The following is a 72,089-nucleotide window of genomic DNA, read 5'->3' on the forward strand; positions in this document are numbered from 1 at the left end:
GGAGAGGGAGAGGGAGAGGGAGAGGGAGAGGGAGAGGGAGAGGGAGAGGGAGAGGGAGAGGGAGAGGGAGAGGGAGAGGGGAAGGGGGGAGAGAAGGGGGAAAGAAAGAGAGTGGAGAAAGAAGGAGAGGGGAGAGGGGGCAAGGGGGAGAGAGGGCAAGGGGGAGAGAGGACAAGAAGGGCAAGGGGGAGAGAGGGCAAGGGGAGAAAGGGCAAGGGGAGAGAGGGCAAGGGGAGAGAGGGCAAGGGGAGAGAGGGCAAGGGGAGAGAGGGCAAGGGGAGAGGGCAAGGGGAGAGAGGGCAAGGGGAGAGAGGGCAAGGGGAGAGAGGGCAAGGGGAGAGAGGGCAAGGGGAGAGAGGGCAATGGGAGAGAGGGCAAGGGGAGAGAGGGCAAGGGGAGAGAGGGCAAGGGGAGAGGGCAAGGGGAGAGAGGGCAAGGGGAGAGAGGGTAAGGGGAGAGAGGGTAAGGGGAGAGAGGGCAAGGGGAGAGAGGGCAAGGGGAGAGAGGGCAAGGGGAGAGAGGGCAAGGGGAGAGAGGGCAAGGGGAGAGAGGGCAAGGGGAGAGAGGGCAAGGGGAGAGAGGGCAAGGGGAGAGGGCAAGGGGAGAGAGGGCAAGGGGAGAGAGGGCAAGGGGAGAGAGGGCAAGGGGAGAGAGGGCAAGGGGAGAGAGGGCAAGGGGAGAGGGCAAGGGGAGAGAGGGCAAGGGAAGAGAGGGCAAGGGGAGAGAGGGCAAGGGGGAGAGGGCAAGGGGGAGAGGGCAAGGGGAGAGAGGGCAAGGGGAGAGAGGGCAAGGGGGAGAGGGCAAGGGGAGAGAGGGCAAGGGGAGAGAGGGCGAGAAGGGCAAGGGGAGAGAGGGCAAGGGGAGAGAGGGCAAGGGGAGAGAGGGCAAGGGGAGAGGGCAAGGGGAGAGAGGGCAAGGGGAGAGAGGGCAAGGGGAGAGGGCAAGGGGAGAGAGGGCAAGGGGAGAGAGGGCAAGGGGAGAGAGGGCAAGGGGAGAGAGGGCAAGGGGAGAGGGCAAGGGGAGAGAGGGCAAGGGGAGAGAGGGTAAGGGGAGAGAGGGCAAGGGGAGAGAGGGCAAGGGGAGAGAGGGCAAGGGGAGAGAGGGCAAGGGGAGAGAGGGCAAGGGGAGAGAGGGCAAGGGGAGAGAGGGCAAGGGGAGAGAGGGCAAGGGGAGAGTGGGCAAGGGGCAGAGAGGGAGAAGGAAGGAAAGACAGAGACAAGTAGGCAGGGAGTGTGTGTGAGAGGAATGCCGTGCAGGGGTCAGTGGGAACACGCATGCAAAGGAATGATGGTCGGGTTGGGTGGAATTTGGAAAAACAAATTATAACTTGGTCTTGGCGTGGGTCCAATTTAAAATCAGACCAGACCTCAAAATTACTATCTTGCTTGACTGCTCCCAGTTAGTTGGTCATAAGTACACAAATTCTGTCAGAACCCAACATCATGGTACCATCTTCCACGCCCTTAAGATACCAAGGTCCATCACAAAGGCAATTAAATGTTTTTCAAAAATAGTTTCTCTTACAGTGGAACACATGAGCTTATACACAAAAGATCCCCAAATTGGCCTGGTTTAATGATGTTGGTTGTGGGACAAAGATTAGTCTTTTATTTCTCTCTTCTTAAAGTGCTTCAAGAACTTAACATCTGGAAGGAGGAGAAGGTGAAATGTCCACTCACGCCATTCCTTGAACTCATCTGGACCACGGATAATGTCCTTCTCGTTATCTGGACAGTTGTTTCCTCAAGTTGTCTCATTCAATGATGTAGCATCTCTCATGGAGCGTTATTCATAAGGTCATGTGATAGGTGTAGAAATGGGCCATTGACCCATCAAATCTACTCTGCCATTCAATCATGGCTGATCTATCTCTCCCTCCATACCCCATTCTCCTACCTTCTCCCTATAACTTCTGACACCTATACTAATCAAGAATCTATCTATCTCTGCCTTAAACATATCCACTGACGGCCTCCACAGCTTTCTGTGGCAAAGAATTCCACAGATTCACCACCCTTTGACAAAAAAAATTTCTCCTCCTCTCCTTCCTAAATGAACATCCTTTAATTCTGAGGCTGCGACCTCTATTTCTAGACTCTCCCACTAGTGGAAACATCCTCTCCACATCCACTCCACCCAAGCTTTTCACTATTCTGTAAGTCTCAATCAGGTTCCCCCTCATTCTTCAAACCTCCAACGAGTACAGGCCCAGAGCCTACAAACACGTCCTTCAGTTCTGTACGACAGAAAGGCCAGCACTGTGGCGCAGTGGGTAGAGTTGCTGCCTTACTGCACCAGAGAACTGGGCTTGATGCTGACTACGGGTTTGTACATTCTTCCCATGACCGGATGAGTTTTCTCCCACATTCCAAAGACATACTAGGTTCATTGACTTTAGTTTAAAAAATTGTAAATTGTCGCTAGTGTGTAGGATAGTGTTAGTTTACAGGGTGATTGCTGGTTGGCGCGGACCCGGTGGGCTGACAGACCTGTTTCTGCGCTGTATCTCTAAAGCCTAAAGTAAAGACAGTGTCAGCCTGGATTTTGTACAAGGATTGCGAAGCAGGACTGTCAACCGTATTGGACAACGTCTTGCTAGTTATCTGAGGGGGACTGCAACAGAGACCATTGTCTAAATGGTCATATAACTCAATGAAATCACATTTCTTTTATGAGAAAGGTCTACTGTGGTAAAGCAAATTACTTTTAGTTTAGAGATGCAGCATGAAACAGGCCCTTCGACCCACTGAGTCCATGCCATTGATTAAACTATATACCGATATATAGTAAGGTGTTTGAAGAAGGGTCTCGACCCAAAACGTCACCTATTCCTTTTCTTCACAGACGCTGACTGATCCACTGTTACTCCAGCATTTTATGTCTATACCAGACCAAGTGGACCCGTTGGGCCCAAACCTCACCTTGCATTGGTGCAGCACCCTCTCCACTCTCTCCTCCCCACTCCCCCCTCCCTCCCCTCCCTCCACCACTCCCCCATCCCCCCTCCTTCCCTCCCTCCCCTCCCCTTTCCCTACCCCCTCCCTCCCCTCCCCCTCCCCCATCCTCCCCTCCCCCTCCCCCATCCTCCCCTCCCCCTCCCCTCCCCCTCCCCCCTTCCCCCTCCCTCCCTCCTCCACACTCCTCCTCCCTTCCCCCCAGCCCCATCCCCCTTCCCCTCCCCCCCCCCTCCACTCCATCCCCCCCAACCCCCCTTATCCTCCCTCCTCAGAAGATAGATTTAAACTTTAAAATGTGAATGTTTAAAAATATAACACCAATTTCAATGAAACTTCTTCCAAAGGGACAACGGTGAATAAGGTGGGCCTAAAATTGTCGTGCTATCGTGTGCTGTTTTGGCTGTAGTTCAGGAACAAACAAACCAATAAGAGTTTCAGTATATAGATACCATTGATACTGTTTGATTCATAATAAATATCATGATGAATTTGAGATACTAGTGGAGCCAGTATTTAACATTTGTCGAAACAAAGAACTACAGATGCTGGTTTACAAAAACACAAAGTACTGGAGTAACTCAGTGGGTCAGGCAGTATCTCTGGAGAACTTGGATAGGTGACGTTTTGGGCTGGGACCCTTCTTCAGACATTAACATTTGTATTATTTTTACAGAGCATGAGGGATGCAAATGTGTACTTTCAAATTTAACGAGACAAACATTTGCAACAATTGAAACTATTAACTTTGCACCGAATCACAAACTTGTAGAGTTACGAAATGTTACATCCTTTGCTTAGATTGTCTTTTAAGACCAAGTTTGAAGATGTCACGTGTGTAACATATTCCAAATGAGCTGACAGCAAAGAGCCACTTGGAGTTGGCTGCTTTCCCTGCAGTCAAACAGACCAGTCATCCTAAATCTGTCTGCGTCCAAAGCACACATTTATGGAATACATTTTATAACAAAGAATTCTATAATGGTGGCGCCATACTGTATATCCCAGAAAACACAGTAATAAGCAAACACTTAATGCCAAGAGATTGTTTAGTCATTCAATGTGACTGTGGTTGAGCTGGTTACGTTAAGCCACAAAGGGACTGCGCACAATAGGAAATTGTGACATATTCTTAGATTCCAACCGTTAGGATCTTTGTTGATTGTTCCAATGTTTTCAAATCACATCACCCAGGTGAGGAAGTAGTTTAGTTCAGATACGGGTGGCACGGTGGCGCAGCGGTCGAGTTGCTGCCTTACAGCGAATGCAGCGCCGGGGACTCAGGTTCGATCCTGACTACGGGTGCTGTCTGTATGGAGTTTGTACGTTCTCCCCGTGACCTGCGTGGGTTTTCTCCGGGATCTTCGGTTTCCTCCCACACTCCAAAGACGTACAGCACTCCAAAGACGTACAGGTATGTAGGTTAATTGGCTGGGCAAATGTTTTTTTTAAATTGTCCCTAGTGGGTGTAGGATAGTGTTAATGTGCGGGGATCGCTGGGCGGCGCGGACCTGGTGGGCCGAAGGGCCTGTTTCTGCGCTTTATCTAAAAAATCTAAAAAATCCAGTGTGGAAACGGGTACTTCAACCCACCCAGTCCACGCCGATCATCAATCACCCCTAGACTAGTTCTATGTTATCCCAGTTTTGAATTCTTGGGGCAACTTACAGAGGCCAATTAACCCACAAACCTGCACAGATTGGGTCCGATCACTTGTGGCTAGGCCATTGAGAGTCACAATGAATATGAAGAGCTAATGGGAATGTCAGCTGCAATGCTGATCTGTGCATCGTGAATACTTGTGGCTGCACACTAACTCGCCACCACCCGCATCGGAGAAGGGTCCCGACCCGAAGCACCGCCTGTCCACGTTCTCCAGAGATGCCGCCTGGCCCGCTGAGTTCCTCCAGCATTTTGCGTCTTTCTCGAGATGAATCTACAATGTGCTGGGGAGGTGATGCAAGTCTACGGGATTAAAAAAATATTTAAAGTAAAATCTAAAAGGGAAGAATTTAGGAGTTCCACAGACTTATGGAAGTCTTAAGGAAGGTTTAAGCTTCTTGAGGATACAAGGAGATGAGTCATTGAACTGCATTGGTGGAAGGAAAAACCTACAACGTATTAACACTGATGGTTGCAAGCTAAAAAGCGAGGCAAAAATTATTGACAAGGAAGAAGCATTTTCAATAATCTGAAAGATTTCAAAGAAGCATCCACAGATATGTATAGAACTTATCTTAGAAATAGCAGGGAAACAGGCCATTTACCCGTCGTCCATGCCATCTATCAATCACCCATTCACACCAGTTCCCTGTTATCCTAATCTCTACTCCCTACACACTAGACAGGGGCAATTTACAGAGGCCAATCGACCTATAACCCCACACGTCTTTGTGCTGTGGGAGAAAACAACGCAGTTAGAGAGAGAGGCGGCACGGTAGCGCAGCGGTAGAGTTGCTGCTTTACAGCGAATGCAGCGCCGGAGACTCAGGTTCGATCCTGACTACGGGTGCTGCACTGTAAGGAGTTTGTACGTTCTCCCCGTGACCTGCGTGGGTTTTCTCCGAGATCTTCGGTTTCCTCCCACACTCCAAAGACGTACAGGTATGTAGGTTAATTGGCTGGGTAAATGTAAAAATTGTCCCTAGTGGGTGTAGGATAGTGTTAATGTACGGGGATCGCTGGGCGGCACGGACTTGGAGGGCCGAAAAGGCCTGTTTCCGGCTGTATATATATGATATGATATGATATAACATGCAAACTCCACACACACACAGAGCACCCGAGGCTGGGATTGAACCCAGGTTTCTGGCTCTGTGAGGCAGCAGCTCCACCACTGTGCCACTGTGCCGGCCTAGATGGAATCATCATTCTAATCATTAATGCACGCATCAGATTATCAAAATCATAAAATCAAAATATCTGCAGATGCTGAAAATCTGCATGGACAAACCACCAAAAAAGGTTGGAAACAGGAGAGGCAGCATCTGCAGGAAGGGGAACAGTTAACGTTTAAGGTCAAGAACTCGAACAGAGAGAGAGCAAGTTGGTTTTGGGAGCAGAGAAGGTAATGGGGTGGGACGGTCAGACGAATGTGTACGTCTGCACGGTGGTGCCGTGCCAGAGACCCGGGTTCAATCCTGACTACGGGTGCTGTCTGCATCGAGTTCATACCTTCTCCCCGTGACCAGCGTGGGCTTTCCCTGGGATGTCCAGTTTTCTCCCACACTCCAATGGCGTACAGGTTTGTAGGCTAATTGGCTTGGTATAATTGTAAATTGTCTCTAATTTGTGTAGGATAGTGTTAGTGTACAGAGATCACTGGTCGGCGCGGACGTGGTGAGACAAAAATGTGTAATCCGACTTTAATTGTTCCTTAATTGTCACATTACAGTCTCATCATAAACCACAGTAAAGTTCCTTTGCCCCAATAATCATCCCACTCCCCTGCTGCCTAAAGGATCCCAATCAGATCATACTCTCCACCCGACCCGAAACGTCACCTATTCAATGTTCTCCACAGATGCTGCCTGACCCACTGAGTTACTCCAGCACTTTGTGTCTTTTCTTCTTTCACTCACCTGCCTTGTCTGCTACTCAAAATTAATGTGTTTACTCTCTTTTGATGAAAGGCCCTGGTCAAAAAAACTGCAAGCGTTTCCCTTTCCGCTGGTGCTGCAGGGTTGGCTGACGGTTTCCAGCATTTTCTGCTCTCGTTTTGCGATAAAATCAGAATTTGCGTTCAACTTCGAGTCCAAACAATTGCAACAAAAAAGCACTTGTTTAGCACAAAAGGCCGTGTCAAGATCATGATAACTATTTCACTCTCAAGTGAGAAAAGGGATTCCAGGAATACTTTGCGGTGTAAGTTCTGCCCATACACACACCCAGCTGCTCCTGTCTTTGTGTGCGGTATCTATTGTGCTAATCACAAATCTCTGGCATTGTATAAAATCCTAACAACCCACAACAGACCAGGAGACACAATAACTTTAACCCCAACTTATCCACAGTAGGGTGGTGCAGCGGTAGAGCTTCTGCTTTGGAGACCCGAGTTCGATCCCCACTACGGGTGCTGTCTGTGCAGAGTTTGTACGTTCTCCCTGTGACCGTGTGGGTTTTCTCTGGGTGCTCCAGTATCCTGCGACACTCCCAGGATGTGTAAGTTGTAGGTTAATTGGCTTCTGTAAACTGTCCCTGGTGTGTAAGTATAGATCTAGTGACCATTGGTCAGCATGGATTTGATGGGCCGAAGAAGGGTCTCGACCCGAAACGTCACCCATTCCTTCTCTCCAAAGACGCTGCCTGTCCCGCTGAGTTACTCCAGCATTTTGTGTCCATCTGCAAAACCATTGTTCTTTCTTTGATCCTCTCCGGTTTTGACAACCAAGACATTAATCTCCGACCATCAGCTGTTCCACGCAAGGACTGCTTCATCCAACGATGGTGCCCTGGGTGAGGCTTGGCACTAATCCCTGCTGATTGAATGAGACAGTCTAAAACTACATAAGTGAAAGTTGCTGATGGGCTGTTTTGGTAAACCTCAGCCTGGTGCTCTATCTGGGTAAAAGAATACATGATCTAAATTGTCCTTCCGTTTTTGAAAATTGAGCTTGCGTTATCAAATAAATCTCTTGAGAGTTGGAATTAGCCTAATGTCATCACTTTCCCGTAAATAATACTGATTATCTTTTTGTGCAGGAAGGAACTGCAGACGCTGGTTTAAACCGAAGATAGACACAAAAAGCTGGAGTAACTCAGCGGGTCAGGCGGCAGCATCTCTGGAGAAAAAGGGTCTCCAGATGAAGAAGGGTCTCGACCCGCTGAGTTACTCCAGCTTTTTGTGTCTATATTGTAATAATCTGTTTCCCCAGCTCCCAATGTAAATGCTGAAAATGAGAAACATGACGGTCTGTAAATACATAAATGCTCTTTGCTCCAGTCAACAACATCTGACTAATTGGTGGGCAATTCGTGGGTCTTGACAAACAGAAGGGAAAATCAACACACTAAGGTCAAATTTTTCCCATTGTACTTTTACCTCAATATTCTTTGCATTGTTTGACAGTTATGAGAAATAACACGACACAAAGACACGAAGAAATCCTCGACAGATGGCCCGTCTGTTTTGAAGTGTGTGTAGACTACACTTTGAAATATGACACACTTCATTGACATTTTTTAAATTAGTCTCCCGACTTCAATGTTCAATTGGAAGTTTAAAAAAAACTTAAACATGGCAGGCTGCTACAGAGAGAAACAGTTACAGGCAGGGAGAACTAGCTAGATACCAGATTGGAGGCACAGGTTATCTGCACCAACAGTCAAATGCCATTTTACTGCTCCCCTGATGGAGCTAGGGGACTAGGAATGTTCTTCATGGCCTTTCATCACAACCTCTCTCCAGCCCCTGCGTGGTTAGTGACCGTTCCAATCCTCAAGCCCTCATCTTTGGCAAGTCTAGTCCAGCGCTGCTCTCAATCTGCTAGATGCAGCCTGCTTCAAGTTCACAACTACTGCAGCCTGTTCTCAAATGTCTTCAACTGCTGTTTCCTGCCACCGGATTTCTCATCCCACGTCAGAGTAGCCCGTGACTCTACCCCACCCCTGGCTGGGCAAGGGGAGAGAAGGATTATCACAAGACCTTGCCAGGCTGCCCACCCAGCTATTTGTTAAGGCCTGTGGTTCCACAGCCTGCAAACCAGTCCGATGGTGTTGGTTTTGGGGTTGAGGGCTAGGCTCCAGTTTGCTCTCCATCACCCCAAGATTTGAATGTAAATAAACCAAGGGATTTGAGTTTACCAAACCTGTGAACCATAGGGGCAGCACAGTGGCGCATGCGTCAGAGTTGCTGCTGCCTTACACACCAGAGAACCGGGTTCGATCCCGACCACGGGTGCTGTCTGTATGGAGTTTGCACGTTCTCCCCGTGACCACATGGGTTTCCGCACCGTATCTCTAAAGCAAACTAAACTAAAAATAGTGAGCATCACCAGGGACTGAATGCTCTACGTTCTACCTACAGAATTATATGGATAGAAGATCAATCAATCTGCATCAGAAAACAAGCATCAATCTTCAACAGGGAAAAACATCCTGTTTTCAATTCAGCTTGCAAGGATACTTTAAGGCTTTTGACACCAATAAAGGGTGTGATGTACTGATAGTCTACCACTGAGGACAACAGATGAATATTCATGACAATTGGCCCTCCATTAAACCTTCATCGTGAGACCAGGAGAGATATTAAGTGGCCATCTCATGTTCAGCATGAATATAGTGGGCCTGAGGGGCCTGTTCCTATGATGTGCTGCTCTATGACTCCAGGCTTGGTTTGGGGCATAGATGTCATTGAGAAAAACTCACCATGTTGATTGTTCTAGTAGTCTTCCGACGCAGTGTGTTTACATGAACAAATTTCTCTGGGCTGCCTTCTCGATGGAACTTTAGGAGTGAGACTCTGGTCCACTTTGTGGAGGCACATCCATGGATGAGAGGGATTGGGTTAGTTCAGCCTGTGTTGTGCAGTCATACTGTGTAGCACTGAACCAGGCCCTTTGGCCCACCTTGACCGTGCCGATCAAGTTGGCATATTGAGCCAGTCCCATTTGCCTGCTGTTAGACCAGAGGCCTCTAAACCCTTTAAAGGACAGCAAAGTCCACCCCCTTTGCCAACCTTTGAAGCTTCGATTGACTGAGGTCCTGCCATTGCAACAATCCAGAAAGCAGAGTGGACAATGCAATGAATGACCTTGCATACATTCGACTTCAATGGCTTCTCCTGTTGCTACTGTCAAAACCTTCACACTGTTTCCCAATGCTTAAAGACGTTTGGAAACACTTGGAAAAATGTCAAAGTATATTTTACAAATGCATTAAACTTCTGTTGCTTAATTAGAAACAGACATGTGCAGTTAAATAAAGAAAAGCAAACAAAAACCTGATCTGAAATTACTATTTCAGTGAAGGTTGAGGACCTATTTCAAGGAATGGAGCTGCACTGTATGCATGGGTGGAACTCTGAGGAGCCAGGTGTGAAGTGAATCCTGCCCCTTGGTACAGAGACTTAATAGATGCAGCCCAGACAAATCACACAAACTAACCTCCCGTCCCATGACTCCATCTACACTTCACGCTGCCTCGGCAGGGCCACCAGCATAATCAGTCTCACCCCGGTCACTCCCTCTTCTCCCTTCTCCCATCAGGCAAGACGTACAAAAGTGTGAAAACACACACCTCCATATTCAGGGACAGTTTCTCCCCAGCTGCTATCAGGCAACTGAACCATTCCATCAACAACTAGAGGCAGACTCGAGCTACCATTAACCTCACAGGAGATCTTCGGACAACCTTGAATCGTACTTTACTGGACTTTATCTTGCACTATACATTATTCCCTTTATCCTGTATCTGTACACTGTGGCCGACTCCATTGCAGATGCTGGTTTACACCGAAGATAGACACAAAGTGTTGGAGCAACTCAGCTGGACAGGCAGCATCCCTGGCGAAAAGGAATGGTTGACGTTTTGGGTCGAGACCCTTCTTCAGACTGAAGAATGGTCTCGACCCAAAACACCACCCGATCCTTCTCTCCAGAGATGCTGCCTGAGTTACTCCAGCATTTTGTGTCTTCAAGGAACCAAAGTGGTCTTGAAAATATGTCAGCCCCCATCTTACTGATCACAGAAAGAGATGACATTGAGAGCGTAGTGAGTCAATAATCAGCAGATGTTCCTGCAGGGAGATTTATAAACAATTCCAAATCTTAGAGATTAATCTAATTAGAGGGCTTTTTACCTTCCATACTCCCCAGAGATTTTATTGTGAAACACTTTTTCTGGTATTTTGAGGTTCCTGGTATCATGGTTTGTTTTGATCACAGATATCTACAAAGGGATCACAGATATTTAAATATAAAATAAAAATGTTTCTTCAAAACTAGGTTTTGGTCCTTTCATTTTTAATGACAACCATTGCTATATAATGCCAACTAAACCTTTACAAATAGATATCTATAACATGCTTAACAAGGGGTCACAGTTTAAGGATAAGGGGAAAAGTGTTTCTTTTAGGACCGAGATGAGAACGTTTTTTTTCACACAGAGAGTAGTGAATCTGTGGAATTCTCTGCCACAGAAGGTAGTTGAGGCCAGTTCATTGGCTATATTTAAGAGGGAGTTAGATGTGGCCCTTGTGGCTAAAGGGATCAGGGGGTATGGAGAGAAGGCAGGTACGGGATACTGAGTTGGATGATCAGCCATGATCATATTGAATGGCGATGCAGGCTCGAAGGGCCGAATGGCCTACTCCTGCACCTATTTTCTATTTTTCTATGTTTTCTATTTTCTATGTTAACAGACTGCGTGTTTGGTAAAACAGGCTCAATGCAACAAATATATCTGTCAAGAGTCCATTCGAACTTTAAACCTGGATGAAGACTATCTAAATCCAAGGTGTACTGATTTCACTACCTAGTCCAATAAATTTTTACCTTAATCAGTTTCAGCCAGACAGCGGATGCTGGAACCTTGAGCAAAACACAAGGTGTTAGAGGAAATCAGCAGGTCAGGCAGCGTCTGTGGAGGGAACATTTCGTGTCGAGACTCTTCTTCGGTCTGATTGCAGTAGGGGGAGAAAGCTGGAAGAGAGGTGGGGGCAGGACAAAGATCAGAAAGTGATAGGTGGATACAGGTAAGAGTTGGCAGATGGGGTTGGGGGAAGAATTAACTCAACCCAATTCTGCACCTGAAAAAGGAGCTGGACCCAAAACAGCATCTGTCCGTTCCTTCCATAAGTCCATTATGTAGATATATATATATATATATATATATATATATATATATATATATAGTAGGAGCAGAACTAGGCCATTCAGCCCATCGAGTACTCTGCCAATCAATCCTGTCTGATCTATTTTGCCCTCTCAACCTCACTCTGCTGCCTTCTCCCCGTAACCTTTGACGCCTTTACTAAGCAAGAACCTAACAACCTCCATTAAAAATATCCAATTACTTGACCTCCACAGCCATCTGTGGCAATGAATTCCACAGATTCACCAACCTCCGGCAAAAGAAATTCCTCCTTATCTCCTTTCGAAAGGTGGGTCCTGTGTTTCTGAGGCTGTGAGGTCTCCACAGATGCTGCCTGGCCCGCTGAGTCCCTCCAGTAATGTGCGTTTTGCTCAGGCAGAGAATTGCTTCACTTTCACAAGCAACAATGCAGAGCATTCTTTTGTTGATTTTGCGCAAGCCGTGACTGGAATTTTGTGATTTATTTACTGTTATCCAGTTTTCCAACCCTTCCAACACTTCCCTACTCTGACTCTGGCTTTGCACAGCTGCTGCCTGCTTCTTCATTTAAAGACTTACATCAATGTAACCCCAGCGTTTTCCATATTAAACTGATCAGTGACCTCTAAACTCAATGAATGTGGCTGATCTTTCTTGTGAAACATAAACGAATTTGCCACGTGGGAGTGAAGTCAATTATGCCGGAGGGTTAGATTTAAGTCATTAGCAAAGTTCATTTTTTTACTAATCACAACATTGTCAGAGGGGAGAGGGTCATATAGCAGCCCATTTAACACAAGAATACTCCGCTTACTAATTTCCCATTCTAAAGTGCAACTATTGCCACACTTACTTGTTCACTGCTGACGTGTTCACTGACTGCTAAAACCTGGCTTCACAATGGAACTTTCCCTCGAAACATTGGGACATGTTAAAATGACATAGAGTGGACAGTGAGTATATGGAACGAGACAGATACTACAACAATATTTAAATCCTAGCAACCCACATCAGACCACCAGAGACACCAACTTTAACATCTATTTATCCATGGCAATGTAAATTTAGTACTTGACTGGAAAATTAATTAAATTACTGTCAGTCATAAATATAACATGCATCCAGAATGCTATTAACATATTCTGGTTTTGATTCAAGGCAGGACATGTAGTCACTTTGACTCAGAAAATAAATGTCATTTAAGAGGGTGAATATTAACAAGAATATTCATCTGTTGTCCTCAACATTAGACTCTTGGTACATCCCATACCTTATTGGTGTCAAACACCCCAGCAGTTATGAACATGTAGCAGGTCAGGCAGGTACTATTGCACCAGTTAAAAGACACTCGGACAGATACATGGATAGGAAAGGTTTAGAGGGATATGGGAGTCCAAGTTCATAGCTCACTGAAGGTGGCAGCACAAGTAGATAGGATGGTAAAGAAGGCATGTGGTATGTTTGCCTTCATTACCAGGGCCATTGAACAAAAGAGTCAGGAAGTCGTGATGCAGCTCTATAGGATTGTGGTTAGGTCGTGTTTAGAGTAATGCGTGCAGTTCTGGTCGTCCCATTACAGAAACGATGTGAAGGTTTTGGAGAAAGTGCAGAGGTTGACCAGAATGATGCTAGGATTAGAGGGTTTCAGCAATAGGTTGAGTTAGAATAGACTGGGATTGTTTTCTCTCTGGAACATCGAAGGTTGAGGGAAGACTTGATAGAAGTATATCATATCATATCATATATATACAGCCGGAAACAGGCCTTTTCGGCCCACCAAGTCCGTGCCGCCCAGCGATCTCCGTACACTAACACTATCCTACACCCACTAGGGACAATTTTTACATTTACCCAGCCAATTAACCTACATACCTGTACGTCTTTGGAGTGTGGGAGGAAACCGAAGATCTCGGAGAAAACCCACGCAGGTCACGGGGAGAACGTACAAACTCCTTACAGTGCAGCACCCGTAGTCAGGATCGAACCTGAGTCTCCGGCGCTGCATTCGCTGTATATATATTCATGAGAGGTATGGATAGGGTGGACAGTCAGAACCTTTTTCCCCAGGGTGGAAATGTCCAACACTAGAAGGCATAGCTATAAGGTGAAAGGGGAAAAGTTTAAGGAAAATGTGCGGGGCAAGTTTTTTTTTTAACGGAGAGTAAAGGTGCGGGCCAGGAATGCATTGCAGGCAGATATGATAATGGTGTTTAAGATGCTTTTAGATAGGGACATAGATATGCAGGGAATAGAGGGATATGGATCATGTGCAGGCGGATGAGATCAGTTAACTAGGTATCAGTCTGAAGAAGGGACTGGACCTGAAACGACACCCATTCCTTCTCTCCTAGATGCTGCCTGACCTGCTGAGTTACTCCAGCATTTTGTGATACCTTCGATTTGTACCAGCATCTGCAGTTATTTTCCTACACACCTTTCTCTCAATGTCAGCAAGACCAAGGAGACAGTGATTGACTTCAGGAAGCGAAGCGATCTACATATCCCTGTGTGCATTGAGGGCACAGAAGTAGAGATGGGCGAAAGCTTCGAGTTCCCAGGAGTAAGTATCACCAACAACTTGTCGTGGACCGGCCACATCGAAGCTATGGCCCAGAAAGCACACCAACGCCTCTACTTCCTTAGAAGGCTTAGGAAGTTCAGCATGTCCCCCAGCAACTCTCACCAACTTCCACAGACGCGCCACTGAAAGCATCTCAGCGTGATGTATCACAGCAGCACAACAGCTCCATCCAAGACAGCAAGAGATTGCAGAGAATTGTGGACGCAGCCCAGACCATCGCGCAAACCAACCTCCCTCCCATCGACTCCATCTACACCACACTGCCTCGGCAAGGCCACCAACATTATCAAGGATGAATTTCACCTCAGTCACTCCCTCTTCTCCCCTCCCCCAACAGGCACGAGTTAGAGAAGTATGAAAACACACACTTCCAGATTCAGAGACAGTTTCTTCCCAGCTGTTATCAGGCAACTGAACCACTCCATCGACAACTAGAGAGCAGTCCTGAGCTACTCTCTACCTCATTGGAGACCCTCGGACTACCTTTACTTGCACTAAGCGTCACTCCCTCTATCATGTATCTGTACACTGTGGATGGCTCGATTGTACTAATGTATTGTCTTTCTGCTGACTGGATAGCATGCAGCAAAAAGATTATCATTGTACCGCGGTGCACGTGACAATAAACTAAACTTCAAATGTCAAATCCTCTGCCTCTTTATGTTTCCTACCTACATCACCTGCAAGCTCTGGAGAGGAGGCCCGAGTGGATCTGGGACTAGATGAACTATGGGATAGATGAGCAGTCCCCGGAGGTGGGAGACACTGCAAAATCCCGGTCTTTGAAAACATATCCACGCATTCCCAGCAAAGTGCTGTTAGATTCAGCGTGCTGCAGCAGCAGTTTATCATTGCAATTGAATCGTTCACAGGGGAGGAGATTGAAGAGTCTACAGATTCATCGGTTTTTTTTTCCCAATAAATTCTCAAGAGACCCGTGAAAGGAACACCTCCCCCATTTTAATTGCCGGGAGGCAGCAGACACCATCTGTGCTGAAATACTATCTTTCAGCAGCCCGCTATGTCCTAATGCTGCTTGCTAATTGCTCCCGCAAGAGAAAGTGTAATGTTATTAGGCGGGGGTGTTCTCCTGATCTAGTTGTTGCAGCCAGTAGGTCATTGAGCCACTAGCTTTGTTTACCGTTCAATCTCTTGTACTTCCAGCTGGAATTTCCCATTCGCGGCCCTGATGACAGAACAGGGCCCCAGGAAACTCTGCGCATGTATGTTTCTGCTCATGTTGCGACAGGTCGGCCTGAATAAAGGAAGGGTGCAGATTTATAACCCAGATAGAACACAAATAACCTTGCCATAGCACCAGGCCGTCCTGGACTACCACACTAGTCCATGCCACTTTACAATTGCCATGTGCCTTACACACACTTGTCCTTAGATCTACCACCCACGAATAACATTTACTATAAGACATATGTAACAATGCAAAAAGCTTTTCATGGTATTAACTCTGCTCACGTTTTGTTGAATAAAGATTTAATGAATGCAGACGATGGACTGTGGCAAATCATTAACTAATTTCAATGAAGTGGTGCACTGCAATTCTGTGGAAGGATAGATTCCAATTAACCCTTGAATGATCTTTTACTGAGTAGTGAGACCATAAGAAACAGGAACAAAATTAGGCCATTCAGCCCATTGAATCTACTCCGCCATTTAATCAAGGCTGACCTATTTTTCCCTCGCTACCACCTTCTCCTGCCTTCCCCCTGTAACCTTTGATGCCTTTACTAATCAAGATCAAATGCAAGATAAAGCACCATTAAAGTCTACAATGTAAATGGCTGCTTCCATTGTTGGGTAGAAGGGCAAGGGTTAATTTGTATATGGATGTTAGAAATTCCATCAAAGCCTCACGTGAAAATAAGAGGGATCTTTTCCACTTGACACAGGGTGATGGAACTGATAAAGGCAACAGGAATTGCCATGGAACTGTGGGACTCTAGTCACTCTATGAAATTAGAATGCCCATTTGTATAATAAAGAAAGCATGCCTTCATGACTACCATCCAGTGTCTCTGGCATCCTGTACAATGAAGTGCTTTGAGGGGCTGGTCATGACGCACATTAACTCCAGCCTCCCAGGCAGCCTTGATCCACTGCAGTTTGTCCACTGATACAACAGGTCCACTGCCGACACCATCTCTCTCGGCCCTGCACTCATGGCTCAAGCATTTGGTTAACAAAGGCATCTATATCAGACTTCTATGTATTGTCTCTAGCTCTGCTTTCTACACCAATAATCCCAACTAAACTCATCTCCAAACTCCCTGGCCTAGGAGCCATCAACCCTCTCCCACTGAATCCTCGGCTTTCTGACCCACAGACCACAATCAGTGAGGATAGATGACAACACCTCTTCCACAATAATTCTCAACACAAAAAGATGTATTCTCAGCATCTTACTATATTCCTGATACAACTGTACAGCTAAATTCTGCTCTAACTCCATTTACATGTTTGCAGTTGACACCACTGTGGTGGGGCAAATCGCAGACAGTGATGAGACCCAGTACAGGAAGGACACAGAGAGTCTAATAACATGGTGTCAGGACAATAACCACTCCCTCGATGTCAACAAGATGAAGGAGATAATTACTGAGTATAAGAAGTGTGGTGGAGTACATGCCCCAGTTAGCATCAATGGTGTTGGAGTGGAGTGGACAGCTGCAAGTTCCTTGGCATAAATATCACCAACAACATGTCCGGGTCCAACCACATTGAAGCTGTGGCCATGAATACACACCAACACCTGTACTTTCTCATAAGACCAAGGAGGTTGTGCATGGCTACAACAACTCTTATCAACTTCTACAAATGCACCATAGAAACCATCCTATCGGGATGAGTCACAGCTTTGTTTTGGCAACAGCTCTGCCTTAGACCGCAACAAATTGCAGAGTTGTGGATGCAGCCCAGTCCATCACGCAGAGCCGCCCCTCCCCTGCCATTGACACCATTTACTCCCCGTTCATTCCTTCCTCTCTCCTCTCCCGTCAGGCAGAAGATACAGAAGCTTGAAATCATGCAGCACCATATTCAGGAACAGCTTCGTCCCTGCTGTAATAAGACCTCTGTAAACTAGGATGCAGTTGCGATCTCCCAACCAACCTCATTGCGCACATTGGACTATTTTTTTTTTACTTGCACTTCCTCCAAAACCGTAACACAATAATATAATAATGTTGTAACACTATATTCTGCACTCTGGTATTTTTCTCGAAACACTACCTGTTGTATTTGTATAATTGAAGGTAGACACGAAATGCTGGAGTAACTCAGGCTGTATTTGTATAATTGCTTGATTGTACTCCTGCACGGTGCAATTTGAGTTGGCTGGATAGCAAACAAAGTTTTTCACTGTATCTCATAACACGTAACAACAATAAACCAATACCAAAATGGCATTTCAAGGCAAAGTAAAGTGTCTGCCTGGAAAGCCATACCAGAAAAAAAGTGCATTCAGCAGAAAAATGCATTTCACTCTTGGAGTCTGATGAGAGACCTAGAATGGTTCTGTGAATAAAGAAATCATCAAGTAAGCAGCAGGGGCTCACTTCGTTGGCAGTAAGAATGGCATCTTCCACTGTCAGACCCCTCATGCACAGCCAGGGTTCCAATTGCACTGCAGAACATTGTCAGGGAGTTGATGGGGTGGTCACCTTTCTCCTTGTGGGCTGCGTGTTTGACAAGAAGGTATAAAAAACAGATCTAATGAACCTGGTCAGAGTTCACCCAAGGACCGGGTATATACACTGGAATTTAGAAGGATGAGAGGAGATCTTATCAAAACGTATAAGATTATTAAGGGGTTGGACACATTCGAGGCAGGAAACATGTTCCCAATGTTGGGGGAGTCCAGAACAAGGGGCCATAGTTTAAGAATAAGGGGTAGGCCATTTAGAACTGAGATGAGGAAAACCTTTTTCAGTCAGAGAGTTGTGAATCTGTGGAATTCTCTGCCTCAGAAGGCAGTGGAGGCCAATTCTCTGAATGCATTCAAGAGAGAGCTAGATAGAGCTCTTAAGGATAGCGGAGTCAGGGGGTATGGGGAGAAGGCAGGAACGGGGTACTGATTGAGAATGATCAGCCATGATCACATTGAATGGCGGTGCTGGCTCGAAGGGCCGAATGGCCTCCTCCTGCACCTATTGACTATTGTCTATTGACCGCAACCTTGATTCTAACACCACTGGGCACTTTCTCAGCTGATTCACTGATGGAGTGCTTATGCATGAAGCATTAGTAATGTTGGCATCTTGTGTGTGTGTAGCGAATGTATTCAACTGAATGTATGTAGAGTCATGATCTTACAGCAAGGAAACAAGGTCCTTCAACTCAACTCATTCATGCTGACCAAGATGCCCCATCTACACTAGTCCCATTTAGCCCATATTATTCTTCTAAACCTTTCCTGTCCATATGCCTGTCCAGATATCATTTTTTTAAATATCCAAGTTCTTTTAATTTTATGAATGGGGTATTTATTCTTGGAACATATGTTAAATATGTCAAAGAAAGCCCATCAACACTTCTATTTCTTTAGATTAGGATTTGGTATGTTAACAAATGCTCTCTTGAACATCTATAGGTGGACAGTAGAGAGTGTACTAACTGGTTGCATCACAGCCTGGTTCAGCAACTCGAGGGTCCAGTAACGAAGTGGATTGCAAAAAGTAGTGAACACTACCCAGTTCATCACGGGTACCGACCTCCCCACCATCGAAGGGATCTACAAGAGTGGCTGCCTTGAAAGGCAGCCAGCATCATCAGAGACCCTCGCCACTCTGGACACACTCTTCTTTCACTCCTGCCATCGGGAAGGATAGGAGCCTGAAAACTATAACATTCAGGTTCAGGAGCAGCTTTTTCTCTACAACAATCAGGCTATCAAACACTCCAATCTCCAAAATAAGCTCCAAACTATATAGACGGGGACATTATTTATGACCTTGCACTATATATATATATAAGTGTATATGTGTGTGTGTGTGCGCGATATATATATATAGGTATAGGTATTTATATATAGGTATAGGTATATATATATATATATATATAGGTATTTATATATATATATAGAACAATTTTTATTTATTATGGTCTAACAGAGTACTTTGTTAACAAATTTGTTGTGCTGCTGCAAGTATAAATTTAATTGTCCCATTTTGGTACATTTTTCAATATTTGAAATTGGAAATTATATTTAGTTTGCCTGAAAAGGTTTGTGTAAAAAAAAAAAAGAGTTGTGGGCATATATTACTTTATGGGCAAATCTTTATACGTCCTGCAATGGAGACAGAGGTGAATTGGACTGCAGGGTGTATTAACCATTACCGGTGTAGCGATCTTGTCACCTGCACGGTGACCCAGGTGTGCAGGGTGGGTTACAGTCAGCAGATGTGCACACTCATTGAGAGGATGGTGATGTATGTAGAATTTAGTTTAAGAATAAGGGGCTGGCCATTTAGGACTGAGATGAGAAAAAAACTTTTTCACCCAGAGAGTTGTGAATCTGTGGAATTCTCTGCCACAGAAGGCAGTGGAGGCCAAATCACTGGATGTATTCAAGAGAGAGTTGGATATAGCTCTTAGGCCTAACGGAATCAAGGGACATGTCAAGTCAAGTCAAGTCAATTTTATTTGTATAGCACATTTAAAAACAACCCACGTTGACCAAAGTGCTGTACATCAGTTCAGGAACTAAGAACGAACATACATGGGGAGAATTTACAAAATGCTGGAGTAACTCAGCAGGTCAGGCAGCATCTCGGGAGAGAAGGAATGGGTGACGTTTCGGGTCGAGACCCTTCTTCAGACTGCATCTGCAGTTATCTTCTTCAGACTGAAGAAGGGTCTCGACCCGAAACGTCACCCATTCCTTCTCTCCCGAGATGCTGCCTGACCTGCTGAGTTACTCCAGCATTTTGTGAATAAAAACCTTCGATTTGTACCAGCATCTGCAGTTATCTTCTTGTACATGGGGAGAAAGCATAAACGGGGTACTGATTTTGGATGATCAGTCATGATGGCTCTTAGGGCCAAATGGCCAACTCCTGTACCTGTTTTCTATGTTCCTATTTATATATATGTGCCGATAGTGATACGTAGCAGCTACACATTAGAGAGAGACACACACACACACAGGAGACAGCGACCCTGCCACAAGCCCGTCTCACTAAGCGTCTGAGAACAGAAATAATACCCGCATCTCCATGGAAACTAATCTGTGACTCGCCGACTGCAGCGGCGCCTCGCCCCATTACATCGAGAGAACAACAACAACAGCAGCAGAAGAAGAAGAAGAAGAAGCAGCTCCGCGGTGGAGCTGCACTTAACCCTGCCTGACTCAGCAACCTAACGCGACCCTTTGTACCAGCCCAGCCCAACCCAGCTCTGCCCCTTCACATCAACAACCCAGCCTTGGTTAGTTTACCCCACGCTGCTCAACTCCGCTCAGCTGTGACAGCCCCGCCTGGCTCGGCTCGGTCTGGTCCAGCCCTACCCCACCCTGCTCAAACCAACTCGGCTCAGTCAACAGTGACCCTACCTTATCCCAGCCCGCTACAGCCTAGCCTAGCCCCGCCACGGTCTAGCCCAGCCTAGCCTAGCCCCGCCACGGTCTAGCCCAGCCTAGCCTAGCCCCGCCACGGTCTAGCCCAGCCCAGCCCCAATCTTTACCCCTGCCCCGGTCTAGCCCAGCCTAGCCCTGGTCCAATCTTAACCAGCCCAGCCTTTACCCCCAGGTCCGGCATTACCCTATCCTGTCCCGGCCTAGCCTAGCCCCGCCCTGGTCCATCCTTCGCCAGCTCAGTCTTCCCTTCCCTTCCCCTGTCCTAGTCCTGTCCCGGGCCTATCCTGCCCTAGCCCTGTGCTGTCTCAGCCTTGTGTTGTACTGTCCCGTGCTGTCCCAGCCTTGTGTTGTACTATCCCGAGCCTGTCCTGTCTCTGTCCTGTACCCGTCCCGTGCTATCCCGGTCCTGTCCCGTCCCGTCCCGGCTTCCCCGCACCTGTGAGTAATCGGGACAAGGAAGGGCGAGGCCACATTCCACGCTTGCGCAGGGCCAGCTCTGCAGTGTGTGAGAGAGAGAGTGAGTGAGTGAGAGTGTGTGGGAGAACCAGAGCTGTGTGTCAACCGTGTGTGTGCGCGTTTGTTTGTGTGTTTGTTCCTCTGATCCGCTCCCAACCTCCACCATGGTGCAGGGCGGCATGAAGTGCGTGAAGTACCTACTCTTCGGCTTCAACTTCTTGTTCTGGGTGAGTGCTCTCTCTCTCTCTCTCTCTCTCTCTCTCTCTCTCCCTGCTCCATGTACATGTAGAGACGAGGATCGTCCTCCAGCCATGGCCGCCCTTGGCTGTTTGTCTGAAAAGTTTGATCATCACAAGGTTGGTCTCTCCAGAGGAGACGATCCTCGCCGCCAGCGGTGGTGGGAGTCACTCTAAACTCTCACGTTCAACGTTTGAGACTCGAAACTCTCCCATTTGAAGTTTTGTGGTTTGGGATTATCAAGTTTGTGTTTTGGATCTCGGGTACAACGCTTTCAGGTGGCTGGTCGGGTACAACGCATCTGCCCCACTCCCTTGCCTTGAGTTTAACGCTTGCTTTTGGTGAAGTATTTCACGCAGAGTCTGCCCCAGCCGCTCCCTTCTCAACCCCCAGGCATGGGGTTGGATATCACCAGGTGTACCGTCCACAACCTCGCCACCGCAGGTATCCCTCTCCACACAGAGAAGATTGGGCCGGACCTACTGCAGAATGTGTGTATTGGTCTGCAAGGTTTGAGCTGAGACTTGTCCAACTTGTGTAAAAGTGTCGACCAGTTAGTTCACTCAAACCCCGTCCCCGGAACGAAATGAGATGTCGACTCCCACCATCTGGAGTTCCGTGTGTCTCTTGTTTATTACTCGATGAGCCAGCTTGTAAAAAATCCTGACCTTTCCACACCCCTCCCTCAACGACTCTGGGCCCCTCCATTTCCCTTCTCCCTCCTGCCCTGCCTTTGCCCCCCCCCCCCCCCATTTTGCCTCTGTTTCACTACTTCTCTCTCGACTTGGCTCGTCCGCCAATCAACCCCTCCTCCACCTGGATCTACCTATCGCCTGCCAACTCTAGCCCTACCTCTTCCCCTCACCTGAGGTCAGGCAGTCAGAACCGCCCCCCGTCCCCCAGGGTGGAAATGTCAAAGTCGAGAGGGCATAGCTTCAACGCGAGAGGGGCAAGTTTCTTTTAACAGGAAGAGTAGTATGTGTTCCAGGGGTGTGGTGGAGACAGATATTATAGTGGCGTCTAAGAGGCTTTTAGATAGGTAGGGAATGGAAGGGTATGGATCATGTGCAGGCAGAGGTGATTAGTTTAACTTGGCTTCATGCTTGACATTGTGGGCCGAAGGGCCTGTTTCTGTGTTGTTATTTGTTCTACTCCAGTCACGAGAGGACCGCCTGGCCCGCTGAGTTCCTCCAGTAGTCTGTTTTATTTTTGCTACATGTTCCTGTAATCCAATCTCAGCCCTCCATTGAAGGAAGCCGCTCCTCATGTTGGGGGTTAGGGGGGCGGTTAAAACAATGAAATGTCCTCGCAACATATTTCTTTGGGATTGTATCACAAAATGCTGGCGAAACTCAGCAGGTCAGGCAGCATCGATGCGAGAGGGAATGGGTGACGTTTCGGGTCGAGACCCTTCTTCAGACTTTGGGATTGTATTCTGTTGCAGATTCTATTTCTGACCCTTTTATGTTATTGTCTTTAAAGTCAGAATTGTACAGCACAGTAGCAGGCCCTTCAGCCCATTGTGTGCGTGCCAACTTTTTTGCCCGCATACATTAAATCCCATTTCCCTACAATTGCACTGTATCCTTTTGAGCCTTGCCTATTTAAGTGTCTGTCTAAATGTCTTCAAAATGTAGCATTTATTTCTGACTCCTCCACCTTCCATATCTCAAGCAAACTGGAAGAAATAAACTTTCCCCTCAAGTGGCACAGTGGCGCAGCGGTAGAGTTGCTGCCTTACAGCGCCAGAGATCCAGGTTCGATCCTGACTAAGGGTGTTGTCTGTATGGAGTTTGTACATTCTCCCTGTGACCTGCGTGGAATTTCTCTGGAAAATTGCACACGATACTCCATGTGCGGTCTCACCAGGGCCCTGTACAGCTGCAGTAGGACTTTGCTCCTAAGCTCAATTCCTCTCGCAATGAAGGCCAACATGCCCTAAGTTTTCTTCACTGCCTGCTGTACCTACATGCTTACTTCCACTGACTGATGTACAAGCACACCCTGGTCTCGTAGCACCTCCCCCTTTCCTAATCTGAAACCATTCAGATAATAGTCTGCCTTCCTGTTCTTGCCACCAAAGTGGATAACCTCACATTTATCCGCATTATACTGCATCTGCCCACTCACACAACCTATCCAAGTCACCCTGCAGCCTCATAGCATCCTCCTCGCAGCTCACACTGCCACCCAGCTTTGTGTGAACTGCAAACTTGGAGGTGTAATATTTAATTCCCTCGTCTAGATAGTTAATATATATTGGGGTCCCAGCACCGAGCCTTGCGGCACCCCACTGGTCAATGCCTGCCATTCTGAAAAGGACCCATTAATTCCTACTCTTTGCTTCCTGTCTGCCAACCAGTTCTCTATACATGTCTAATTCATGTCCATCCATGGTTAATTGGCTTGATATAATTGTAACTTGTCCCTCGTGTGTAGGACAGATGTAGTGTGTGGGGATCGCTGGTCAGCACGGACTCGGTGGGCCGAAGGGCATGGTTCCTCGCTGGATCTCTAAACTAAACTAAATCTCCTTTAAAACTCCTTCCTCTCACCTTAAACATATGCTATCTTGTTTTTGATAACCTTTCTGTGGGAAAGAGATTCTGACTATCTATCAATGCCTCTCATAATCCAATATTGCTAGGAGATCACCCTTCAGCCTCTCACGAGGGAAAACAAGCCCAGCCAATCCAATCTCTCCTCAGCATTAAAGTCTTTTGATCCAGACAACATTCTGGTAAATCTTCTCTGCACTCTGTCTGATATAGTGACCTCCTTATAATGTGGTGATCAGAAATGCGATTTGGGTTGGGACCATCATATGTCCATTTCCCCTCCACAGATAGTGCCTGACCCGCTGAGCTTGTTTTGTTTTGCTAAAGATTCTGGCATCTGTTGCCTCTTCACCTTCCACATTCTCTTTGATGTATGAGATGTTCATTTTAGAACTTGGTCCACATCACCTGCATCCAGATGCAGATGATACCTCTTGGTCCCTGGATAGCCCCTCTTGGTCCCTGGGTAGCCCCTCTTGGTCCCTGGGTAGCCCCTCTTGGTCCCTGGGTAGCCCCTCTTGGTCCCTGGGTAGCCCCTCTTGGTCCCTGGTTAGCCCCTCTTGAAGCTCCTGATAAACTTCAGATATCTTCAGATTCTCCTTAATTCTACTTGCCATGGATGTTTCATGACCTCTTTCTCCGGCTTGTCTGATGTTATTTTACCTGAAGTATTTGCTCCTGATCTACTTTGCCAAGTCCTCTCTCATGCTATTGAGATCGACCTCCCCTCCCAGTTCAACACCTTAACCTGCGGTGCAAACTTGTCCCTTTCTATAATAGCTTGTAAAGTCACAGAGCCAACATTTCCAACATCTGCTTGATTTAATTTGGAGCCAGGGAGCAGGCCCTTCAGCCCATCTTGTCCATGCAATCCAAGATGCCCATCTAGGTTTGTCCCATTTTCCTGCATTTGGCCGATATCCCTCTAAACCTTTCCTATCCCTGTACGTGTCCAAGTGTCTTTTAAATGTTGTAGTTGTACCTGCCTCAACTACCTCCACTAGCGGTTAATACCATATACCCACCACCCTCTGAGTGGAAAAAGTTGCCTCTCAGTTTCCTAGTAAATCTTTCCTCTCACATTAACCACATGCCCTCTAGTTCTTGATTCCCCTACTCTGGGTAAAAGACTATGCATTGGCCCTATGAATTCCCCTCATAATCTTATGCACTTCCATAAGATCACCCCTCATCCTTTTGCGCGCCAAGGAATAAAGACCTAGCCTGCCCAACTGCTGCCTGTAACTCAGGCCTTTGAGCCCTGGCAACATCCTCGTAAATCCTCTTTGCACTTATTCTGGCTTAGTGGCAGAGAAGATTTCCTAAGACAAGATGGAGTATCGCCCTGTTTCTAGTAGAAATGTATCTTCATAATGTCTTAAAGCTTTTTTGGATGCACTGTGTGCAGCCTTGGAATTTTCTGTCACAATACCCCTTTCCTCTGTCATGGTGCTCATTGGCCAGATGCCCAGAACTACTGAGCTAACTGCAGTACCATGTGATGTGACGAACAGTGCCAACTACACATGTGATTCAGGTCCAGTGCTGGTACATTTGGGCTTCTTTCTCGTGAGTTGGTAAATTAGCTGGCCACTGTAATTCGCCTCTGGTGTACAAATGGGTGCAGTTGAGGGAATGTGGGTGGGGCGGAGAGCTGCGTAAAAGAAGTGGTGTCATGGGTACGATGGTCGACGTGTAGTGAAGACCCAATTTCGTTGCTGGAAAAACAAAGAGCTGCTGATGCTGGTTAATACATGAAAGGACACAAAGTGCTGGAGCAACTCAGCGGGTCAGGCAGAACACCTCTGGAGAGCATGGATGGGTGACATCTTGGGTCTCGACCCTTCTTAAGACTGATTGTAGGGAAGGGAGAAGAAAGCTGGACAAGGACTGCAAGCCTCTGACTTTCTACTGAACTGCAATATCCTCATTTATGTTCTTTTAATAATGGAATCAATTGTCAGTGTCATCCCAACTGACCTCTTGCCTCCCTCAGTCTCCCCTAATCTTGATGTGACTCACAGCAAATTCCTCGTGACTCACACCGATGTTTACTGACCTGTTTATGATGGACCAGATCCATCCATGGCTTCACTTCTGATTTTGTGTTCAGATTGCCTCCTCTTGCAATTCTACATCTGTCAGGAATTATGTCCCTATATCTTTCATCTCCATTGTCCTACAAGTGCCTTCCTCCACTTGTGCCATCTGAGGAATTATTTCTGTCGGTATTCTTTCAAGATGCTTCAGCCATGCCTTTAGTCAATCCCTCTGCCTCGGGGTCCCTCTGAAAGGCTCTGGACAATAGTTTGTAATAAAGTTATAATATGGTGGATTTGCTGTATTTTGCTTCTACTGCAATGGTTGTGTTGCCTCGAGTGTTGTGGCCACAAACCTCCAGGGGCTTCTTTCTATCTGCCCACCCAATGTCAGGCTCCAATCTTGACTGCCTTGGCAGCAGATCCTGCTGCTCCCACTTGTAGGAATGAGTCTCAATGGAACAAGGGATGTTTCTGGGTGGTGGAAGTGCCGTGGGAAGTATGCAAAGTGTTTATGCTCCTGCACGATGTCCTCCCAATCCACACAGTGAGCCTACCTGCAAACCTCCACAGTTAAATACTGTATTTCCATAATTTAACCTTGTACAACTCAAAGGCAATGCTTTGGTTCATCTTGTAGCTCAGGTAGGTAACTCAAACCAACAACAAGGGTTCGTTGTGAAGGTTGTGGTGTCAACATTGTGTGTTGCTGTGTCTATCTCCACAAAGGCAATCCTTCGCCCCACACCAGGCACTGCCCCAAGACCAGTGTTGGTCGGATGGTATGATGTTTTTGGCACTACCTCCCAAAGTAATGTTCGATGCAGTACGTATCTTTGGCCTGATAATCTTTGATTAGCCTTCTGTGAGGTGCCCCGGGGCACATTTCTTAACAAAGCTGTCGAACTTTGCATTGCGCATAGCTTAGCAGTAGTTTTCATTTCACAGGAAAGAAGGGTGGATATCTGGTCTTGAATCTTGGGAAAAAAAGTGCTTCCATTAGTTATGTGTAATTTCCTTTTAATCCTTGGCAAAACATTTACTAACAATTAGACAGAAGCAACTGCAAATGTTGGAATCGTGCGTAGAGCGCAAAGTGCTGGAGTAACTCGGCGGGTCAGGCAACGTCTCTGAAGAACATGGATAGGTGACTTTTTAATGATCGGGACCTTTCTTCAGACATTTAGCCGCCACTATTTGGCACGGTGTTTGATTCAGTCCTTTGCATGCAGGGCATAGAGGGATACAGACAATGTACAGGGTCAGTGGATTAGTTTAAATTGGCAGATTCCTATGCTGTACTGTTCCTGTCCAATTGGTTTCCATTTTGAGTATGCTAGCTGAATAGTTTCCTGATAGTGCCAGTCTAGAGGAGGAGCCTTGTCTGCTGCCATTGTTTCTCCATTTGGGAGCAGTGGGGCAATGCAGCAACAATGGACCTGCAGCAGATGCATGCATTACCCAGCATTACAGAGGCACTCGTGCAGCTTTCCTCTCAGCAGCCAGCATCGTCAAGGACCTGCACCACCCTGGCCAACTCTCATCTCTCCTGCCATCGGGAAGAAGGTACAGGAGCAAAGGAAATGTGACATCCATGTTCAGGAACAGCTTCTTCCCAACAACTATCTATCTGGCTCTTGAATGCTACATAGCACTAACCTCTGCAACTGTGAACATATGGACTATCTTTGGTTACACTAAATTGAGTTTAAACTTTAGAACTAGTATCGGGGTTAATAATTTCTTGAGTTTTTGTTTATTATTTTATATACGAGTCCTGTGTTTACTGTGTTAATGTTGCTGCAAGTAAGAATTTTGTTGTTCCGATTGTCGGTACATATGACAATTAAACACTTTTGATACTCTTGTTTCTGTTTGGCCCGGGGGTCCCATTGACCAAGGCAACCCTCGGCTTTGCCAGCTCTCCCCACCGGTAAACAAGCCTGCTGTGTTTTTGCCAGGATCAGCTGGCAAAATCAGCTTGGATGTGGGAGCGTCTAGGACTAGAGGCCATAGCCTCAGAATTAAAGGACGTTCTTTTAGGAAGATAAGGCGAAATTTCTTTAGTCAGAGGGTGGTGAATCTGTAGTATTCTTTGCCACAGAAGGCTGTAGAGGCCAAGTCAGTGGATGTTTTTAAGGCAGAGATAGATAGATTCTTGATTAGTACAGGTTATGGGGAGAAGGCAGGAGAATGGGGTTAGGAGAGAGAGAGAGAGATCAGCCATGATTGAATGACGGAGTAGACTTGATGGGCTGAATGACCTAGTTCTACTCCCATTCCTTCTGATCTTATGGCACAGGTGTAGCAGGCACCTGACAAATCAAGGGAGGGATTGGCTGCTGCAGGAGTTTAAATAAAATCAAAACAGAGCACTGGAAATATTCAACGGTGTCTGTGGAGAAGAAAACCGTTGAAGAAGAGTCCCAAGCCCAACCTCGCCTGTCCATTCCCTCCACAGATGCTGCCTGACCCGCTGAGTTACACCAGTGCTTTGTCTTTAGAATGAAAGGGTTAATGTTTCCGAGTCATGAACTGAAGGACAAGTTTACACATTGGAGGGAGGGAGAGGGGTTGAGACACATCTGTGTGATCTCAGTGTGGAGATCAGGTGAGGCACTGATCTCACAGTGGTTTACCTCGCAGATGAACGAGGGCAATGCTGGCAATGAGAGAGACAGGGCAGTGCAGTTCCCAGAACAAGGAAATAACAGAAAATGTTGGAAATATCCAACAATTGAGGGAACTGTGGATGAAACGGAGTTAGACTGAAAGACCTGATATCAGAGTTGGTTGTGAAACACAGGAAAAGCTGGTTATCTGAAACGGAGGAATTTGATATCGAGTTCTCAGACAGAAGATAAAGTGTTATTCCTTAAACTTGTGTGGTCTTTGAACACTGTAGCACAGAAGCAGGAGTGGGAAGGAGAACCCAAGCAACTGGAGACTGCAGCTGGGTGTTGCCTGGTTTCGTTTTCGTAACTGAAATTTACTCTGTGGTTGCTAACAGAACTATAATCTCTACATCCAGCACAGCTGCTCTCAACCCTCCTCCTAGCCAGGCCGAGGGTAGACCATCTCCTGTCCTCACCTTCTACCCCACCAGCCTCCGCATACAACCGATCGTCCTTATAAATTCCACCCCCTTCATTGTAATTCCACTACTGCACGCACATTCCCATCCACAGTAGCCTTGTTCGCTTTTCAATCTCTGCCTGTCACTCCCCTCTGCACCACATGCTCCCCCTGCGTCATCTGCCTTTTCATCTCAATCCCTGCATCCAGTCCAGTGGTCATTCTGGGGAAAGCAGTTGGCTCTATTCCACTTAATCTGTTGCATTTGGTGCTCAGGATATCTCAGGAGGTAGGGAAACCAAACTTAGAATGGGTGAACCCCCCCTCCATCCTCCAAAGCTGTAGCTGCAGGAAATCTAAAATGGAAATACTTAGTTTGTCAGGCCGCATCTGTGGGAAGAGAAACAGGCCATGACCTTTGTCAGGATGGTGATGGATTAGGCCACTGCTTTGCAGACCAATTATGATCAACCTATGGAGACAATCCTGCTCTTGCAGTTGCCTCAAATCCCCCCCCTCCCCATAACTGTGTCCACCTTTCATTTGCCAGGCTTAGTCCTGACCCCACCTCTCTTTTGCGGCTTTTTTTCTCTACCCAACTCCAATCAGTCTGAAGAATGGTCCTGACCCGAGACTTCACCTGTCCATATCCTCACAGATGCTGCCTGACCCGCTGAATTACCTAAGCATTTTGTGTCAGCAGTTTGAACAGAGCAAACTTTCCTTAACAGAAACGAAACAAAGACCATGTCTAAAGAAGGGTCCTGACCCAAGACGTTGCCTGTCCATTCCGTCCACAGATGCTGCCTGACCAGCCAAGTTCCTCCAGCCCATTGTTTTGCTTGCCGTTGCCTGCTGTTTTAATTTTGTTCCTTCCAATCCCACTCTGAGCACATTTGTCCTCCACCACACCCAACCCAACCCTACGTTAGCAGGGGAACCACAGGCCACACTTTTGATTCCTGTTCTCTGCATTTATGCTTTTAGTTTCGTAGCTTTTACTCAACACTCTTATTAATCAGCCCGGCCCATCGCACAAACCAATTTCCCTTCAACCGAATCCATTTACACCTCGCGCTGCCTCCGCAAGGACAAGTCTCACCCTGGCCACTCCCTCTTCTCCCCTCCCCCATCGGGCGAGAGGTACAGAAGTGAAAACGCACACCTCCGGATTCAGGGACAGTCTCTTCCCAGCTGGTGTCAGGCACCTGAATCATCCTATCAACAACTAGAGAGCGGTCCTGAGCAACTATCGACCTGACCGGAGGCCCTCGGACTGTCTTTAATCGGACTTTATCTTGCACGAAACATTATTCCCTTTATCCTGTATCTGCACACTGTGGATGGCTCATTTGCAATCATGTACAGTCTTTCCGCTGACTGGTTAATTTTTCACTGTACCTCGGTACACGTGACAATAAACTAAACTAGGCAATTTCGTAAGTAGTGGATCACCCTGGCTGTGACCTTTTGTAAATACTTCCTTTGTCCCGCCTCTGCTCTCTGCAACTTAAACATTTTTTTCCCACCTTGCCAGTTCCGATGGAGAGCCGTCAACTTGAAATGTTAGTTCTTGTTTCCCTGTTTCATTCTTTCCAGCATGTTGTTGCTATTTCATTTTTCCAGCAACTGCAAGTCATTTGATCTTCATCCTGTCTCGGCACGTTCTAACTGCTGACTGTCCTGCGTTCAGCATTTTACGATAACCAGCTTTTCCGGTTTGTGTTAGGACTGGCCAGTTCTGACATAAAGTCATTGACATCAGTTGTATCGAACTCTCTCTCCCTCCAGTTTACTGCCCGACCTGCTGAGTATTTTATTGTAGATTTCCTGCAACTTGCTGCTTCCTGCCTCTTGTATTTTTCACTAATTATCACGGTGGTGCAGCAGGTAGAGCCGCCGCCTCACAGCGCCAGAGACCCAGGTTCGATCCTGACCTCGGCTGCTGTCTGTGAGGGGTTTGCACGTTCTCCCTGTGACGCTGTGGGTTTCCTCCGAGTGCTTCGATTTCCTCCCACATCCCAAAGACGGCAGGTTTGTAGGTTAATTGGCTCTCTGTATATTGCCCCTTAGTGTGTAGGTAGTGAATGTGAAAGTGAAATAACATAGAACTAGTGTGAACAGGTCGACGTAGACTCAGTGGGCTGAAGGGCCCCTTTCTAAGCTGTATCTATATATCTCTCTCGATGACTTCAAAAACATTGTGGCATCTGGGCAATTTTAGTCCCCAGCCATCACAGATACTCCCTTGTCTCTCTCCCATCCTAACCCCTCCCTCCAAACTAAAGCTCTTGTTTTCCAACTTGCGTCTTCCCGGATGCTGCCCAGTTTTCTGAATATTTTCAGCAATTTGCATTTATGTTATATTTCCAGCATCTAATAATTGAACAAATAACACTCACTGGTGGATTAGTGTCTTTACTAAAAGCAAAACACAAAATGCTGGAGGTTCTCAATGGGTCAGGCAGCATCTGTGGAGGGAAATGGGCAGGCAATATCTCAGGTCGGGGCAGATGTTCTCCACAGTTCTCTCAACTCACTCCATATTTTACCACTTGCGGATACGCAGTGATTAATTAATCCATCAACCCGCACGTCTGTTGGAAGTCTGTTGGAAGAAACTGAAGCAGCCAAGGTGAAACCCATGCAGTTGCAGGATGAACTTGCAAACTCCACACTGACAGCGGCAGAGGTCCATGTCGAACCTGGGTCGCTGGAGCTGAGAGGCAGAAACTCTACCGGATGCACCACTGTACTGCCCTGCTTTGTCATAGAGTCATACAGCACGAAAACAGGCTCTTCGGCCTAATTCGTCCATGCCGACCAACAAGCCTCATCTAGTCCAATTTGCCCACGTTTGGCCCATATCCCTCTAAACGTTTCTGGTTCATGTCCCTAGCCAAATGTCTCTTGTGTTTTCTAGACATTTTAAATTGATTTTTTTTTAAATATTCACAATCACTCGGGACCCGATAAAGACATTTTCATCTGTTTTAGCAGCAGCTGGGGAGGCAGAGGTGTGGGGAGAGGGGAGTGGGAGAAGATCAGGCATAGGCTATTCTGGTCAGTATTTGGAGAGATCCCACACTGCCCTGTCCCCTGCTGATGGTGGAAGCTGGGCACCAAAGTTCCAGCCCCCACCTCCACCCCCCTTCCCAGTACCAAACCCCCTCCCCCAGGCACCAAAAACCAATGGTCACCAGAGTCGTTCCCCCCCCCCCCCCCCCCCCCTCAGCACCAGACCCCCCTCACCTGTTCACCCACACCAATGGGCACCAACACAATGGGCACCATGCAGGTAGAAGCAGTGTGGGCAGCCTGCTATTTCTATTTCCTCTGCCCTGTTTTGGGTCAGTGACCTGTCATTCAAACTATCATTGATTAACGCACCACAGAAAAATTCCAGTCCTGTGTCAATATAAAATATCGATCTCTAACCACTGCCCTATTTTTCTCTGGAAGCTGCAAAGATCATGTTTGTTTTAACCCTATTGCAAGTTATACCCCGCTCTTTCCCATGCCTTCCCTCCACCTCAGTATGCACACATTTCTTCCCCCACCCGACCCCCCCCCCCCCCCCCTCCCCATCAACATGCTCCCACGTACATTTGTCTCTCATCCCTAAGTCACCCTTTCTTTTTGTCCCCTCACCCCTTCCACTCTTATCCTTCCCTCTGGCTTTACAGTTCGATCCTCTCCTTATCTGGAATTGCCCTTTTGTCTCTTCCCAGAGTGGAACCGTCAAATACTAGAGAGCACAGCTTTAAGATGAGAGGGGCAAGATTTAAAGGAGATGTGTGGGGCAATTTTACTTTACACAGAGCAGTGGGTGCCTGGAATGCAGTGCCTGTGGTGGCGGTGGAGGCAGATACAGTAGTGGCATTTAAGAGGCTTTTAGATAGGCAAGTGGATATGAAGGGAATGGCAGGATATGGATCAGAGCAGAGAAGGTTCGTTTAACTTGGCTTTATGTTCGGCCCGGACATTGTGGGCCAAGGGGCTTGTTCTTGTGCTGTACTGTTCCACATTCAATACTACCATTTTAGTGTTTTTTGGCTTTGTTGAGTGAGAATTACAATCTGCATTAGGTGTGGTATTTGATACTTGGATCACATTTGATAACCAAAACCACAGCAATGCAACTTGACTCCTGCATGACTTTTTTTCATCAAAATGGCGAATTACCATTTCATCAAACGCAATGTTTACTTAAAAACCCGACTTTGGAAATGCAGATACTGATCTGAAGCGTCTTTGTGGAGAACCTTGACCTATGATAGCTTGGAGCTCTTTCTTGTAATTCATGTAAAATCTATTACGCCTTTGGCTTCTACCGGATGTTGGTCATTTAGATTTTGAGATATAATGTCTGACAGATTGTAAATAGCACACGGCAAAGCAAGTGTTTGTAAACAACATGAGAAGGAAAGAACTGCAGACGCTGGTTTAAACTGACAAAAGACACAAAAAGCTGGAGTAACAGCATCTCTAGAGAAAAGGAATAGGTGACGTTTTAGGGGAAAGGTCTGGACTCGAAGGGTCACCAATTCCTTTTCTCCAGAGTTGCTGCCTGACCTGCTGAGTTACTCCTGCCTTTTGTGTCTATTTTCAACAACTTGACAGATTCTAAATGTTGGAAGCAATTCAACGGGTCATTGTAGCCGAGTTACTCCAGTAATTTGTGTCTTTACCAGCATCTGCAGTTCCAATGTTTCTACAACACTGGGGATTCATTGCCCCTGTTCAACTATCGAGTACCTTCCCCAGGAGAACTGCAGTGGTTCAACAAGATGCTGATACCATGTCAGATTTAAGTGGCTCGAGGGAATATTCTCAGAGATCACAACTGGTAAACAACTGTTCACTTTCTAAGAAGAAAATGTAATAGTCTAGAGGTTTTTTGTCATGTGTACTAAAGTACAGTGAAGAGCTTTTGTTTGCGCGCTATCCAATCAAATCAGATAATACTATCTGATCTGAAGAAAACAATCAAGTGAAAAAACAAGTACCAACTGGTAGAGTGAAGAGAAAACGACCAGTGCGATGTACAAGTAGAAAAGAGATCCAAAAAAGTGGAGTGATTGTCTCGGATGATAGTAGACCAGCACGTAAAGAGTCACCATACTCTGGCACATCTTGAAATTGTACAATCTGCTGGGCCAGAAATGCTGGCTTGGTTAGCGATGCTATTGCATTAAAGTTTGCTTAGAAATATAACTTGGAATTCGTCTGATCTCTGTCAAGTCGGTGCAATGTGTTGCAATGAATGGGTGAGACTTGCCACTATAGGAAGCAGTTGTTTACCAGTCGGTGGTTCAAGTCTCTGAGAATATTTCCTCGAGCCACTTCAATCTCCTGACAATAGTTCCTGAACACAGGAAGTCCTGGTTCTATTTTCCAGTTGAAATTGTCTTGCATATTAAATAGGAACATTGCTTTCTGTTCATGTAAACTGTACCATTCATGTACTCAACCTTGGGAACAGTGAGTCTAAAGATGGGTCCTGACCTGAAACATCACCTATCCGTGTTCTCCGGAGATACTGCATGGCCCACTGAGTTACTCTAGCACTTTGTGTTTTCATTAGGAACAGTGAATTGGTGTTGAATAACCATAATCAGCCACAATTTTTTTTTCTGGTAAGAAAGAAACACATGTTGGACAATTGTTATAAACCTAAATAAACATCTCTTAATTTATCTCATATTCACATTGCACATAATAGCATGCAGAGTGTTTTTAAAATGCTGAATCCCACTATGAGATTTGTTTGTTTCAGACACTTGTTAAGTCCCGGCAGCAATACTGCTCTGGGTTCTAATCTATAAATGTTACTCAGTTGCTTTGGAATTTACATATGTTAGCTGGTCTCAGTTTTTAGCCACTTGGAGTTATTTATGGAATCTTTTTTTTAAACTTGCATTGTGGAGAGGGGAGTGATAGGGAAGACATACTCCCAGTGGAAGTTAGTGATTGCAGGAGATGTAGATTTGGAGTGAAGAAGAAGGGTTGGGATTGCAGGCGAAGTGGCTTTCTTGTATTCAGGAATGTGATCTGGGCCCTGTAATCTGCCAACATCATGAGCCGGAGATCTTAGTGGGATGGAGTGACGCAAGTAGAAATAATCCTCAACTTCCATGAAGAAGTAAAGGGAGCATTTGAGGAGACAAGCCCAGCCCACAATGCTTTCTGTGTAGGAAGGAACTGCAGATGCTGGTTTATACTGATAATGGATACAAAATGGTGGAATAACTCAACGGGTCCGGCAGCATCTCCGGCATTTTATGTCTATCCACAATGTTTTCTGACTGCCAGTTGTTTGAGGAGTGGCTGTCCAGTGGAGGCGGTGCATAAAAGAAATGTTCTTGGTGTCGGGATAACACTTCCGGCTTTCCTGGCCAGCGGTGGCTGTTCCCATCTGGAAGCTGATTTAAACCGAAGATAGACACAAAATGCTGGAGTAACTCAGCGGAACAGGCAGCATTTCTGGAGAGAAGGAATGGGTGACATTTTGGGTCAAGACCCTTCTTCAGATAATGCTTTGCTGGCATGTGCTGGCCAATATTGGGACTAACTACAAACCCAGCAGAAAGGGATTAAAGATCTTCAGAACAACTAAAACTTGGGAAGGAGACATTGAAGAAACATGATGAGTGAAACGAAGATGTTTACACCAAATCTCTTTCTTAATTGTTTGTATTAAGAGTCAAAGAGTATTTAAATGTCAAATGTACTATCAACAGTACAATGACTTTCATGTAGAAACAAGGAACTGCAGATGCTGGTTTATAAAAAAAGGGCACAAAGTGCTGGAGTAACTCAGCGAGTCGGACAGCATCTCTGGAGAACATGGATACGCGACATTTCCGGTCAGGACCCTACGTCAGAAATGCTGCCTGACCCGTTGAGTTACTCCAGAACTTTGGGTCCTTTTTTAAAATAATGAAATTCTTACTTTCTACAGCTTAACAGCCCCATCAATGCAATAACAGGTAAATATATATTAATCAATAATATAATAAATTACTAACCCTAATACTAGATTGCCATAATAGTGTAAACATGCAAGTTGCTTGGTTGACTTGGGCGGGGTGGCAAGTGCATGGTAGCTTTGTCTTCTGGTTTAATTCTGTAACCATTGTATTAGGAATCATGGAATGGTGTCAGACATGCTACTAACTGCTTTTCCAGTTATACTGGATTTATTTTCATTGTGGCTTTGTTTTGAGCAAAGGAAAATAAGGAATTTGTCAACACTTAGGCATTGTTATCACCTTGAAGTTCCTGGTGGTACATTGGGTCACATCTCACGTGGTCAGACCATTGAGAGTCACAATGAATATGAAGAGCTAATTGGAATTTTCAGTCAGGGAGTGGTGAAGGTGTGGAATTCTCTGCCTCAGAAGGCAGTAGAGGCCAGTTTGTTGGATGCTTTCAAGAGAGAGCTGGATAGAGCTCTTAAGGATAGCGGAGTGAGGGGGTATGGGGAGAAGGCAGGAACGGGGTACTGATTGAGAGTGATTAGCCATGATCGCATTGAATGGCGGTGCTGGCTCGATGGGCTGAATGGCCTACTCCTGCACCTATTGTCTATTGAATGTCAGGGTGCAATGCAGATCTGTGCATCGTGAATACTTGTCGCAACCACAAGGGTCCCGACCCAAAACATCGCCTGTCCATGTTCTCCAGAGATGCAGCCTGACCCGCTGAGTTACTCCAGCACTTTGTGGTTGTTTTTTTTGTAAACCATCTTCTGCAGTTGCTTGATTCCACACACTGAAACCTATTTCCCTGAATTCATTAGCCATGTAAATAGACAGTAGGGAATGGGGCAGATTAAAGTCTCGTGCCAGATGGGCATATACCCAACGGAAAGTAGGCATTGCCAGTATCTGCTCAAGTCTGGTACACTTTGAGTTTTTGGCAGGAAGAGCTGAAATGCTATTCCCACTTATCTTTGATTAATTACTAACTTAACTTTTTGTAATTGGCCTGCTCTCCAGATACATTCTTGTTGCCCATTCAGAAGCTGTTTAAAAGTGAACATGGTTTGTGTATTTGTGTTTTGGGACACACAGTCAATGCTGACGTGTAATCCTCTGTAGCTATGGATTCCTTGCTTTGAGTACACATTCTATTCAAAGGTTGTCACAACCATTTTGTTCTTAATAAATGCTGTTTCTGTTTTAACACGAGAATCCATTGAAGAGTTTGATTAAAGAAATCTGTCAAATGAAAACCACAAAATCAGATCTGCTGTTTTTTAAACTTTAATTTGTAAAGAAAGAACTGCAGATGCTGGTCTATGCTGAAGATAGACAAACTGCTGGAGTAATTCAGCAGGTCAGGCAGCTTCTCTGGAGAAAAAGGAATAGGTGACGTTTTGAGTCGGAACCCTTCTTCAGAGTAATTAGTTTGTTTGAAGCTAATTATTACTCTATTTTTCTTGCTAAGTGATTGTGAGGAATCTTGAGCAAATTTGATCTGACCATTCACAAGGGATCCAAAACACAAATTCAGGCTTCTGATGAACGGGTGCTGATTCATGTTCATAATTGGTTCTTGTTCATAATTGAAAGTTAACATGTAGGGACCATGGGCAATTAAGGCCAACAGTATATTGGCCTTCATTGAAAAAGGATAAGGGAGAGTTCTTTGGGAAGATATTTTGGTGAGACAGCATCTGGAAGGGTCATCTTCACTGAGAACAAATATACCTTAGATCAGACTGCCATGAAGATTCATTAGATTGAACCCTGAGATACCAACAGTTTATCATTGTTATCTCCTTCAAGTTCCTCATGGTACATTTGGACAAATTAGACTCTTAATGTTGAGTCCCTCGAAGAGATGTAAGAATACCTGCAAGAGGAATATCAGGAGTCATTCGAGTCGTACTAATGGAAACAGGCTCTTCAGCCAAACCTGCCCAGGGACCAAGATACCCTACCTACACTAGTCCCACCTACACGCGTTTATCCATGTGCCTGTCCAAATGTTTTTAACGTGATAGTAGCTGCCTCAACTGCGTCCTCTGGCAGCTATATACCTACCCCTTTGTGTAAAAAAAAGTTGCCCCTCGGGTTCTTATTAAATCTTTTCCCCCTCACCTAAAACCTATGTCCTCTGGTTCGTGATTCTTCTGCTCTGTGCCTTTACCCAATCTATTCCTCTCGTAATTATTTCCACCTCTTTAAGATCACCCCTCATCCTAATGTGCTCCAAGAATTAAAGTCCTAGCCTGCTCAACCTCTCCTTATAGCTCAGGCCCTCAAGTCCTGACAGCAATCTCCTAAATCTTCTCTGAGCTCAAAAATGGGACATAAGATGGGCTTGCCAGATAAGGCAAAAGAGAGTCGGGGGAGATTTTACAAATACTACTTCCTCAGGAGTTTGGAGATATTTTCAGCATGGTGCCGAACCTGTATCGAACTTCTACTGGTGTACAGTAGAGAGTATACTGACTGGTTGGGTTTGGTAACATGAATATTACAAATGAAGGAGATTACTGAGAGTGGTGGACCCTGCCTGGTGTATCAATGGTACTGATCTCCCCACCATCAAAGGGATCTACAGGCATCAAAGCTCCGTGCCTTCCTGGCTGTCACCCTGCTACCATCAGGGATAAGGTACAGGAGCCTGAGAACCATTATCTCCAGGATCAAGGGCAGCTTCTTCCCAGCAATGATCAACCTCTTGAACCAGGAAGAAGAGTTGGAACCAAAAAAGTCACCTACCCATGGTCTCCAGAGATGAGGCCTGACCTGCTGAGTTACTCCAGCGCTAGGTGTCATTTTTGGTAAATCAGCATCTGCAGTTGCTTGTTTCTCAGCGCCTGATCCTGTCTGTACAACCCTACCTCTGCACCGAACTGCTATGGATTTTGGACCAGCAAACTTGCACTGCACACTTTAACTTACACTATCGTGATCTAGATTACCAAGAATAACTTCTAATTTATTACTTATTGTTTACTGTTGTTGCATTGAATGTGCCTTTAAGCTGCAGCAAGTAAGAATTTCATTCTTCTGGTCACGATTCTAACGACAGTTAAACACTCTTGACTCTTGGAGTATATTAAGGGCAAAAAGAGTAACTCGGAAGAGATTAAGGTCTCTTAAAGATCAACAAGGTTATGTGTGGAGACACAGGAGATGGCCAGTGGGCAATATTTCTCATCTGCAATTTCTGTAGGGTACTCGGAAGTTAATAACAATGTTGTGAAGAGAGTCCATATTACAGAAGAGGAGACACCGGATGTCTTAAAGCACGTTAAGAGAGACAAATCTGATCAGGTATATCCTTGGACATTGTAGGAAGCTAGAGAAGAAATAACAGGAGTCCTGGCAAAGATATTTGTATGATTTATAGCTGCCAAAAGACTGGAAGATGGCTTATCTTGTGCCTCTATTTTGGAAAGGCTGGAAGGAAAGACTTGGGAATTACAGAGTTGGAGAACATAACGTCAGTGGTGGGTAAATTATTGGAGGGGGTTCAGAGAGATGGGAACTGCCAGCATTTGGAAAGGGATAGTCAGCGTCGCCAAGTCTGAGGTTTTTTTGAAGAAGTGACCGAGTAGATTGAGGGTAGTGCAGTGGGCATGTCTATGTGGGCTTTAGAAAGGCTTTGACAAAGTCCCACAAGGTAGGCTGATCTAGGAAGTTAAACCCAGGATCAACTGGCCAATTGAATACAAAATGTCCTTGAAGGTAGGAGACGGAGTGTGGTGCTAAAGGTTGTTTTTTTTTTCAGAATGCATCTACATATATAATTGCATTGTCATTTTAAATCGACTACCTCTGAAATCCATTACCTTGTGTTTTATTTAATTTGCTATTCCTTGTTTACCAGTGTTTTGTTTCTCTTGGGTGATGGGAAAGATGAGGCGCTGCAGGCTGGCAAGTCTAGCCGTGCACACTGTTTCTGCAAGTGTGGTGCATTCAATGCTCTTTCTCTCTTTCAGCTCGCAGGAACTGCAGTCCTGGCCGTCGGATTGTGGCTTCGGTTCGATCCGTCAACGAAGAGCATCTTTGACATTGAAAACCAGCCTTCTACATTCTACACAGGTGAGATGGAGATGCTTGGGGCAGAGGGGATACCGGAGAGTTTGTCCACGTTGATTCTGAGTGTGTTCAATGTATAGAACATGGTAACAATGGTGGTCAGTGGTCAATGTAAAGCAGGGACTAACAAACTGTGTAGGAATCTGAAGAAGGGCCTTGACAACGTCACCCATCCATGTCCTCCAGACCTTCTGCGCTACTCCAACATACTGTGTCCTTCTGTATATTGATCGGCATCAGCAGTTGCTTGTTTCTACATTCTGTAAGCTGTTTGAAAAACCAAATCAAAAATGTAGATGTGAATAACTTTATAAATACAGCAAAAAATTTCACACACCTGACACTAATTCTCTCGTTTGAATGTCACTTGAACCAGAAGTTATAATGTGTACCTTCTCCGAGGGTATAGTGATTTCCATCTTCACTTCCTAATTTAGACACAAGGAACTGCAAGATACATGTTTACTCTTGAGTTTTCAATGATGAACAGAAAATACAATCGCCTAAAACCTTCAAGAAAACGCAGAGTGCTGGAGTAACTCAGCGGGTCAGGCAGCATCTGTGGAGGATGTGGAAAGTCGGGACACTTCTTCAGACTGATTGTAGTGAGGGGGTGAAAGCTGGGGAAAGAGAGGTGGGGATGGAACAAAAAGCCTGGCAAATGATAGGTAGATGCAGGTGAGAGGGTATGTGTAGGACGGAACTGCAGATGTTGGTGTACATCAAAGATAGATACAAAATGCTGGAGTAACTCAACGGGACAGGCAGCATCTCTGGAGAATGAATGGGTGACTTTTCGGGTCGAGACCCTTCTTCAGAAAGGGGTTTGATTGGCAGATGGATGAATAGAGGCTAGAGATCGATATGAGACAAGGATGTGCAAGATGAGAGAAGAGCAATGAAATGTGAAGCCACCTAATGTCGTATGGTTTATATTTCTGATTGATGAGGTGAGCTTTATAATCTGTATGACTATCTTCCTTTGGGAAAATGTCATTGAAATAAGGATCAGTCCTAAAATGTGATGGTGGCCCCTTTCTGCTAGCTTTGTCACGGAATTTTAAAAAACCTTTCCTGTTACTTGTTTATTTCACTTGAAAGCACTTGTTCGCTTTATCTATGGAGCTGATGAGCTACGATGCTGGGAACTATATTCTGCATTCTCGATCTTTGCTCTACCTATTGCACTTGGGTTTGGCTTGGTTATGTTTATGTAGACTCTTATCTGATCTGATTGGATAGCCTGCAAAGCAAAGCTTTCCGCTGAGACGCTGAACACGTGACAGTAATAAACTTAAACCTGTAAGTGGGTCACAGAAGTCATGCTCAAATGCACATCAGTCACTTCCATTTAAATCCTGCATGCTGCTTGATCCACTGAGTTACTCCAGCACTCTGTGTCGTTCCATTTAAATCCGACCATGCTGCATTTGAGGGTGGACTTTGTATAACCCGTTCCACTCGTGCAGAGTGTTTTATTGCACGTGCTGCAGGAGATTGTTTGAGACATGCGGCGTGGTGCAAGGGTGGGCAGAGGTTGTGATGCGCGAGTGCTGGGCTCAATGCCCCAGAAGTTGAGATGCGTGGGTGCAGAGCACAGTGCTTGGAGATACGTTCCTGGGAACGCTGCTCCCAGTGGAATCATCGTATGAAGCACCCGTGCTGTATGACTCCAGGACTATGATTCATTCTAGCGTGGAGAAGTGTGATTGTTATTGACAGCGCAGCTGTGCCAGAGACCAGATGCTATTCCCGGCCCCGGCACTCCCTCGTCAATAATGGGCCCCATGGTTGGTGTGAGGAGACCTCTGAGACCTGGCCTCAACAGTGAGATGTGGGGCTTGGTTCAGCAGTCTGGCCGGCACCAGACCAACTCTGTCTCTTCCCAGCAGATCATACGACATAGGGGCAGAATTAGCCCATCGAGTCTGCTCCGCCATTCGATAATGGCTAAACTATTTTTCCATCTGAACCCCATTCTCCGGCCTTCTCCCGGTATCTTTTGACATCCGTACTAATCGAGAACCCATCAGTCTCTGCTTTAAAATGTCCAATAACTTGGCCTCCACTGCTGTTTGTGACAATGAATTCCATAGATTCAGCATTAGGGTTGCCAACTGTCCCGTATTAGCCGGGACATCCCGTATTTTGGGCTAAATTAGTTTGTCCTGTACGGGACCGCCCTTGTCCCATATTAGTAGGGTTGCCAACTTCCTCATTCCCAAATAAGGGACAAAGGGTGATGTCACCACCCCACGTGACCTCACCCAGCCAGCGGCCACGTGCTCCTGCTCCGCCAATGGCGGCTGCCTGGACCTAGTATGATCGTGCCAATGTATAGTAAGATTTTTACTGAACTGTATGGCAAGGGGGAAGTTCTCTGTACCAATAAGTACCATTGAACTTTATTCAATGCCTCGACAACCTCTGATCTTGCAGGGAGGTTAACCAGCACTGTTCCTGTTACCATGCCAGCGGCCAACTCCATTGTTTACGGGAAAGGCCCAGGTTCTCCAAGAGATGTCTCCAAAGTGAACGCATCGCCTTCCATCTCCTCATAGTTTGTTCTGGTTGGTTCCAGCCGGTGTTGTTCAACTCTGCAAACTCCCAATTCATTGCTGCCACTGAAAGCTTGGACCTCATTGGTGAACCAAGTGAGCAGAGAATACAGTGAGGTTATTGTTTCTTATCTCATGCAGCTGAACTGCTGGTACTGGCCTGCACAGCCTTGTCCCACTCCAACTTTGGCAGGCAGAGCAGTATGTGTGCAATATGCAACTGCACCCTTGCCTGCCCAGCCCAGCCCACTAGTATCCCTTCACACAATATCCTGTACCATTGTAGAAACAAGGAACTGCAGATGCTGGTTAATACACAACAGGATACAAAGTGCTAAAGAACTAATGGGAACCGATGGTCAGAGTGGACTCGGTGGACTGAAGGGCCCGTTTCCACGCTGTATCTCTAAACTCTGAACCCTGGGTGATTCAAGCTTTCGAATTAAAATCAAACTAAAAATGCAGTTTTTATATATCTTCGGGGGGTTAACCATTGCGAACAGCCAATGGTTTTGAAAGCAGTATCTGCAGCTTTATGAAGCTATCTGAAGGCGGGTCCCAACCCGAAGAGTCGCCTATCCATGGTCTCCAGAGAAGCTGCATTTAGATACATCCAAAGATGGTTAAGGGAATAGTGTAGAAGTCAGAACGCACTCTGGTTTGTGGTTCCTTGACTCCAGACTTCAATTCTGTGGTATCGTGGCTATGATGTTGGCTGATGCAGTTAAAATAAAACATTGGGAACTACCAGGGTACTGGTGAACGAATGTTTTCGGGCAAGGAGGAGATGCATGTGGCTTACTTATCTTATAGAATTGGGGCAACTGCCTTGCTTGGTGAACTTGGTTATAGGGATGGGTTGGAATGGTTGACATTTCAAAGAAAAGTTATAGTGGAGCCAAAAGAACAAATTCATTCTGGTGGGTGGAACGAGAAGATTGTGTAAATAATGGAGTTTGGATTGGATTCACTCCTAGTACTACACACAAAATTCTTCTGTGGCGAGACTAGCAGCTCAAGCAGAGTACTAGAAATTGTTAGTAGGTCAGGCATCATCTGTCAAGAGGGAAATAGTTAATGAACGGATGGAAAATATCTGAACCAGAATTGTTTTGAATGTTCTACCACAATGTCTGTCACTGCTCATGTCACTATCGAGCTTCCTTTGTACACTGACCCAGTGGGTTTTATTTTAAGTCTTTTGGAAGCTTGGAATTTTTCCCTTGCTTACGAGACTTCAGCCCTTGAAATGTCGTCAGGGTTATGGCTGATTTTAATGGTAAGGATATGTGCCATGTTAAATATAGAGCAGGCTTATACATTTGCCACTTTCTGCTGCTTACCACTGAAAGATGGCTTTGTGGAGAATGGTAATCATTAATAGCAGCATACAATTGTGAATTGTGTTTCTGATGCAGATGTGCATTATGCAAGGAGCACATTGTTTTGGCTTCGAAGATGTTGTAATTTTGGGGATTTTTTTCCTGTGGAAAGGCTGAGATCAGATTAATTTGTAAATGGAGATTGTTGATCAAGGTGCTGTTTCCTTTCTGCATTGTGTTATTTGATGGAAGACTCATTTGCATGTTGTAAGGGTAGCCATAAGTAGTTCAAAGTTGACACAAAGTTCAGGACTAACTCAACGGGTCAGGGAACATGGATGGGTGTTGTTTTGGGTAAGGGCACTTCTTCAGATTGCTTCATTAAGCTTCAGTTACAGCTTTCAAAACCATTGCTTGGGAATTTTAACTCCCACCTTTGTCTAAGCAGGGGATGTACTGAGTTCGGTCACAAATAACGTCTGCACGCCCTTACTCGTTTGTATGTAGGTTGCAAATCCATGTGAGAATAGGGTAGCTGTAGGTGCCTAGGTTTTCCACTGGTTAACTTAAACGGAAGGTTGTTAAACAAGTCAAAGGAGGAAACTCAAATTGCAAATACTAGGTGCCTTTAGTGCACTCTGAAAATGGGGTTTGCTGTCTCAGGCAGTGTTTCATGCCTATTCCTCCTCCACATTTTAGAAGTTGGTGTTAAGCTGCGTGTTAAACTGAGATTGTCTATCTGCAAGGAACAACATGCTGGTTTACATTAAAAAAAAACACCTAGTGCTGGAGTGCGGGTCAGGCAGCATCTCTAGATAGGGTCTCGTCCCAAAGCATCACCCATTCCTTCTATCCAGAGATGTTGCCTATCCCGCTGAGTTACTCCAACATTTTGTGTCTATCTAGAATAGATAGACGATGTTTTGGATCAGGACCCTTCAGTTTGTGTGGAGTCTAAAGTTGGGTAATGCTGTTGAGCGAGAAGTCCTAGGATTTTACCCTAATGACAATGAAGGAAGAATGTGAACGCTGGTAATTAGTGCTCCCAAGCCGGTGCTGCCACTCACACGCTTCATGCTTTTTCCTGCAGGTGTCTACATTTTGATCGGAGCTGGTGCACTGATGATGATTGTTGGGTTCCTCGGATGCTGTGGGGCCATTCAAGAGTCGACTTGCATGCTTGGATGTGTAAGTAGAACAACAGTGGTTCAGCGGTAGAGCTGCTGCCTCACAGCGCCAGAGAGCCGGGTTCAATCCTGACTACGGGAGCTGTCTGTACGGAGTTTTTAACTTTCTCCCTGTGACAGCATGGGTTTTCTCCAGTTGCTCCAGTTTCCTCTGATGATTAGATTGTTGGCTAATTGTCTACTGTAAATTGTTCCTCGTGTGTAGGATAGAGCTCGTTTACGGGTCGATGGTCGGTGCGGACTCAAGTTCACAGGTTATAGGAGTAGAATTAGGCCATTTGGCCCATCGAGTCTACTCCACTATTCAATCATGGCTGATCTCTGCCTCCTAATCCCATTTTCCTGCCTTCTCCCCATAACCCTTGACACCCGTTCCAATCAAGAATTTGTCTACCTCTGCCATAAAAATATCCACTGACTTGGCCTCCAAGGCCCTCTGTGGCAATGAGTTCCACAGATTAACTACCCTCTGACAGAAGTTCCTCCTCACCTCCTTTAATTCTCAGGCGATGACCTCTGGTCCTAGACACTCCCACCAGTGGAAACATCCTTTCCACATCCACTCTATCAATGCCTGTGGATGAATTTATCCAAAAGGACTGATAAATAACAAGTGATGTTACTGGAAGATAGACACAAAATGCTGGAGTAACTCAACGGGACAGGCAGCATCTCTGGAGAGAAGGAATGGGTGACGTTTCGGGTCGAGACCCTTCCTCAGATGTTACAGGCCCAGCGCTGAGTCCCAACACCACAGCAGTGGACTGATTTGTTGGAGGAGATTCTCTCTCCCTGCCTGTTTTGTGTTTTCCTGAAGAGTTTCGGTTGTGTTTTCTATTCGTAATTAAAAACTCGAGAGGCATCAGAATAGGAAGCTGCTCCATTACAAATCAGTCTGAAGAAGGGTCTCGACCCGAAACGTCACCCATTCCTTCTCTCCCGAGATGCTGCCTGACCTGCTGAGTTACTCCAGCACTTTGTGAATAAATCGATTTGTACCAGCATCTGCAGTTATTTTCTTATATTCCATTACAAATAATATTCCTTTCACCTAATGTTTTTGGTACATGTCTCTTCATCAGTCAGGGCATTGAGTATAGAAGTTGGGAAGTTATATTGCAGTTGTACAAGGCGTTGGTGAAGCCACATTGTGGGTTAATTGGCCTCTGTAAATTGCCGCGAGTGTGTAGGTATTGGATGAGAAAGTGGGATAACACAGAACTAGTGCAAAAAGTCACCTATCCATGTTCTCCAGAGATGTTGCCTGACCCGCTGGGTTACTACAGCACCCTTGTGCCTTTTGTACGTTAATATTCAAATTTGGACTTGATGTGCTCTGATTTCCAGTCAACAGTTTTATTGCACTTCAGAGGCATAGAACTGTACAGCTCGGAAACAGGCCTTGTCCACCGAGTCAGCACATTTGGCTAGTCCCATTTGCCTGAACTTGGCTCATAGCCCTCTAAAGCATTGCTATCCACTGATTGTAACTGGATTATTCACCTTGGAATTTTCTCACCTGCATAATCTTTAATTAGGAAATACAAGGCAAAAAAAAATGCGGGGAATTTATTCTTCAATTTCTGTGCAATATGGTTTAGTGTCTCACCTCCATGTTGGCAAAGGACTAGAGCCAAAACCACACTAGCTTTGAAGAGTAACTGGGATATTCAACAGGTGACCCTCGTGACCCTCGTGATACAATTATGAGGTGAGGCAGGAGGAGAGATTCTCCTGCTACAAATCAGTCCCCTGTTGTCGTGATGGGACCCAACGCTGGACTGGTACTGTCACTTGATATTTATCAGTTCTTTTGGATAAATTCATCCTCAGGAAAAAAATGGAGTATGAGTATTTTTTTAAACCGGTCTGAATTTTATACTGATAGAGTTCGTGTAACAATCTTCTATTTCAGTTCTTTGTGTTCCTCCTCATCATCTTTGCAGTCGAAATTGCAGCTGGAATATGGGGCTTTTTGAATAAAGATAAGGTAGGTTGAAAGGTTATTATCTGATGCTACCTAAAGGATGTTGCCACTAATGAATTGAGCATTAACTTTTCTTGGCCATCTATTGTCATCGGCACTTCCAGGTCAAACCTGATTTCTTGCTGATGACATTGTGCCAGAGAAATGTTGCCTTCCCGTTTTGAGGATGTGCTAACTTTCTGTTTTACACATAATCCAATCAAGCTCCACTGCCTCCAACTGCAATTGGTCTTGAATTGGATTGAAAGAGTCCAACTGTTGTGGTGGGCAGAGGCAATCTTAGTTCTGGATTGGGGTTCCTGTTGACAGTAGAGAGAGAGGCATTCACCCGAAGATGGCTGGACTGAATTTGGATCCAAGAGTTGGATATCTTTAGCGACCTTCAGATCCATTTGGTGATGCTTTGCTTTTGTTCTTGTAGGACTCTTGAACCAATGAGAAAGTTCATTACATTGATAACAATATAATCGAAGACTTGTCCCACCACAGCCCCTCCATTTTCTTCCCGCTCTTGTTGGGCAGAAGGTACAGAAGCTTGAAAGTGTGCTCTATCAGACTCGGGAACAGCTTCTTCCCCTCTGTTATCAGGCGTCTGAGCAGTCCTTCCATAAGCTCGGGCACCGTTGAATTGCATTGGTCCTTGTCTATGGAACTGACGCGCTACAATGCTGAGAACTCTGTTTAGCACCCCTTTGCTCTACCTAATATATTTGAGTTTGAAGCGATAGTATTTATGTAGAGTAATATCTGATCTGATAACACACAAAAGAAAGATTTTCACTGTACCTCTGTACACGTGACAATAAGAAACCTAAACAGTTCCCCTGTAGGTTTAAGTTTCCAGCATCCTGAGCTCTGGTCCAAACATGAGTACGGGTACTGTTTTGGGTTATTGAAGGTTGCCCGCATTGTTTTTATTTCTGCATGCACGATTCTGCTGGCAACATTTGTTGTTAGAACTGTTAAAATTGAATCTGTCCATACAAGTCAGTAAGTGATATTTTCTAATTGTAACCCACAGGTTATTAAAGAAGTGCAGGAAGTGTACAAGTCCTTGTATGGGGAATATACCGTTTCAAAAGATGAAAGCAAGAAAGCAACTCTAACTGCGATACAGAAAGGAGTAAGTCACTAATGTAACTAAAACAGTTTTAATTATAAATGTTCTATTGGGGAAAATTGAAGTTATATGAAGTTGTGAAGAAAATCTATTTGAAGTTGCATGCTGGTGTCATAACTATCGGTGTCTGTAAACTGCTTTAGCCCTCCCGTGGATATTACGCAGGTCTATTGTGAATTAGTAAGGCGCAAATTAGCGGTGATGTGACTTGAAACACTCCTCGATTTCAACGCTGAACTCGAGTTTGACTTCCTTTGTGGGAGCATATTGGAGGGGGGGGCGGGAGATAAACTAACTTGGCATCAGTTCTAGAGCAGTGTTGCCAATTCTTTATCTCCGCATTTGGCCAAATGACTACAACTGACATTGTTTCACACTCAAGATAGACACATAAAGTTGGAGTAGCTCAGCGGGACAGGCAGCATCTCTGGAGAGAAGGAATGGTGGACGTTTCAGGTCGAGACCCTTCTTCAGACAGTCTGAAGAAAGGTCTCGACCCGAAACGTCACCCACTCCTCTCCGGAGATGCTGCCTGTTCGGCTAAGTTACTCCAGCTTTTTGTGTCTATCTTCGGTTTGAACCTGCATCTGCACTTCCTTCCTACACATCACTTCACACTCAATGGCTGCCATTATTGGTCAGTGTAATTCTTTGGATTTTTTTCTTTCTTTCTCCCTCTCTCTCTGCTATTTAAGGGGAGTGATTGAGCCCGTACTAGCAGTCCACAAATTTGAAAATGTGATTAACCATTTTTTTAAAAATCTTTCAATGTCTCTCCACCTGTTCAACTCAACATTAAGAATGCCACTTGCTGTCTTTCACGGGGTCTTGGCCTTGCGTTACTCCAGCATTTTGTTCTTGGCTGGGAATCATGGGTGGTATGGGCAAAAATAAGGAACGCTGTTGACTTTTAAATGTGGGAATGCTGTGTTTGGATAGAAGTCGTTGTAAATTCTTTGATTTAGCATGCAGTTTTTATTTTATTTTGAAAGGGGGAACTAAAATACTATTTAACTGTTTGCACGTGACTGAAAATATTTACTTCACAGGTAACTGCTTTTCAGCATGACTTGTTTTGTATAAAGAAGGTATGATTGGAATAAGTTATTTTATTTCAGCTGAACTGCTGTGGAATTGGAGTTCCACTGGAACCATTTATCCAAGAAACTTGTCCGAAAACAGGATTAATTGACATGCTAACCAAACAGGTATTGTCATTTCCTCTCAAACCTTTTGGATTTGGTCTAACACCAAGTTATTTTAATCATGCTAACACCATGCTTTTTTAATCATGCTTGCACCATTTATTTTAATCATGCTAACACCATTTATTTTAATCATGCTAACACCATTTATTTTAACCATGTTGACATGCTATTTTAACCATGCTAACACCATGCTTTTTTAATCATACCAGCACCATGCTAATTTAATCATGCTAACATCATGCATGATCTAACACCATGTTGTTTGCCTGACCAGTGGTTCCTAATGAACTGAAACTAATGCAGTTGCGTAACCTTGCTGATTACCTGAGCTTGGATCTTCCATGTCATTGCTCTCTATGTAACATCGTCAAGCTTTTCCCATGCTTCAAAACCTCATCCATACCTTGGCCATCTCCTGGACTCCTGTTCACCCTGATCATTCTGCTCATGACCCCTCTGCATTACATTGGCTTACTGTAGCTCCAGGTCAAAAATGCAATGGTTTCAAAATCCTCAGTCCCCAAACCTCTGAACAGCTTTGCATCTGTCCTTTGACTTTAACCACCTCTAATCCTGTACCCTACCCAAGACTCTGGGCTAATCTAATTCTAACTTCTGGCTAATCTTATCACTCTCTGTGAGCGATGCAATTGAGACCGTAATTTTATTTCAGTGTCCAGTGCATATTCCTTCCCATGTTACAATGGTCTAAGTCCTCCACTGTCAACTCAGCTAGTGATCATCTGTCTAGTTTCCCTTTATGGGGACAATCAGCATTTATAAACGTCATCCAAATCATATGAATGCCTGAATGTCAATGAAAAATAAAAACATGTTGGGTTTTTTGTGTGTGTGTGTGTGTGTGTGTGCGCGCGTGACTGTGGCGTTGAGGGAGGCTCGGGTGAAAGAATTAGAATTGCCTGACCCACTGTGTTACTCCAGCACCTTATGCCCTCAGCCAAAGCAGGAGAAGACAAATCAGATCTTCTGCTGTTGCTGAAGATCATTTTCCATCACAGTTGCACTTCCCCACACCCACCCCATCTTCCACAATTTGGCCAACTTAAGCTTCAAATGATTATATTAAGAACCTCATCATTTATTTTGCAGTCATGTCTAACAGCAATTGATGATTTGTTCAACACAAAACTCTACATCATTGGGGCAGTTGGAATTGGAATTGGAATCGTAATGGTAAGTCTAGTCAAACCCCTGAAATGGGGAACTTAAGATGGCTTGCTTTTAATTTGTGCATTCAATTTAATGACATTTTTGTTTTTTTTCCCCCAAGATATTTGGAATGATTTTCAGCATGGTGTTGTGCTGTGCCATTCGTAACAGTAGAGAGATGATTTGAGGATTGGTTCAAACAACTGTGCCTTTCAGCCACGGAATGGATTTTTTTCCACCACGTTTGCTTCTATTTGTTAACAGCTTGACTTTAATAAACATATAATTTTTTTTCACATTTTATATTCAGTTTAAAATCTCTGCATAACGTAACCTTGAACAAAACTTCATCTGTTTAATAGGTTTACACTGCATTTAACATTTTGTATAAATTGAGTGGAAAGAGCAGTAAACTCAAATCTGAAGTTTTCTTTAAGGTTTTCAATAATTTTAAATGTATTTGTTGTATTGGCTTAAATTGAAAGTTCGAGGAGAGAGGAGACTTTAGATTTTGAATTTAAAGTGCCAATATAGTTATATAGCTGTCATGTGTTAATCTGTGGCTCTAAAGAGCAGAATGCTTATGTTGAATTATGACCTGGTCAGAATTTAATAAATCCTTTAAAATATTTTGTTTGTGGAATTTAAAAAATGATGCAACATGTAGATATCTAAATTTACCTGTTCCTTTCAAAAAATAAAATTTCAATTTGAACTTACAGAAATGTGTGGATCATTTTACATAGAACAGTTCAGCACAGGAACAGGCCCTTCGGCCCACTATGTTTGTGCCTAACGTGATCCCAAGTTAAACTGATCTCCTCTGCCTGCACGTGATCCGTCTATTCCCTGCACTTCGTGTGCCTATCTAAAAAGCCTCTTATGCACTGCTATCGTATCTGCCTCCACCACCGACCCTGGCAATTAGTTCCAGGTCTCCACACTCTGCAAAAAATAAACTTGCCCTGCACATCTCCATTCAACGTAACTCCCTATCACCTGATAGTTCTGCCCACTAGTGTTGGACACCTCCACCCTGGGAGACAAGTTCTGCATGTCTACCATATCCATGCACTTCATAATTTTATATAAGTGTAAATTATAGCTGTCATCTAAGAGAGGAGTGTTATTTGGTCCATAGAACACTATCATTCTTTGGTTCCAATGTGCTACCGTTTGGTTATTGAATGACATGGAGCCATACAACAGGGAAACTTGCCCTTCGGCCCAACTCGTCTGTGCTGACCAAGATGCCCCATCTACATTAGTCCCATTTGCCCGCACTTGGCCCATATCCTTCTTAGACTTTTCCTATCCATGTACCTGTCCAAGTGTGTTTTAAATGCTGTTATAGTTCCTGCCTCAACTACCTCCTCTGGCAGCTCGTTCCATATACCCACCAAACTGTGTGGAATAGGTTGCTCCTCGGGTTCTTATTAAATCTTTCCCCTCTCATCTTAAACATATCTTCTGGTTCTTGATTCCCCTATCCTGGGTAAAAGAAACTACATTCACCCTATCCCAGGATTTATTGAGGAATACACAATGGAAACAGACCCCTTTCGGCCCATCAAGACCATGCCGACCATTGATCTCCCATTCATACTAGTTCTTTGTTATCCCACTTATACATCCACTCCCAACACACTAGGGTGTTTATTTACAGAGGCAAATTAACTTACAAGCCTGCATGCCTTTCGATGTGGAAGGAAACGAGAGCACCCAGAGGAAACCCATGCAAACAAAGGGGGAACGTGCAAACGCCACACACAAACAGCATCCATAGTCAGGATCAAACCCGGAACTCTGGTGCCGCGAGGCAGCAACTCTACTGCCGCGCCACACTGTCGCCTGTTTTGTATAGTTATCCCTTGAGGTCCAAAGACGGGCAAAATCTAGGAATATTGGTCATTCCTAACCTCTGCCAGTTTAGGGGAAATATGTCTTGGATCATTTGATGTAAAAGTGGCTTCATCATCCATCCAGCTGACGTCAGACGTTACTTGGTGAACAGTTGTTTCTAGGAATCAGATGGGCAGAAATGTTATATTCAGCCTGACTTTTCTAAAAATTGTGGGTTGTACAAGTTGAGGATTTGAACTCTGTTTAGAAATGTGAGCTTCATCTCTGTTAATATGTTATGTTCCCTTTCCATCTCCATGGACGGACATTTTGATATCAAACTCCCAAAAGTGGAGAGCGTCAGCACAGGGCAGATGGCGTCAGCTGTGTGGAGAGTGTTGCTGAGGGAGATCCCGCTGCACTTCCACCCCAAGCTGAGGGTAACACAGTGGCACAGCCTTACAGCGCTAGAGACACTGATTCGATCCTGACGATGGCTGCTGTCTGCTGTCTGCACGGAGGTTTTGTACATTCTCCCTGTGACTGTGTGGGTTCTCTGGTCTCCTCCCACATTCCAAAGACGTGTAGGTTAACTGGCTTCAGCGTTATCACTGGTCGGTATGGACTTGGTGGGCCAATTGTATACAGTATTCATGCTAAGAGAAAGTTGTGATCTTCAATAACTGCCAACATATGTAGTCACCAGACCTTTATCTGGAGGAACTGCAGATGCTGGAATCTTGAGTGAACACACAAAGTGCTGGAGTACCTCAGTGGGTCAGGCAGCATCTGTGGAGGACATGGTTAGATGACATTTCAGGTGGGAACCCTTCAGACCGGCCTGTGTGGTGACTCTGGATTCTGAAAGTTCTGATTAGCCTTAGTGTGATTTTTATTTGGTATGCAAATGCAAATGTTCCAGTACAGCAAGTTTGAGAACAAGATTTCAATTTTTTTGAATTTTTAACTTGACAAAAAGATGACACATTTAAAAAAATATATATCATTTAAATTAGGTGGTCAGGTTCTTAAACCGGTGAAGCAGCTTGTCAGACAATGACCTGCCATGGTCACCAACCGCAAGGTACAAGATGAATCCCAACACCTTTTGTCTACAAGAATAGCTCTGGTATTACATAATAATCATGGAATCCGAGTTCTAATTTCCTGTTAAGTTGCTGTATAACTGACCTGGGACGTTGCAGTTACAAGAAATTGAAGATGACATCCTCCGTTTACAATCTTTTGTCAGAATTTATTTTGCATTTAAGGGCGCAGCTAGTAGAGCTCGCACTGCCTTACTGCGCCAGAGACCCGGGTTCGATCCTGACCTCGGATGCTGTATGTGTGGCGTTTGCACGTTCTCCATGTGACCAGGTGCGTTTCTTCTGGGTGTTACGGTTTCCTCCCACATCTCAAAGACGTGTGGCTTTGTTAGTTAATTGCCCCTTTTAAATTGCTCGTCGTGTGCAGCAAGTGGGTGACAGAGAGAGTGGGTTAACTCGTGTGAACGGGGTGATCGTTGAACGGCACGGACTCGGTGTGCTGAAGGGCCTGTTTCCATTCTGCGTCTGCCAATACATTTTCGGATCGGGGGGATGCATGGAGTCTCACCCAGCCAGGGGAGGAGAATCTCAAAACAACTCAACACATCTGGCAAAAGAACAATAATACACAACAACTCTCGGCTAATGCCAATTGAATGCTCTAATCTGTTATTGGATGCTGATGTTTTGCTGAAAAGGGAAGTTCAGTATAATTGCTACTCTCAGCTGCTGCTCTATAATCAAGTCACAAAAATACTGAAATAATCAAAGTTAACTTTCCAATGGTGCAATTTGCGGCTTAAGTGTTAACAGTTACTGTGAGACTATTAAAAGCTCAAACTGCACACTGGGAATTACCTCAGAACTGATAATATGCAAAAATAACTAATAAATGCAAAATGGCTCCTACAGACAGCGTACTAAAGATCAACTCTCCCTATCAAAGGTCAACATTCAGGTTAGGAGTTAAATAATTGGTAAAAAATATGTCCCCCTAAAGGGGAAGTTGAGAAGGATTTGCTTTCTCTCCATTGAAGGCACCAGAATTCACTGATTGTCAGAGCTAGAAATCCTCACCCGGTCTTTAAAAGTGCTTGGGCGTGCACCTCAACATTGTGCTACAAAACTACAGCCCATGGGTGGAGTGTTTTTAGGCTGGGTAACATCATCCTGGCACACAGTGGTGGAAAAAATGTTTAAAATCTTTGTTTTTGCATATTTGGCAGTGGAATGGAGATTGGTGGGGGCGGTGTGGTTGGCTAGGGATATGCCAGGGAAGAAAAGCACAACAGTTAAAATAGCTTGCAGTCCTTGGTTCTATATTCAGGGTTGTCACTGGTTCTGAAGTGCCCAGTGAGGATGGTGCTCATGAGATCCACTTCAACTGATAGGGAACTGGTTCAGAACGGTTGTCATAAGCAGCAAAACGTCCCAGTGAAGAAATACTCAGCTAAGATCAAATCTCTTTAATACAAATTTCATTGAGCAAATCTATAATTTAGTTTAGTTTAGAGACATGTCATAGGCATGGAAGCAGGTCTGAAGAAGGGGCTCGACCTGAAACGTCACCCATTCCTTCTCTCCAAAGATGCTGCCTGGTCTCCTGAGTTACTCCAGCTTTTTGTGTCTATTATGGAAACGGGCCCTTTGGCCCATCGAATCCACGCCAACCTTCGATCACCCATTCACACTAGTTTTATGTTATCCCATCTCCTCATCCGGCCCCTACACACTTGGGACAATTTACTGCCAATTAACCTACAATCCCGCAGGTTTTGGGATGTGGGAGGAAATGGAGCACCCGGTCAGGGCCGTCTTAACGCATGGGCCTGATGGGCACTTGCCCGGGGGCCCACGAGCATAGGGGCCCCATGCTGATCTGTGTATGTTAAGTGACTTGCAATAAATAAATACTACTTTAAAAATGTAGGTTCAATAAGTGCTTTTTTCGCAACATTTTCGGTCCCTAAGTGCTTCTCACAGCGATCTGTAAGTGCTTTTCGCAACAATGTAGCACCCTAAGTCCATCGCTAAGTGCTTTTCGGTAAGTGCTTTTCACCGGCACGACGGGGGGGGCTGGTAGGGAAAGGGGGGTGGGGGAGAGTAACGGTAGGGGCCCCAGTACACTGCTTTGCCCGGGGGCCCATAATGCTGTAAAAACGGCCCTACACCCGGTGGAAACCCATGCGGTCAGAGGGAGAACGTGCAAACTCCACATAGAACCCAAGGTCGGGATTGAACCCGTGTGTCTGGCGCTGTGAGGCAGCGGCTCTACCTGCTGCTCACTATGCTACTCCAGTTGGGTAATGTTGCATATTAGGGCTCATTCCTAATTGTGCTTGGGGGGGAATAGTGGACTATTCTCCTGAGCCCTGCGGTCTGTCTGAAAGATCCCGCTGAGTTACTCCAGCACTTTGTGCCCTTTTGTGTACTAACCAGCATCTGCAGTTCTTTGTTTCTACTTGGATCTGGGCGTGGTGTGTGACTGGTACGGGCCTGGTGTGTGGCTGAAGCTAAAGTTTATGGAAACGATATTTGAGCCAAATAACTGTTACCTCATGCAGAAAGTATGCTTTGATGCTGTGTAATTTTGAAGGGCGAGCTGTGTAAGGCGTAGTTTTACGTAGTTTCTCCCAGTTTTAGGTACCTGTCCCCAGATGCTCATGGGGAGAGTCACAGAATCGTACAGCACGGAGACAGGCCCTTCGGCCCAACTCATGCATGCCGACCGAGATGCCCCATCTAAACTAGCCCAGTTCGCCCGTCGTTTGATCCATATCCCTCCAAACCTTGTCCTATCCATGTAGCTGTCCAAGGGTCTTTTCAATGTTGTAAAAGTACTTGCCTCAACTACCTCTTCTGGCGAGGGGTTCAAGGTGAATTTATCTGGCAGTGCTTTTCTTCTGAGTACAGGGTGGTTTATTCTGTCAGTGTAGCATCTTGATAGACCTTGCTCAGCCATCTCAGAAGAAGGATGGCATGGTGGCGCAGTGGTAGAGCTACTGCCTTACAGCGCCAGAGACCCGGGTTCTATCCCGACTAGGGGTGCTTCTCTGCATGGAATTTGTACATTCTCTGAGATCTTCGGATTACCCCCACACTCCAAAGACCCACAGGTTTGTACAGTGACATTTTTACAGCATTATGGGCCCCCGGGCAAAGCAGTGTACTGGGGCCCCTACCGTTACTCTCCCCACCCCCCTTTCCCTACCAGCCCCCCCCCCTCCTGTCGTGCCGGCGAAAAGGACTTACCGAAAAGCACTTAGCGATGGACTTAGGGTGCTACATTGGTGCGAAAAGCACTTACAGATCGCTGTGAGAAGCACTTAGTGACCGAAAATGTTGCGAAAAAAGCACTTATTGAACCTACATTTTTAAAGTAGTATTTATTTATTGCAAGTCACTTAACATACACAGATCAGCATGGGGCCCCTATGCTCGTGGGGCCCCGGGCAAGTGCCCATCAGGCCCATGCATTAAGACGGCCCTGGGTTTGTAGGTTAATTGGCTTGGTGTAAATGTGAAAACTGCCCCTAGTGTATGTAGGATAGTGTTAATATGCGGGGATCGCTGGTCGGTGCGGACTCGGTGGGCCAAAGGGCCTGTTTCCGTGCTGTATCTCTAAAGCTGACTACATGTCCTCATGTTTGAAGTCACAATAAGGCCAGTAAAGGCAAGGATGTCGGACTGCCATCCTGAATAGATATTACTGACTGACGTAAATGAACTTTAGCTTTTTTAATAAAACGTTAAGGTTACTTAACTGAATTTAAATTCCTTGGTTATTTTTCGAGTAGCCGTTGCTAAAATGGATTATAGTCTTTCCCCAATTTACTACTTCCTCTATCCTGGACTAGTCTGAGCTAGTTGAAACATGTTTGACCTTCCTATGTGTGGTGAATGTAGCAGCTTGCATTACAGCATGAATCATTTTGTAAATCAGAGACACACACCCCAAACAGTCAGTGACATTGTACCGTAAACTTGCAAATTAAAGAATACTTCTACTAATCTCGCAGTTTAAAAAATCTCAGATAGAAGGCTTTTCTATTGAACCATCTGCACAGTTGCCTACTATTTCAGTAAGAGACTTTATAATTTCCCTCCAGCCATCAGGCTATTAAACATTACAACCTCCAACTCTGAACTACATAGATTTGGGGGCATTGGTTTTGTCTTTTTGCAATATTATATGTGTGTATGTGTGTGTGTGTATTAGTGTGTATATAAATATATATACACTTGTACATCTGTATATATATATATATATCTGTGTGTGGTAGACACAAAATGCTGGAGTAACAGCGGGTCAGGCAGCATCTCAGGAGAGAAGGAATGGGTGATGTTTAGGGTCGAGACCCTTCGTCATTCCTTCTCTCCTGAGATGCTGCCTGACCTGCTGAGTTACTCCAGCATTTTGTGTCTACCTTCGATTGAAACCAGCATCTGCAGTTATTTTCCTATATATCTGTGCGTGTGTGTGTGTGTGTGTATATGGGTGTATATACACATTGAACTTTTTCTGTTTATTATATTGTTTACAGAGTAATATCTTTACATATTTTGGTGTGCTGCTGCAAGTAACATTTTATTGCTCGTTTGGGGCAGATGACAATAAAACACCTCATCCATAAAACGGCCTCCTCCATTGTCAGAGTGAAGCCCAGCGCAAACTGGAAGAATAACGCCTCATATTTCGCTTGAGCAGCTTACACCCAGCAGTATGAACATTGACTTCTCGAACTTCAAGTAGCCCTTGCTTTCCCTCCCTCTCCCTTTCCCAGTTCTCTGACCAGTCTTACTGTCTCCGACTACATTTTATCTCTGTTTGCTTTGTTGTTACCTTCTCCCAGCTAACAATGAATCTGTTCTACATTTTCCTTGATCTCCATTCCCTTCTTTCCTATTTTCACACCTTACACTTCCTTGTCTATGTATCTCCCTCTCCCATGACATCAGTCTGAAGAAGGGGTCTCCACCCGAAACATCACCCATTCCTTCTCTCCGGAGATGCTGGCTGACCCGCTGAGTTTACTCCAGCATTTTGGGTCTATTGACAATAAAACTCTTGACTCTTTGTTCATTCATTATATGATAGGATAAATTTCAGCTGTATCAGTTTTTGCTGTATCTTTGGCCCATCAAGGCCATGCCGACCATCGATCACCCATTCACACTAGTTCTATGTTATCCCACTTTTACATCAATTCCCTATGCACTATGGGCCATTTACAGAGGACAATTAGCCTACATGATCTGTATTCACAAAATGCTCGAGTAACTCAGCAGGTAAGGCAGCATCTCAGGAGAGAAGGAATGGGTGACGTTTCGGGTCGAGACCCTTCTTCAGACTGATGTCAGGGGGGTCGGGACAAAGGAAGGATATAGGTGGAGATTTTTTTTTGGATTGTTTTTTGATTTAGAGATGAAGTGCAGAAACAGGCATTTCGGCCCACCGGGTCCGCGCCGCCCAGCGATCCCCGCACATTAACACTATCCTACACCCACTAGGGACGATTTTTTCAATTTTTTTAAAACATTTGCCCAGCCAATTAACCTACAAACCTGTACGTCTTTGGAGTGTGGGAGGAAACCGAAGATCTCAGAGAAAACCCAGGCAGGTCACGGGGAGAACGTACAAACTCCGTACAGTACAGCACCCGTAGTCAGGCTCGAACCTGAGTCTCCGGCGCTGCATTCGCTGTAAGGCAGCAACTTTAGCGCTGCGCCACCGTGGTCAGATTAATTTTCTTAGTAACACGGGAAATATCTTAACAATGCTGGAAATTAAACGTTTAGACTTTGAGATACAGCATAGAAAGAGCATCTTCGACCCACCGAGACCACGCCAACTAGCGATCACCCCGTACACTAGCGCTATCCTACACACTAGGGACAATGTAGAATTTTACATGAAGCCAATTAACCTACAAACCTGCACGTCTTTGCAGTGTGAGCGGAAACCGGAGCGCCCGGAGAAAACTTGCATGGTCACAGGGAGAACATGGAAACTCCACACAGGCAGCACCTGAGGTCAGGATTGAACCCAGGTGTCTGGTATTGTAAGGCAGCAACTCTACCGCTGCGCCACTGCGCCGCCCCAAATAATCGCATGCATCTGTTTGGTTCGGATATGAGGCATCTCATGTGATCTCTCCAAGGCAGTGAGAAGCCAGGGCTTAGAATTTATGGAGCTTCCGAACCAAACAAGGAAATTGCCGGGCAAAAACCTCCATGGCACTTCTGCCTATGCAACCGTCCCGGCTACAAGCCGCAGAGTTTAGTGTTGATAGCAAGGTTGGAAACTGAAAGGGTGCTCTCTCCCTGCACCCAGCCACTCCCTGAACACAAGGACACCACTGATAATGCCAGGGAGAAGTTCAGTGGTTCAGATATCATCAAAAAAGAATCATCATGTACGAACTTTATTCGGAGTATCTTCATAAATAAGCAACTCTTTAAACGTAGCCATGACTTTTTCCTGCCGATCACGCACTTAGTATGGACACCGATTGAAGGTGATAGGGGAAAGATTTAATAGGAAGCTCTGGGGCAACCTTTTCACACAGATGGTGGTGGGTACATGAATCGAGCAGCCAAAGGAGGTAGAAGCAGGTACTACAACAACATTTAAAATCATTTGGTACGTGGATACGAAAGGTTAGAGTGTACGGGCCAAATGCAGCCAGGGAGGAACTCGTGTCGATGTTGGTCGGCATGCACAAGTTGGGCCGAAGGGCCCGATTCCATGCTGTATGACTTTATGACCATGTTAAGTTAGTTAAGGCCCCCCTCGGTCACGGCAGACCATGGGTGATGCCATCCTGGTTGTTGGCTGCTTGCTCCAAACCTCGGCTAGAGCAGCGTGGATGTGTGGTCGGATGCAAGCGTGGGCAATGTCATATGAAGGACAGGCTGTTGCCCATGCAGCACGTCCCTCCTCTCCACGTCGTTGATCGATCCAAAGGAACAGCAGAGCCGTTACAGTTTGGCACCAGTGCCATCGCAGGAGCTGCCAGAACGAGGTTGTGGACAACGACGAACTGCCTGAGGGACTCCGACTCTGGATTTTCATGAGGTTTACTCCTGGAGCCTTTTCCATGACTGGATATGGCCACAAGGCAGTGGAGGTTTTAGAGCAGAGTTTTCCCTCTCTTTGTCAGGGGCCTCTCCCCTCGACCTTACCGCCATGGGTGACCCTACCAGGAGCACAGCTCCTGACGGCATCGCTCTCAGGATCTCAGGACCACACACAAGCTTCTCCACCACGACAAGGTGACAATCCACAGAGAAGTTATGACCGTGACTCCCTGACAAAATGAAACTCTGGATTCGGAAATGTGACTATTTGATACATTTCAGAAGTTGGAGCACTACAAGTTTGTAACTTGCTAATGTATAATTTTATCTATTTCCAATTAAGACCACAGGATTTACATAATTCTTCTTTAGCTCAACAATGGTTGAAGCATGTTGGGGCCTTTAAGTACCAGACACCTAATACAGTAGGAATGATATGTGCCTTGGTTAAGAAGCAATATTGGATGTACACTGTTTACGTATTCCTGCTTTCAATCATGAATCAACTTGAGTAACATGCATTAAAAGTAACAACACAAAGAACTGCAAGTGCTGGAATTTTGAGCAAGAAACAAGGTGCTAAAGTATAAGAAAATAACTGCAGATGCTGGTACAAATCGAAGGTATTTATTCACAAAATGCTGGAGTAACTCAGCAGGTCAGGCAGCATCTCGGGAGAGAAGGAATGGGTGACGTTTCGGATCGAGACCCTTCTTCAGACTGAAGGTGCTAGAGTAACTCAGCGGGTCAGGCAGTATTTCTGGAGAAAAGGAATAGGTGACGTTTCAAGTTGGAACCCTTCTTCTGAAGGAACTCTGCAGATCAGGCATTTGTATTTCATTGATGTCAATCCAGTCAGTTAGTTATTAACTGTTAACAGCTTGTTTTTTTTCACAGATCTGAGTTTCCCATAACTACTTTCTCAGGTTTCAAGGAGTCTGAGGAAGTCTCACGACTGGAAACATCGCCTGTCCATTCCCTCCACAGACGCTGCCTGACCCGCTGAGCTCCTCCAGCACTTTGCGTTGTGCTCAAGGAATACTTGTGCCAGGTTTTAATTAATTTTTTTAATTAAAGAAATTTAGAAAAAGACGATGTTACCTACTCTGTTTTAATGGAGAATGTGTTCCTGCAACTTCTTTTCAAAAAGAGAGGTGTATAAATACTGAAGTTGGTGTTCCCAAAAAGACATTAGGGAACAGCTATTCCTGACTATCTCTGTTTGCTCTGTTGTCACCTTCTTCTGGCTAACGATGTTCTATTCAACATTTTCCTTGAACTACATCTCTTTTGATGTTTTGTTTTCACACCTCACCCGTCCTTATCTCTGTCTCCCTATCCCCTGACTCTCAGCCTGAAGAAGGGTCTCGACCCGAAATGTCACCCATTCCTTCTATCCAGAGATGATGACTGTCCCGCTGAGTTACTCCAGCATTTTGTGGCTACCCCCGACTCCTCGTTTAGACAGGAGGTCTCCAGCAAGACAGCAACACGCATTAAAATAAAGCAATATGAGTCAGGAAAACTCTGAGGGAAGTACAGTCACACACAAGGGCAGAGACACAGAGGGTTTGCAACACTTTCATTCATTCCAGACAGGTAATTACTAATCGGCTTGAATCTGATCTTTACTCTGTCTCTGTACGTTCACGGCTTAATGATTCACATCAAGCCTTGCCCCAAAATGCAGGATCCCTTGGCGAATAAAGACGTACATGTACAATGATTGTATACTCTGGTGTCAAGGGAATACACAGGTTCCTCCCTCGGGGCACTTAAATGTGTTTGTACAGACAGCTGACTCACCTTCTAAAAAAACAACTTTACCTTGCGCTGTCAAACCTGAAAAGTCTTCAGTTTAGTTTAGTTTATTTTATTTGGGGGAAACATTGCCGAAACACGCCCCTCGGCCTACCATGTCCACACCGACCAGCGATCCCTGCACACTTACACTATCCTACACACGCGAGGGACAATTTACATTTATACCAAGCTAATTCTCTTAAAACCCTGTACGTCTTTGGAATGTGGAAGGAAACCGAAGATCTCGGAGAAAACCCACGCGGTTATGGGGAGAACGTACAAACTCTGTACAGACAGCACCCGTTGTCAGGATCGAACCCGGGTCTGTAAGCACTGTAAGGCAGCAACTCTACCGCTGCGCCACCGTGCCGAGCAAGTCAGATTTTTATAATGCAGATCAAATTTGAAACCTCAGATGTACACTTGAGTTTAATTTGATCGTATTTATGTATTTATCTGAAGAAGGGTCTTGACCCAAAACGTCACCTGTCCATGTTCTCCAGAGATGGTGCCTGACCTGCTGAGTTACTCCAGCACTTTGTGTCTTTTTGTGTATTAACCAACATCTGCAGTTCTTCGTTTCTACATATTGTCTGATCTGATTGGATAGCATGCAAAACAAAGAGGCGAAAGGCCTGGTTAGAGTGAATGTGGAGAGGATGTTTCCACTAGTGGCAGGGTTAAGGACCAGAGGCCACAGCCTCAGAATTAAAGGATGTACCGTTAGAAAGGTGATGAGGAGGAATTTCTTTAATCAGAGGGTGGTGAATCTGTGGAATTCTTTATCAATGACAGCTGTGGAGGCCAAGTCAATGGGTATTTTTAAGGCGGACATTGACAGATTCTTCTATGGGTATCCGGGGTTCTGGGGAGAAGGCAGAAGAATGGTTTTGAGAGGGATAGATAGACATGCCACGGTTGAATGGTGGAGTAGACTTGATGGGCCGAAAGGCTTAATTCTGCTCCGAGAACTTATGAACTTATGAAAGCTTTTCACGGTACCTTGCCACGTGTGACAATAATAAAGCTAAATTTAAACCTCAACCTAAACAAGTTGTTAACATTTAATAACTGACTGACCGGATTGGTTTCCAATGTTGTCAATGGAGTTTATTGTTCTAAAGATGTAATCAGAGGCTTGGTTCGAAGTCACTTGGAGTTTACTGCCGCACAAGGTTGTGGCTTCCAGTTTCACATCCGAGATTTGACCACAATGGTCCACGCTCTCTGCCTCAGGGTGAGAGCACTGCAATAACAGTTACCCTTTGCATCAGAGAGTAAACCAAAGACATGTTGGCTGCACAAAATAAGCTGCTGGAAGAACTCAATGGACCAAGCTGTGCCAGTGGAGACGGAGGGATGATCGATGTTTGGTTGGAGACCTTGCATCAGGACTGAGAATCTGTGAAGGGAAGTGATAGAGGGGAGGGGTGAGGCAGCTTAGTTTTTTTTCAATTTTAGTTTATTGTCATTTAGCTTATTGTTATTTACCGAGGTACAGTAAAAAGCTTTAACATTGCGCGCTATCCAGTCGGCGGAAAGACAATCCATGATTACAATCGAGCTGTCCACAGCGTACAGATACGGGATACAGGGAATAACGTTTAGTGCCAGATAAAGTCAGATGAAAGATAGTCCGAGGGCCCTCCCATGAGGAAGGGGGGAGTGGTGGGAAGGTTTGGTGGGAGATAGTACTACGCAGGGGAGGGGTGGTGTGGGAATGGGAAAGGTGAACAATGGGTGGAGAAACCTCGGTAGAAATAGGTGTGAGCGATGGTCAGGAGGGACGAGGTGGGATGAGGTGGGATGAGGTGGGATGAGGTGGGATGAGGTGGGGGAGGGTGATGAGTCTGGATCATGAGGTGGGGGGACGGATGGTAAAGGCGAAAAGGGGCAGAGGCCCAGGGTGGATTGATGGAAGTGGGAAAGAAAGAGGGCTCTGCGAGTGGGGGGGATATGCAGGGAGTCACGGAGTGGGTGGTCCGTGTGGGAAGCTGAGGGGGGTGTGGGGTCGGTGGGTGGGGGAGGGGGGTTGGTTTGGATGGGGTTGCTGTGGCTAGTCAGGGGACGTGGTTGGAGTCGGAGGAAGTGGTGGTGGTGGTGGTGGATGCAGAAGCTGGTGGGGTGGAAGTTGAGGACTGAGGGATCTCTCTCTCTCTCTCTCTCTCTCTCTCTCTCTCTCTCTCTCTCCCTCTCTCTCTCTCTCCCTCTCCCTCTCCCTCTCCCTCTCCCTCTCCCTCTCTCTCTCTCCCTCTCCCTCTCCCTCTCCCTCTCCCCCCTCCCCCTCCCCCTCCCTCTCCCTCTCTCTCTGCAGAGCAGACCTGCGGGGAGCTTGAGGAAGTGTGAGTGAGGACGCCATCAAATGCGGCCAAGGGAATTCCTCAGATCATGAAGAAGAGGGACTTCCAGATGCATGAAAACTGTTGCCCTGCCGCAGCTTGTGAAGTGCACAGAGAACGTGGAACGTAGAACAGGACGGCATGGGAACGGGCCCTTCAGCCCACAATGCCTATGCCGAACATGATGCCAGGTTCAACTCATCTCCCCTGCCTGCACATTATCCATTCCCTCCATTCCCTGCACATCCACGTGCCTATGTAAAAGCCTCTTAAGCACCACTATCATATCTACCTTCCCCATTGGCAGCATGTTCCAGGCACCTTTTGTCTAAAAAAACATGCCCCACACATCTCCTTTACACTTTCCCTCTCTCACCTTAAAGCCATGCCTTCCACTCATTGATATCTCCACCCTAGGAAAGATATTTGGACTGTCCACCCTATCGATGCCTCGCATCATTTTATATATTTCTATCTGCTCTCCCCTCCGTCTCTGACGTTGCAGAGAAACCAATCCGTGTTTGTCCAACCTCCCCCTGTAGCTGATACCCTCTCATCCAGGCAGCGTTCTGGTAACAAGGCTGTAGTTCTGGGAAATGATTGGTGTAAACGAGTAATTCTTGACGTCGTCATATAGACAATAGACAATAAGTGCAGGAGGAGGCCATTCGGCCCTTCGAGCCAGCACCGCCATTCAATGTGATCATGGCTGATCATTCTCAATCAGTACCCCGTTCCTGCCTTCTCCCCATACCCCCTGACTCCGCTATCCTTAAGAGCTCTATCTAGCTCTCTCTTGAATGCATTCAGAGAATTGGCCTCCACTGCCTTCTGAGGCAGAGAATTCCACAGATTCGCAACTCTCTGACTGAAAAAGTTTTTCCTCATCTCAGTTCTAAATGGCCTACCCCTTATTCTTAAACTGTGGCCCCTGGTTCTGGACTCCCCCAACATTGGGAACATGTTTCCTGCCTCTAACGTGTCCAATCCCTTAATAATCTTATACGTTTCGATAAGATCCCCTCTCATCCTTCTAAATTCCAGTGTATACAAGCCTAGTCGCTCCAGTCTTTCAACATATGACAGTCCCGCCATTCCGGGAATTAACCTAGTAAACCTAGGCTGCACGCCCTCAATAGCAAAAATGTTGCATTCAGTCATGTTGCATTCAGTGACAGCTTGTCATGAGGATGGTCGGGGAGAGTGCGGATCCAAACGGGATCTGGAGCAGTGAGCAACAACTTTCCAGCCAGCGCTGATGAGGAGAAATGGCGATGGGCTTCTACGCGTCGTAAACAGCTGTGGCCCAACTTTCTTCCCCACTGCCTCATCCAGATGTTCCACAGAGTCATCAGAGGGTTTGTCGGCTGTAACTTTGTCAGCGCTCTCTACTCTTTGCGCGCTTTGTGTATGGCACGCAAAACAAAGGACTCCACTGACAAGTCACATGTGATAATAAAGTTTCAATCATTCATCAATCAATGCAACAAGCAAATGGGGAAGGAGGTTCAAAGAGACGTAGATAAAGCACGAGTAAAAACTTTCTTTACAACCATTGGATTGGTTTCTCTGCAACGTGAGAGACGGAGGGGAGACCAGATAGAAATATATAAAATGATGCGAGGCATCGATAGGGTGGACAGTCCAAATATCTTTCCTAGGGTGGAGATATCAATGAGTAGAAGGCATGGCTTTACGGTGAGAGGGGGAAAGTGTAAAGGAGATGTGTGTTGCATGGCGAAGCATATTATTTCCTAAAGCTGGAAGTGATTTGGACTGATAGGAAGAGACTCCATTTTCTAAAGTATACACAACATTAAACAGGAATTATGTTCATTGGGTCTGAAGAAGGGTCTCGACCTAAAACGTCACCTATTCCTTTTCTCCAGAGATGCTGCCTGACCCGCTGAGTTACTGCAGCATTTTGTGTCTGTCTCAGGAATTGTGTTTGTCAGTGAAAAGCTGTGTGTGTTATCACATGATTTTGTTTAGCTTGATCTTGTGCGATTAGCAAAGTGCCAACAGAACTGGCTCTGAAAGTTCTCATGCAATTTTAAGAGGCACAATTCCTGGTGTTGTTGTCTGGTGATGTTGACTTCAGAGCTCCGACCGTGGGAGCCTGCAGACTTTAACATCGCGGAGCTCGCGGTCTCTGGTTAGGGGCCGACTTCGGGAGCTCCAAGCCTCGACTGCCCCGACACGGGAGGTTCGATCGCCCCGACAGGGGGCTTAGATCGCCCCGACGCGGAGGCTTAGACCGCCAGCTGTGGGAGCTTCGATCACCCCGACCACGGGAGAATAAAAAGGGAAGAAGATTGCCTTCCATCACAGTGAGGAATGTGGGTAATCCACTGTGGTGGATGTTTATGGTAACTTTTGCTTTTTTTCAGTATGGCTGTACGGTGATTCGAGTTTCACTGTACCTTAATTGGTCCATGTAACAATAAAAGACCTTGAACCTTGAAACTTCATGTGAGGTTAGGGGACAAGTGAAGGTGTTTTTCGAGGGTATTGGCTGTAACGATAGGCCGTGACGAGAGAGTGAGGCCGGCGATCTGCGCAACTCCCCCTCACTTGAATCCAAGTCAAGCGCAAGTCATGACTTCAACCTCGGCCAGCGTACCTCGGCTGGCAGCGATCCCAATCAGCGGTCGAAATAATAAGATTGAAAGTGAAGTCATGGGCATCTTCGAACCCGAAGGACGAACAACAACAAGGTTGGGGAAGTGTTTTATCAGAATACTGCCTGGATCAGAGGGTGTTTGCCACTAGGAGAGGTTGGAGAAGTTTTTTTAATATCAGAATGCTGCCTGGATTGGAGGGTGTTTGCTGATTAACCTACATACCCACACACCTTTGGAATGTGGGAGGAAACTGGAACACCTGGAGGAAACCCATTGCAGTCACAGGAAGAACGTGCAAACTCCACACAGAGAGCTACCGAGGTCAGGATCGAACCGGGGTCTCTTGTGTTGTGAGGCAGCAGCTCTACCCATTGCACACAACACTGTGCTGCCCCAAAAGGTCTAACTTTGTCCTTTTGAAGGAACCAGCCAACTAATTGATGTCCATTTCAGTGAGATTGTAGAAGTATCGCAGTTGTTTTAATCCAGCAGCCCCAGAAATCTTTTGCACTCTATAAATTTGGCACCCGCAACCGAAGGCCTGATAAAATGATCAGCAATGATATAGTTGAGTCAAAGAATTTGGCACGGCCCTTTCATTGTGGAGTGTGCTTAAAGCAGGTGTTGAAGGATTGGTGTGTGTGGGCAGACAAGCATAGGTATTGAGGGGAAGCTTTTCATTGTGTAGGATCTCACCTTTGATGAGGCTTATAAGCACACTGTTGCTGTGGCAACAGGAAGCAGTAACACTGGATGAAATTTGCATACGGTGTATAAATCTATAGGAATGACAGCTGATGCTTCAGGTTTATACCTGTTGATAACACAACATGCTGGAGTGATTCTGCAGGACAGGCAGCATCTCTGGGCGGAAGGAATGGGTGATGTTTCGGGTCGAGACCTTTCTTCAAGATTGAAGAAGGGCCTTCTTCAGTCTTGAAGAAGGAGGAGAGGGAGACACAGATATATGGACGGGTAAGGTCTCCCCTGACACTCAGTCTGAAGAAGGGTCTCGGCCCGAAATGTCACCCAGAGATGCTGCCTGTCCTGCAGAATTACTCCAACATTTCGTGTCTATCTTCAGTATAAACCAGCATCTGCAGTTCCTTCCCACACATTAAATCTGTAAATAATTAGCTTCATCAGTAAACTCTTCCTCTCTTATCAGGCCAAATCATTCATCTCCACCGCATTCAGAAAGTCCAGCTCATTGTTTTAACTGCAAGAGGATGGGACGTAGCATTACTACAGTGGGCAGCATGGTGACGCAGCAGTGGAGTTGCTGCCTTACAGCGGCAGAAACCCGGGTTCGATCCTGACTACGGGTGCTGTCTGAATGGAGTTTGTACATTCTCCCCGTGACCGCGTGTGTTTGCCCCGGGTGCTCCGGTTTCCTCTCGCACTCCAAAACCGTGCAGGTTTGTAGGTTGAAGATGGACACAAAATGCTGGAGTAACTCAGCGGGTCAGACAGCATCTCTGGAGAGAAGGAATGGGTGACGCTTCGGGCCAAAATCCTTCTTCAGACTTTCAGTCTGAACCAGCATCTGCAGTTCCTTCCTACAGGTTTGTAGGGCTTAACTGGCTTTGGTAAAAATTGTAAATTGTCCCTAGTGTGTAGTGTGTGCTAGTGTAACAGGGATCACTGGTCGGCACGGATTTGGTAGGCCGCAAGACCTGTTTCTGTATTGTATCTCTAAACTAAACTAAAGTAAAGTAAACCGAACTAAAGTAAACTAAACTAAACTAAACTAATTAACCTTCAAAGACAGACAAACAGCACTGAGGCAGAGTGTGTGTTCAAGACTCCACCCTGGCCAGGAGGTTAAACTACAGCAAAGCACTAAGTGCTGGAGTAACTCAGTAGGTCAGGCAGCATCTGTGGAGGGAATGGACAAGCGTCTTGTCGGGTCAGGACCCTTCTTCAGACTGTAATGATCGTGGATTTGTCCCAGGCAACAAATCAGAAAGCAATCGCAAGCAAGCACCCTACACATGCTTGAGGTGAACAGAGCCCACAGAGAACATATGATAAATATGTACAGCAGACAGGAAGAGAATAGCAGAAGTGGCTTCCAGACAGCTGTAATGGTGAATGACCAAACGTTTGAAGTTAACATCAACATTTCCACAGATTGCTTCATTAATGGAAAAAGTGATTACAGTCAGTAAAATCCCATTGAGGGGAGGTACGGTGGTGCAGCGGGTAGTGCCGCTGTCTCATAGCACTAGAGACTTGGATTCTATCCTGACCTCAGGTGTTGTCTATGTGGAGTTTGCATGTTCCTCCGGGTCAAGTCAAGTCAAGTCAATTTTATTTGTATAGCACATTTAAATAAACAACCCACGTTGACCAAACTGCTGTACATCTGATTAGGTACTAAGGAAAAAATGAAACATACAGTAGCACACAAACATAACAGCACATACAAAACAGTTCACAGCGCCTCCTCAGTGGGCCTCAAACGCTAGGGAGTAGAAATAGGTTTTGAGCCTCGACTTAAAGGAGTCGATGGAGGGGGCAGTTCTGATGGGGAGAGGGATGCTGTTCCACATTCTAGGAGCTGCAACCGCAAAAGCGCGGTCACCCCTGAGCTTAAGCCTAGACCGCGGGATAGTGAGTAGCCCCAAGTCGGCCGACCTGAGGGACCTGGAGTTAGAGAGGTGGGTTACAAGATTTTTGATGTAGGGGGGGAATGTCCATTTAGGGCTTTATATGTGAATAGGAGGAGCTTGAAGTTGATTCTGTACCGTAAAGGGAGCCAGTGGAGAGAGGCCAGAATCGGCGTGATGTGGTCCCTTTTTCGGGTACCCGTCAGGAGTCTCGCTGCGGCGTTTTGGACCAGTTGCAGGCGGGACAGGGATGATTGGCTGATCCCAGTGTATAGGGAGTTGCAGTAGTCTAGGCGGGAGGAAATGAAAGCGTGAATGATTTTTTTCAGTGTCGTCGAATTGGAGGACTCCGTCGGGTGCTCCGGTTCCCTCCCACATTCCACAGATGTGCGGGTTTGTAGGTTAATTGGCCCTCTGTAAATTGCCCCTGGTGTGTAGGGAGTGGATGAGAAAGTGGGATATCATAGAACTAGTGTGAGCAGGTGATCGATGGTCAGCATGGACTCAGTGGGGCCAAAGGGCCTGTTTACGTGCTGTATCTCTAAACTGAACTAAACTAAACTTAACATGATACTAAATATAAACACACATGAGAAACGGAGGGCACTGAGGCAGAGTGTGTGTTCAAGTCTCCACTCTGGCAAAGAGGTTAAACTACAGCAAAGCACAGAGTGCTGGAATAACTCAGCGGGTCAGGCAGCATCTGCGGAGGGAGTGGACTGGAAACATTTCAGGTCGAGACCCTTCTTCGGACTCATGGACTCGGGGGGAGAAAGCAGGAAGAGAGAGGTGGAGGCGGGGCAAGTGATAGGTGGATACAGGTGAGGGGGTGGATGGCAGATGGGTGGAGTAAGTGACAAAGACTGGAGGTGAAAAGGAGACAAAAGGGTGTCGGATAAGGAGAGAAGAGGAGGAGTGACATGTAAAACCAGAGGGAGGGATATAGGTGGAAGAGGACAGGAGGGAGAGGAAAGAGAGGTGATAAAAGGGAAAGAGAACATAGAACAAAGAGTACAACACAAGAACAGACCCTTCGGCCCACAATGTTTCTGCTGAACATGATACCAAGACTATCTCTTATCTACCTGTACATAATACATATCCCTCCATTCCTTGGACATCCATGTGCCTATCCAAAAGTCTTAAGTATTACTATCGTATCTGCCTCCAGCACCATTCCCAGCAGCATCATCCAGGCACCCACCATCCTCTGTATAAAAATCTTAGCCCTGCACATCCCATGAAGGATATTCTTGCTATTGAGGGCGTGCAGCGTAGGTTCACTAGGTTAATTCCCGGAATGGCGGGACTGTCGTATGTTGAAAGACTGGAGCGACTAGGCTTGTATACACTGGAATTTAGAAGGATGAGAGGGGATCTTATTGAAACATATAGGATTATTAAGGGATTGGGCACATTAGAGGCAGGAAACATGTTCCCAATGTTGGGGGAGTCCAGAACCAGGGGCCACAGTTTAAGAATAAGGGGTAGGCCATTTAGAACGGAGATGAGGAAAAACTTTTTCAGTCAGAGAGTTGTAAATCTGTGGAATTCTCTGCCTCAGAAGGCAGTGGAGGCCAATTTTCCAGATGCTTTCAAGAGAGAGCAAGATAGAGCTCTTAATGATAGCGGAGTCAGGGGGTATGGGGAGAAGGCAGGAACGGGGTACTGATTGTGAATGATCAGCCATGATCACATTGAATGGCGGTGCTGGCTCGAAGGGCCGAATGGCCTACTCCTGCACCTATTGTCTATTGTCTATTTAAATATTGCCCCTCTCATCTTAAAGCTATGTCCTCTGGTATTAGATATGGGGGAGGGGGGTTGGCGTTGAACACACAATGAATGG

General features: G+C 45.7%; 1 protein-coding gene across 1 annotated transcript; it reads left to right on the forward strand.

Annotated features, from left to right (window-relative positions):
- The first annotated feature begins 20,606 nt into the window (after nucleotides 1-20,606).
- cd9a (CD9 molecule a) lies at nucleotides 20,607-51,582 on the forward strand. Its single transcript, XM_078419904.1, has 8 exons — nucleotides 20,607-21,597; nucleotides 40,243-40,345; nucleotides 45,313-45,410; nucleotides 47,325-47,399; nucleotides 48,418-48,519; nucleotides 49,635-49,724; nucleotides 50,835-50,918; nucleotides 51,016-51,582. Exons 1-8 carry the CDS (start codon nucleotides 21,535-21,537, stop codon nucleotides 51,079-51,081), a joined length of 681 nt encoding a protein of 226 aa, XP_078276030.1. The 5' UTR covers nucleotides 20,607-21,534; the 3' UTR covers nucleotides 51,082-51,582.
- Nucleotides 51,583-72,089: the final 20,507 nt, after the last annotated feature.

The sequence above is a fragment of the Rhinoraja longicauda genome, chromosome 23, assembly GCF_053455715.1.
Source record: "Rhinoraja longicauda isolate Sanriku21f chromosome 23, sRhiLon1.1, whole genome shotgun sequence".
Lineage (NCBI taxonomy): Eukaryota > Metazoa > Chordata > Chondrichthyes > Rajiformes > Arhynchobatidae > Rhinoraja > Rhinoraja longicauda.

Excerpts from the sequence above, each read along its gene's own strand:
- cd9a (XM_078419904.1), top strand. The coding sequence starts at position 21,535 with ATGGTGCAGGGCGGCATGAAGTGCGTGAAGTACCTACTCTTCGGCTTC. Across the intron at positions 40,346-45,312 it reads GCCTTCTACATTCTACACAG|GTGTCTACATTTTGATCGGA; the intron begins GTGAGATGGAGA and ends TTTTTCCTGCAG. Across the intron at positions 47,400-48,417 it reads GCTTTTTGAATAAAGATAAG|GTTATTAAAGAAGTGCAGGA; the intron begins GTAGGTTGAAAG and ends TGTAACCCACAG.